The 72089-nt window shown below is 38.8% G+C and overlaps 2 protein-coding genes across 2 annotated transcripts; both read right to left on the minus strand.

Annotated features, from left to right (window-relative positions):
• Positions 1-9272: 9272 nt before the first annotated feature.
• LOC117411608 (4-galactosyl-N-acetylglucosaminide 3-alpha-L-fucosyltransferase 9-like) lies at positions 9273-20905 on the minus strand. Its single transcript, XM_034019277.2, has 3 exons — positions 20672-20905; positions 12037-12330; positions 9273-11255 (listed from the first exon to the last, which is right to left on the minus strand). The coding sequence occupies exon 3, from the start codon at positions 11248-11250 to the stop codon at positions 10168-10170; it is 1083 nt and encodes a 360-aa protein (XP_033875168.2). The 5' UTR covers positions 11251-11255; positions 12037-12330; positions 20672-20905; the 3' UTR covers positions 9273-10167.
• A 5119-nt stretch (positions 20906-26024) lies between these two features.
• LOC117410572 (glycoprotein endo-alpha-1,2-mannosidase-like) lies at positions 26025-35903 on the minus strand. The gene is made up of 4 exons (XM_059025838.1): positions 35372-35903; positions 32450-32559; positions 30911-30987; positions 26025-29972 (listed from the first exon to the last, which is right to left on the minus strand). The coding sequence occupies exons 1-4, from the start codon at positions 35901-35903 to the stop codon at positions 29336-29338; spliced, it is 1356 nt and encodes a 451-aa protein (XP_058881821.1). The 3' UTR covers positions 26025-29335.
• Positions 35904-72089: the final 36186 nt, after the last annotated feature.

Genomic DNA, 72089 nt, shown 5'->3' on the forward strand with positions numbered 1-72089 from the left:
ATCAAAGAAGCAGTATACTGTGAACGGCTGCGTGTTATCAAAGAAACAGTATACCGTGAACACCTGTGTGTGATCAAAGAAACAGTATACTGTGAACGCCTGCATGTATCTCGCATTTGAAATGCTGCAGACTATAAATAGATGGCTTAATTTAGAGGAATAACCGGAAACTAGGGCAGCAGATGGATGTCAAAACATTTATTACTGGACTAAGTATTTATTTTTTTTGTTCTTCGTAGTTTTCTTTTTTTGTTTTACTGAGATTATTATTTTGTTTCTATATAGATCCTTTCATGAAGTGAGATATATAATAATTGGAAGTACTATGAGCTACAAAACCACATTTAAATACAGCAGTAAAGAAGAATTTTACTTTGATAAAATAAAGACCCAGTGAAAAACTGCTTTATTCTCTGTTGAAACAGAACTTTAACAGTACCAGCTAATGGCATGGTGCAATTATCTTTTCATTTAAGAACATAAGAACATAAGAACATAAGAAAGTTTACAAACGACAGGAGGCCATTCAGCCCATCTTGCTAGTTTGGTTGTTAGTAGCTTATTGATCCCAGAATCTCATCAAGCAGCTTCTTGAAGGATGCTAGGGTGTCAGCTTCAATAACATTACTGGGGAGTTGGTTCCAGACCCTCACAATTCTCTGTGTAAAAAAGTGCCTCTTATTTTCTGTTCTGAATGCCCCCTTATCTAATCTCCATTTGTGACCCCTGGTCCTTGTTTCTTTTTTCAGGTCAAAGAAGTCCTCTGGGTCGACACTGTCTATACCTTTTAGGATTTTGAATGTTTGAATCAGATCGCCGCGTAGTCTTCTTTGTTCAAGACTGAACAGATTCAATTCTTTTAGCCTGTCTGCATACGACATGCCTTTTAAACCCGGGATAATTCTGGTTGCTCTTCTTTGCACTCTTTCTAGAGCAGCAATATCCTTTTTGTAACGAGGTGACCAGAACTGAACACAATATTCTAGGTGAGGTCTTACTAATGCATTGTAAAGTTTTAACATTACTTCCCTTGATTTAAATTCAACACTTCTCACAATATATCCGAGCATCTTGTTGGCCTTTTTTTTATAGTTTCCCCACATTGTCTAGATGTCTGAAATCAGTCTGCACATTTAGACTGCTGCCTTTTTTGTGCTACTCAAATCGCACATCATCTAGAAGACAACAAGCTTTTTTTTATTTTAGCATTGTTTTTCTAAAGGGGTCTTTTATTACTGTGAGAAGAAAAGGTTGGAAGAATAAAGAAAGCTGTTACTGTAATGTATATGTGTAACACTCGACCCAGCACCATTAAAAAAGAGACTGTTATTCTTCAAATGTATTTTAATAAACATTGTAACATTTGGTGACTCAATTATTACAAAATGTTCTCCTCAAAGACATGAATTAAAGCCACATTAGGAAATAAAGTAACAGTGTAATAAAAATGTCATATGTTTAAAAGAAAATCACACACACACATTAACAATGAATTTAGAGCAAGAGTTTGCCTAAAGCATTCTTGCCTTTTGTACAAAAAGTAAAAAGTTGACATTATCATGATGGAAGCAAAGCTGTACAGTTAATCCGGTTTTGCTTTTAATGCTATTTTCTGCACCATTCCAAAGAAAAATGAGGGCAGTTCAGTGCATTGCTGAAATCTGCCTTGCTTTAGTGTAACAATTATGTAAGTACTTGGTAAATGTGTGAACTATCTGCAGTAAACTAAACTGCACCATCTAATCGACAGGGCCTTTTCAAGAAAAAAATACCGGCATATTAAATGAATATAAAAAATGAACAAAGAAATACAAAACAATACCTTTCAATCGGGCAAGTAACATTATTTTGCATTTATTATAGTATTTAGCAGTATGTAATACACTTTTCTGTTAAATTAGAAAAAATAGATTAGATTATTTGCATACGTGTGTTTCTGTGTTGGAATACAGAGCATACAGAAAGCTTCGCGACTCATTAACATGAAGTACAGTCTTGAGCACACACCAACTGCTGGTTAAGTTTCCCTTTTTACAAACATCCTGCAAATATACAGGTAACTTACACAAGCAAACTAAGAATAAAAATAATCTTGACGGAAATCATTAACCCCACTCCAGGCCCTCACAGCTCGGATGTGCCAGTGGAAAAGGGGTACATGTCTCATTCCTCTGATAATCTTTCCAGAGCTTTAAGCAGACAGAACTTGAGGTTTATTTTTAAAAGCAAGTATTGTTTGTCATGGCCGCCACCATCTTTGTATCCTGTCTGTTTGTGTCTAACATGATTGGATGTGAGGGGTCACATGTGAGCCAATTGTATGCACCTAAAAACTCCTTGTATCAGAAAGGATACAAGGAGTTCATAATATCAGATTTACAGTATCTTGTGGACAGTTGGCACAGCCTGGGGGCTAATAAGAAAATAAAAGTGCTGCATGAGTCTCTTAGACATCCAATGACAAAGGGTTAGACAGACAACTCTTAAGTGTCATGACAGCTTTGCTTCCACCAGCATTATAATCTTGGCATTTTCATATAAAGTAGATATACATACACAGTACTAATTAAACTATATCCAGCAGCTGCTCACTACTCAACAGGTATCTTTAAACTAAAACATTTATAACAATATTTGGCAAAATACAATAATTTGGCAAATGTAAATCACATCATATGCTGGTGTTGTGCATCTCTTAGTCTCTTTGAGAGTGAGAAAATGCTTTTTTTATGTAAATACCTATACAGAATCTAAAGACAGTTCATGGCAACTGACACATTTAAAATGCTTAAAACTAATGAGGCAGAATATGATTTCACATGTTTCAAACACTGAGAGCGTTACACAAGGCTGCCAAGGTCTATCGTTATTATAATTCTCTTTCTGCCTTCTATTTCACAAAGGGCACATACTCAGCTTACTGAAACAATTAAAACATCACTGAACATCACAAATGAGGATAACTTTGTCTTCAAAATCTTTGTGTTTAGAAATTGTGTTTAACAATATGAAAGCAAACACACATTTTTTTTTTGTTTTTATATACACTGTACTGTATATAATTAAAAACTAAATAAGTGCAAGATATGTGCAGACAAACAAACAGAAAAAACAACAGACAGGTAGAGAGAGAGAGAGAGAGAGAGAGAGAGATATGCAGCACATTGCCGTGTCAACTCCCTCCAATTATGTGAACATCATATACATCAACATGTACTAACTATGTCAATCCACATTTATAAAAAAAAAAGAATACAGTTTTAATTTGTAAAAAAATAGAAAATTAAAAATACCTAGTTCTACATGTGTTTATAATAACTATTTCTCATTTTTGAGATAATTTAGTATTTTAGCAAGCAGGACACACAATATTTTACTGGGAAAGTTTAGTCCTTTTATACTCTTACTAGTACAAACCCGTAACAATCTAGTAATGATACACATATTTCATTTTTTACACAAGGTGCCTGTTTCCAAAAGCATGAATGGTTGTTTCATATTTTAGAAGCATCCATGATCTTGCAGTACAGTAGCTCAGTTGGATGTAGTTACAAAAATAGAGAATCTCACATCCTTGAATGAAATAAATATTCCTACAGATCAATACGATGGCTTCAATGTGATATAGTGTCAAAAGGCAAACCACAGTCAGACAGTCATCATGTATTCTTTCACATAAATTGAACATTATAATATTCCATTCCCCTACTGCAACACCGCTACTAGTGTCTTCTAACCCGAGTTTGCCAAGCAGTCCCACAAGTGCAGTTTCAGCTCAGTGTAGCCAGCAGATTTATCCCATAGAGGCCTCCACATTGAATACTGATAGACACACAGACACTGTATGATTCAACAGAACATTATAACTTTGCTGTAATCAGCTTGAGTATTTACTTCGTGCACAGTGCACTACATTATCATGTCTGATATTTAAAAACCTAGATTACAATATACAGCAGGGTACAACATTCTCAATGTATGACATTGTGAAGTCCAATAATGCTTTGTTTCCATCTGGAACTGGGACTGAGTTGAAAGCGGTTTGAAGTCAATCTTGTTTGTTTACATTGGCAGTAGATTGATATCAATACGATACAGTCCCATTCGTTCTAATGGAGATACAGTACTTACTAAATGAGCTTCCAACGTAAAAAGGCAATGGTTAATCTGGCACCATCTGTTTGAATGGACATACATGTTTGTTGTACAAGAATAAATTCCCTTTGTGGAATTTACAGTCGATCATCTTTTCATTGTGTTGACATTTCAAACTCACAATGGATTTGGCAAATATAGATTGTATAAAGAATAGCTATTGATTTAATTCCATTCACATATACATTAATTTAAAAACCAAGAGTGACAGTAAAAATGTAAGAATTAGAAAAATAAATAATTCGGTACACACAGTAAGAAACCAGCCCATGTGTTCTTACACAGGGAACTGAAATTTCCACAGGGTAGGGAACAATGCAAACGTTAGAAGCACTAAAACATAATATGAAGTTGTTGGAATTAATCATCAAACAGCAGTTTAACTGGAACATTTTTTAATGATCTCCTAAACTTAGATTTTCTTATTTTTTTCTTCAACTTAAAAGTGCATTTTATGAAACCTACAAACATGAAGAATGTAAACATTTTTTAAGAATCAAAACTAGTGCTCAGTAATAGATGTTTTTGATAATCAATCAATCAATCAATTCAATTCATTAAATATGCAATCAACTGATGTCTTTTGATAAATTGTGCTTCCTATATTTCAAGCAATTACATACCTTATGTTTATACTACACTTGGTTTAGTAATTCCTGACTCAAGTTCATCTGCTTGGGATAAATTCAAGCTCTTGTGTGTTGAGGAGTGACAAGAACAGCTCTGGTTAACTGTGTGTTCCTACAAGCTTTTAAAAAGTCATCTCACAAATATTATTATTGCATTACGCATTGTGCTATTGTATCATCCCTATAAGCCATTTGTTTTCACATATTACCAATTCAATGACGTATTATGCCCATCCTATTTCTAGCCAAGTAGGGAATTCTAAGGGTCTTCTTTCAGAGTCTCCTCTGATTTAGTTGGTTGTTTTGACATGTGTCAGTCATGATATATAACAGTAGTTTCTTTGATTGGCTACAGTTTCAAGACATACAGCACTTTAATACAAATCTGAGTTGGGAAATCTTGATTTAATCTTAGTTGTGTGTTAAAACAATGTAATTGATACACCTGTTCTAAAATGCCCCGCACTCTCTTATGTGTCTCCAGCTTAATAATAAATTAACCTGAAATACTAATACTAATTAGTGATATAATGCAAAATGTGCTGCTGGTCCTTTGAAATTTGTATTAACGAGAATTGACTGTCCTCCTGTAAATATCACAACTTGTCAATGCAGCACCATGATCTATTTTGTGTTAACTGTCTAGGCTGCCAAGTTAATAATAATAATAATAATAATAATAATAATAATAATAATAATAATAATAATAATAATAATAATTTATAAAAACCTGCTAAAATCATTTAGTTTCAATTTAAAATAATATTTTATTCGCATTACACCAACGTGTGCATTGCAGCAGCATGTGTTACCGGTAGCCTACAGGCTAAACTAAAAAAAAAGTGTGCTAGGTGTTCATTTGGTTTTACTACCGTACTGTATACTGTATAGGCGTACTGTACAGATTTATATTTTTTTCATATTGTAATGTGTAGCCTACCCAAAACACATTAGTGTTATTTCAGCGCAATGATTTATACATTTTAAATACACTGAGCACTATAAATGTATGTGTGTGCAATTAATTAATTAATTAATTAATTAATTAATTAATTAATTAATTTATTTATTTATTTATTTATTTTTTAAACCCGACACCTCCTAATGTCAGACAAACATATTCGGTTAGCGAGGGGCTACAGTATTAAAATAGGTAGATGAAGATGGAACAGAATGCATTGTACAGATGACGTTTACATTTAACAAAAACATGTTATTTTGATTCTTGCACCCTTGCATGTATAGCCATTATCCTTCACCCTCTGCTGCAGCAAACCACAACTCAACTCCCGCTAATTATTTGAACAATGTCACACAACTATTGCAATGTACAATGCTAGAGATCTTGCTAAGATGATGCAACAAATATTTAAATTAGTAAATTGCGGCTGTCTTCATTAACATATTTTCTCTTAGTACATACGACAAAATTTTCACTGTGTTAAGTGTCGCAACGAAAATGCAAATTGTGGTATGTTTGCTCTGCGACAAGTCCATCTTAGTACACGTCCCTTATGTACTTTACTATTGTTTTTCTTAGTTGCAGCCTATTGTTTTTCACAGTAGGCTGCAACAGCCAGTCATGTATTTTGTTGTAAATCCTATAGCCTTTAATACATTTTTTATTTTTAAAGTCAATTTTAAAATATTGGTAAGGTGTTGTAAGCACCCTCAGTTGAACAATGTAAAGATATTTTAAAAACTGTTTTTATAGTTGATTTATCTTTAATGATTAAACCCTCATAAAAAATATTTTTCCATATAAAAATACATAGCTTTTTATTATTGTTAAAATTACTCCAACTTTCCATTTGTTCTGTTCACGTGTAATATGTGATGGTCACTCATTACTTTGCCATTTCTGTACTGTTATTGCATTTTGATTGGGGGATCTATGGTGAGGTACTGGAGAGAAGGGGCAACTGTATACTTTACTAGCCTCCACTGAATCAAAATCCCAAGCACAGTGTTTTAAATCAGTGGTATTAAATGTCCATCAAGCTGCCAGTCAGCAGTCAGATGACTCATCGAGGGTTTCTGAAACTGAAGGTCAAGTAATTTATAAACTGTCACAAAAACCTGAGATGGAATAGTTTTTCTGTAACTCACTGAAGAGGCCCATCTATTATTTTTTATAATACATGGATACCCTAGTGATGCTAATATTAAAGAAGACGAGGTTCAGCAGTACATTTGGTTTTTTTTAAACGTAGTGTTTCAGTGCTGTACAGACGTTCTATGTCGTTATCCGTTTCTCCAGTTTCTCTGAGATATGAATGTACCAGCTTTACATCTTTTTTTTTTTAACATATTCTCATTAATGAACATTTCCGTACTGTGGGTGGGTGTTGTCGAGTGATTGAAAACGAGACATTTTGTGTTTGAATTGAAAGTGAAGGTCTCAAAGAGTCGAATGGGTCAAAGTTCAAGTATATTTTCCTCTAAAGGAATTATCACTTTTTGACGTCACTACTGTGGTATTATGCTTTTTTTTTTAATGGCTTAGGATGCAAATATAGACTTCATGCATGAACAGATTAATCGGACCGATTAATCAACTAAAGAGTCGATCGCAGATTATTTTTGTTTACAATTTAATCAAGCAGAATTTTATTTTTTTATATAAAATAAAATCAACCAATAGAAAATCAGCATTTTCTCTGTGCAGTCCAATCATAACTGAGCGGAGGTGGGGCATAAACAGTTGAAGGTCTTGAGTAGATTTAACCAATGGGAGTGTCAAAGATCTGCCCCATGTTATGCAGGTGTGCAATTATGAGTGAGCAGAGGCGGGATATACACCGTTGAAGATATTCTCTGTTTCAGTTAAAGGTCTTGTGAATACCAATGGGCAAGACAATGATCTGCCCTGGTTTTGCAGCTGTCCAATCATTAGTGAGCAGCGGAGGGACATACAGTGCCTTGCGAAAGTATTCGGCCCCCTTGAACTTTGCGACCTTTTGCCACATTTCAGGCTTCAAACATAAAGATATGAATCTGTAATTTTTTGTGATGAATCAACAAGAAGTGGGACACAATCATGAAGTGGAACGAAATTTATTGGATATTTCAAACTTTTTTAACAAATAAAAAACTGAAAAGTTGGGCGTGCAAAATTATTCAGCCCCTTTACTTTCAGTGCAGCAAACTCTCTCCAGAAGTTCAGTGAGGATCTCTGAATGATCCAATGTTGACCTAAATGACTAATGATGATAAATAGAATCCACCTGTGTGTAATCAAGTCTCCGTATAAATGCACCTGCACTGTGATAGTCTCAGAGGTCCGTTTAAAGCGCAGAGAGCATCATGAAGAACAAGGAACACACCAGGCAGGTCCGAGATACTGTTGTGGAGAAGTTTAAAGCCGGATTTGGATACAAAAAGATTTCCGAAGCTTTAAACATCCCAAGGAGCACTGTGCAAGCGATAATATTGAAATGGAAGGAGTATCAGACCACTGCAAATCTACCAAGACCTGGCCGTCCCTCTAAACTTTCAGCTCATACAAGGAGAAGACTGATCAGAGATGCAGCCAAGAGGCCCATGATCACTCTGGATGAACTGCAGAGATCTACAGCTGAGGTGGGAGACTCTGTCCATAGGACAACAATCAGTCGTATACTGCACAAATCTGGCCTTTATGGAAGAGTGGCAAGAAGAAAGCCATTTCTTAAAGATATCCATAAAAAGTGTTGTTTACAGTTTGCCACAAGCCACCTGGGAGACACACCAAACATGTGGAAGAAGGTGCTCTGGTCAGATGAAACCAAAATCGAACTTTTTGGCAACAATGCAAAACGTTATGTTTGGCGTAAAAGCAACACAGCTCATCACCCTGAACACACCATCCCCACTGTCAAACATGGTGGTGGCAGCATCATGGTTTGGGCCTGCTTTTCTTCAGCAGGGACAGGGAAGATGGTTAAAATTGATGGGAAGATGGATGGAGCCAAATACAGGACCATTCTGGAAGAAAACCTGATGGAGTCTGCAAAAGACCTGAGACTGGGACGGAGATTTGTCTTCCAACAAGACAATGATCCAAAACATAAAGCAAAATCTACAATGGAATGGTTCACAAATAAACATATCCAGGTGTTAGAATGGCCAAGTCAAAGTCCAGACCTGAATCCAATCGAGAATCTGTGGAAAGAACTGAAAACTGCTGTTCACAAATGCTCTCCATCCAACCTCACTGAGCTCGAGCTGTTTTGCAAGGAGGAATGGGCCAAAATTTCAGTCTCTCGATGTGCAAAACTGATAGAGACATACCCCAAGCGACTTACAGCTGTAATCGCAGCAAAAGGTGGCGCTACAAAGTATTAACTTAAGGGGGCTGAATAATTTTGCACGCCCAATTTTTCAGTTTTTTATTTGTTAAAAAAGTTTGAAATATCCAATAAATTTCGTTCCACTTCATGATTGTGTCCCACTTGTTGTTGATTCTTCACAAAAAATTACAGTTTCATATCTTTATGTTTGAAGCCTGAAATGTGGCAAAAGGTCGCAAAGTTCAAGGGGGCCGAATACTTTCGCAAGGCACTGTAAATATGCTAAGGTGCGCGATTTAAGAATAGCTGAATTTCACACGATATTGCTAATATTATAGAGATAAGCAATAACTGACATTCAGAGGGCACGATGAGGGCACCAATTCCGCAAATAAAGGTAATTATGTGGAATTACTTTCTCTGATTTCTAAGACAGCATGTTAAGCAATCACTTGTCAAGAGCCACAGTATTATCGGGTGTCTCTAACAAGATTCAGAATGAATAAAAGCAGAAGTAGAGGAAGCCAGGTATGCAGCTGTAATGGTAGATGAAACACCCGACAATGGAAACGCAGCTCAGCTGTCTTGTGTTTTCAGGCATGTGACTGACAGTGGCCGGAAAGAGTGGTTGTTCTGTGAAAATGTTACATTTACTAAAATAAAAATAATAATAAAAATGCTTTTAAAAAGACCAAATTCCTATTGTTTTTTTGTTTTTTTAGATTCTATTGTTTTTTTGTTATTACTATGCAGGACAGCTGCTATAAGATCGCTACCTTTATTAAAAATGTGCACAGATGAATCTACCGATGAATCAACTAATGCCCACAAACCGTTCAAAATTTGTAATCGAGTGACAGGCCTAATATATATATATGTATCTATATACATAAATATTTGCGAATTGCTTGCATTTATATATATATATATATATATATATATAATTTTATTTTATTTTTATTTTTTATAAAGTCTGTTTTTATGAATTGAATAAAATGTTCCAGACTGTTGTTAAGGACATTAACAACATATCACACGTATCAAACAATCATTATATCATCAAAGCATTCATGAGTTAAATCTTTTTGAATAGGGCCCTGTAATGTACAGTTTTATTCCCAAAACCATGTTTTAAGATTAGGAAGTGACTTGTACTCCTGGTGTCTTCTAATATGATCACAGGTGAGACAAGCGTGCTCCTCCCAAAACTTTGCCATCCTCACTGAAAAGTGTTTCCTCCAGGTGAAGTACTGGAGGTACAAATCCTCGTTTTTATCCAGGGCTATAAGGTAATCCGCCAGGTCTCTTGGTGAAAGGAAATCTTCCACGTGAATAAACGCATCACCAGGGATATAATTCTCATAGTTCTCTCTTGAGGGCCCCAGGACGATTGGTACAGACCCTGCCTGCAGAGCATTATACAACTTCTCTGTGATGTAGTCCTTGTGGATGGAATTCTCAAAGGACAGATAAAATTTACAAGTGGAAACAGTGGAAATCAAGTCATCCAAGTACTCGCCAAAGGCCTTGCCATAGGTGTGGATTTCGATGTGCTTGTCCAGCTCATTGTAGTACTTCACTCTAGCATGGTCAGGGTTCCAGTTGCTCACAACCCAACAGGCCATTTTGTTTTTAATGGGTAGAACAAACTCCATAGGCTCCTGGTTTCCAATCAGGGATCCATAAGGCACTTGAATGTCAGCGTCCCGTCTGTAAGTTAAAGTCAGGTTGAACAGATGCTCGAGACCAGACGTTTGTGAAGTGTGGGTTGGTGATTCGAGGTTCATCCATACCCACTTCTGGAATGAGGGTCGTACGGATTGTGGTACATTGGAGATGTCCGAGCTGATGTCTCTGTGGTGGATAAGGACTGCATGAGACTTGTTATATATGCTCCTATCCACTGTTAAGAGACAACCTTGAATGTTAAATAGAGAGCTGCAGGAATTCAACTCAAAGGTCTGTCCAAATGGCCAGAGCCAAATGAGCACAATTGTTTGATTTTCCAATGCCTCATTTTTTGATGAGAACAGTTTTTTTATCTTGAACACAGAGGTTGCTGACTCCATGGGACCGGAGATCCAGCTATTGGATGGATTGACATACAGTATTATTAAAGTCACAACGCAACCCAGGAAGATGACAGCATAGAGCACAGGGCGTAAAATTCCTTTGACGGGTGAAGATGTCATCATTTGTCCTGTAAAAGAAGCTGTTTAACAAATACAAAATATGGCAAAAAAAAGTCTATTCTTTCCAGCCTATCGTGGGAAGAATAAAACAATATGCCCATACACTGAAACATTGAAAATTATATTTCCACCAATCTGGAGTAGATCTCACTACCCGTGAGGTTTGACACATTTCAATTAAACATTCTAAAATGGCGTTGACCTCCATATACTTATGTGTGTGTGTGGTGGCTGAAGGCTTACTTTCCTCACGTTTCACATGGATGCAAATAGCAGTGTTTGTAAATCTGATCTTTATTTTAAAAAGCAAGCAGTTTATTTTTGTCTTTTTTTATTTGTATTCCAAACACCTACAGTTAAGTTTGGAAAAAAAAATCCTTAAACGGGCCTCAAAGTGAGTAGTAAATAATGAAATGTATATCATTAGCTTATGCTTTTTTTACTTAATTCCCATTTACCAATGGACCTATGTAACCTAAACATGGACAGCTGCTAAATATCCATGCATAATAAATGCATATTGAAATATATACTTTTCCTTTTATTATTGCATTAATACCTTCCACTGTGGGAATTACCAGAAAGATCATTTAATGATTACAAGAAAACAAAAGGAATTGGTTTATACCACAACTTATTGTGGAAGGAATATTTTTACTCTTCCTCAATGTGATTATATTTAGCCTGAGAGATTCAAGATTTATTATAGCTTTAATGACAGATAACCTACCGTAGGAGTGCCACTAGAGAATGTCAAACGCCATGTAAAACCATCATATAAATACTCACGTGAGCTCCTTTGAACTTCTTTGGAATCTGAAGGCCAATCAAGTGTGGAGAAGAAATTAATCAGGCCACAGTATTTACTCTCTCAAAATAAAACTCTGTGTCTCACTTTGTTAGTGTGTGGGTAAATTTACAAGTGAACCGTAATAATTGTTTAAATAATGTAAGTCTCTGGATAGACCATAGGTTGTCCAGAGGTTGTCCAAACCGATTAGAAGTCTGCTCAGGATTTCTTGACCTTTCACCGTTGGATCTTTTCAGACTGCTTCAAGGATGCAGACTGGAGCATGCTCCTTCCTGGATGGCAAATAAGAAAAAGACAGAAGTCATGTATTGGCTCTGAGAATGTAAGATAGTTTGTTAAGATATTGGCAAGGCCACAGAATCATACATCTTGCAAGGGGGGTTTAAATAATGTCTGTAGTACTATAGGTTGGTGCACTCATACTCCAGGTAAGAGGGGACGGGAATACCGATTTGATTGGCATACGCTAAATACACATATATGATGGGTGGTTGTGATCGGTCCTTTAGCTACCTGCTTGATACCTCTTCTACTCAGAAAAAGGTCATTAGTAATCACATCACCCAGCAACAAAATGCTGTAAATCAGAGCGCCTGGTGTTGCGCTGACTGACTAATGGGACTGGTTCTCCATGGTGTCATCTGTCGCCTGATTAGAAGTATGCCCCATCAATGTAGGGATTGCATCAACGCCTTATGGACTGATTTTCAAACTGTATGAAAAACTTATCTTCATTGACCAAGCCTATAGGTACTTTGATTTCCATGGGTCTCATGTTCAGATTTGTGTCACTGATGTTATGCACATATTAAAATGAATGTATCTGTTTATTTCAGTGTGTAAAGTGTGCTCCCTTGAAATACTCAAATAGCATTATTGTTGTTAATTGTTTTTAATAAAAATTCAAGTTTGAAATGCTGTTACTTTCATTTTTTGTTTTGAGTGTAGTGAATTAGGTACACAATTTATATAAATTAGTCTCTAGTCGCCCTGTTTAAGAACGTCAAATACCATATAGCTATTGGTTAGATATATGCATGAATAGTATACAGTTCATTGATTGCATAGTCAAATGATTACCACGACCATAACATCATTAGCATACATGGTTAATATACTAATATTAAATATGGCTTATCACACAAAGTGTCTACTTTGCATTAGTATTTTCAATACCTGTTTCTCATTGTAATCGACCATGTCAAAATGCACGAGAATTAACTTCCCATTCAGAACGGAATCCAATATTCCAGTACCTAATTTAGCAATTAGTTTTACCGTGTTAATTTAGGTTAGACGTGATGTACCAAACTAATAATATGTTATCAACCTCAGTTGATTATATATTCAAATAAACTCAGAAATGGGGCAATGATCAAATTCTCTACATTAGATATGTTGAATACTTATCGATTTTCATATAAAGAAGTCAATGTTTGTATATGAATACTGCAGCTCTATGGATCTGAAATTCCAATGAAAGAAGACGGTACTTTGCTGTACTCATTGTATTGCGTAGGCCTGCAATAAACAAATACTTATTTTCAGATAGAGATCAGCTTGTTGATCTCCAAGTCTTGCAACATTATCTTTGTTGTCAACAGTTTTCCAGCTGGGAATAGTTCCGCTGATCAGATGTAACTCAGTTCAGATAATGTGTTGCAATTGAAAAGTTATAGACTCTTTCTCTTGCCTGGAGCGCTGTCCTTTCTGTGGGGCACACTTCTAGTGTGGGGAGCTCATGGGCAGCATGTATGGGGAGCTCTCAGTGTGGGGAGCTCATGGGCAGCACGTATGGGAAGCTCTCAGTGTGGGGAGCTCATGGGCAGCACGTATGGGAAGCTCTCAGTGTGGGGAGCTCATGGGCAGCACGTGGGGGAAGCTCAGTGTGGGGAGCTCATGGGCAGCACGTGTGGGGAGCTCTCAGTGTGGGGAGCTCATGGGCAGCACGTATGGGAAGCTCTCAGTGTGGGGAGCTCATGGGCAGCACGTATGGAAAGCTCTCAGTGTGGGGAGCTCATGGGCAGCACGTGTGGGAAGCTCTCAGTGTGGGGAGCTCATGGGCAGCATGTATAGGAAGCTCAGTGTGGGGAGCTCATGGGCAGCACGTGTGGGGAGCTCTCAGTGTGGGGAGCTCATGGGCAGCACGTGTGGGAAGCTCTCAGTGTGGGGAGCTCATGGGCAGCACGTATGGGAAGCTCTCAGTGTGGGGAGCTCATGGGCAGCATGTATAGGAAGCTCAGTGTGGGGAGCTCATGGGCAGCACGTATGGGAAGCTCTCAGTGTGGGGAGCTCATGGGCAGCACGTGTGGGAAGCTCTCAGTGTGGGGAGCTCATGGGCAGCACGTATGGGAAGCTCTCAGTGTGGGGAGCTCATGGGCAGCACGTGTGGGGAGCTCTCAGTGTGGGGAGCTCATGGGCAGCACGTATGGGAAGCTCTCAGTGTGGGGAGCTCATGGGCAGCACGTGTGGGAAGCTCTCAGTGTGGGGAGCTCATGGGCAGCACGTATGGGAAGCTCTCAGTGTGGGGAGCTCATGGGCAGCACGTATGGGGAGCTCTCAGTGTGGGGAGCTCATGGGCAGCACGTATGGGAAGCTCTCAGTGTGAGGAGCTCATGGGCAGCACGTATGGGAAGCTCTCAGTGTGGGGAGCTCATGGGCAGCACGTATGGGAAGCTCTCAGTGTGGGGAGCTCATGGGCAGCACATATGGGGAGCTCTCAGTGTGGGGAGCTCATGGGCAGCACGTATGGGAAGCTCTCAGTGTGGGGAGCTCATGGGCAGCACGTGTGGGAAGCTCTCAGTGTGGGGAGCTCATGGGCAGCACGTATGGGAAGCTCTCAGTGTGGGGAGCTCATGGGCAGCACGTATGGGAAGCTCTCAGTGTGGGGAGCTCATGGGCAGCACGTATGGGAAGCTCTCAGTGTGGGGAGCTCATGGGCAGCACGTATGGGAAGCTCTCAGTGTGGGGAGCTCATGGGCAGCACGTATGGGAAGCTCTCAGTGTGGGGAGCTCATGGGCAGCACATATGGGGAGCTCTCAGTGTGGGGAGCTCATGGGCAGCACGTATGGGAAGCTCTCAGTGTGGGGAGCTCATGGGCAGCACGTATGGGAAGCTCTCAGTGTGGGGAGCTCATGGGCAGCACGTATGGGAAGCTCTCAGTGTGGGGAGCTCATGGGCAGCACGTGTGGGAAGCTCTCAGTGTGGGGAGCTCCGAGGTGTCAAAGCACCCAAAACTGTCTGGCTGCATTGTGCAAGCTGCTGCTGGTACCAAATTAATCATTCCGCGGTGGGGGAAGATAAGACATTTAGTTTATGACTCTTTTTAAAAGCATTCTTTGTCAGTGGGGAAGTTTGTGACCAGAAATCAAGTAGACACAGAGAATGGCTTAGGACCCCCCTCTATATATTCCATTTCTGTTAATTTCATACACAGAATTATGACCCACTCTGATGCTATATGAGTAATGTACGTTTGGCTTTGTTAAATGCGTGCATTTTTAGTTTCAACTTTTTGTGAACAATCTCTGGGGAATGTCATATCAGATGAAATGAGTGTTATATATATATATATATATATATATATATGGAACTCTGAGGGAAAGACATCATCAGCAAAGGGCAACAGTGGGCGGAAGCGCTTACTCCAGGATCGTGATATCCGTGCATTAATTCGAAGTGCAAGGCAAAACAGGCGAGCAACTGCAGATCAATTGACTGCAAATTTCAACCTGGGGCGCGAGCAGCCAGTTTCATCGAAAACGGTCCGCCGAGAACTCCACAGAGCGGGATACCATAGTGGCCCAACACCCTATTAAGTGACTTTACATTGGTGTTTCCATTTTTTTGTCCACTACCTGTATATATTCTTTACAGTGTAAGGTTTAGTGATTGACAGCTGATTGCTTTAAGCTTTAGACTTTTCAGTACCTTAACATAAAGTTAAGATGCAATGCGTGTTACAATAAGTAACATCTGTCATCTCAGCAGCGCCTGCTGGTTACCAAGTACAAAAAATACCCTCCTGTTTATATCCCAACATACATTTATTAAATTAGGTTAGTGAGGAATTTGTTTCAGTGGTCAATTGCTGCAGACTAGAGAGTCACCATTTGCAATCCTGCCCTATCCTGTTCTGTCAAAAAAAAATCCTGTCCCATCCCATCCTGTGATATACAGAGATCAACTATTATTTGGAGGTACAGATATTTTTTGTATTCATGTATAAAATTAGGGATTACAGGGTTTTGCATTAAACACTATTGGTATACTACTAGTAATTTGTTTTTAGTTTTTTCAGAAAAAAATTCAGTGCAAGCACAATGTCTTTATTATTTTTATTTCTTAGCAGACACCCTTATCCAGGGTGACTTACAATTGTTACAAGATATCACTTTTTTTTTTTTTTTTTTCATACAATTAACCATTTATACAGTTGGGTTTTTACTGGAGCAATCTCGGTAAAGTACCTTGCTCAAGGATACAGCAGCAGTGTTCCCCGCCTGGGATTGAACCCACGACCCTCCGGTCAAGCGTCCAGAGCTCTAACCACTACTCCACACTGCTGCCCTTTTTAAGCACAATGTGCAATATAATGATGTAATATACAAATTTTAGCATGTCAGTGAAATACAGTATTACAAACCATTAATTCATTAAAAAAAAAAAAAAAACATGGTATTGAAATAATATTTCATAAATGTTCAGGGAATATCCATCATTTATTTATTTATTAAAAATCGTAGTATTATACATACCCTTCAACGTAGCGTTCTAGCAAAAAATAATAGTTGCGACGGCCAAATCGTAGCCGTTGGCATCTCTGCATTATGATTAGGGGTAATATTCATAAAAACCGAAAATGTGCACATCCTTAATATACTGTACATATGAATATAAAGAGAGATATATTAAATACATGCCAGTAGCAATCCACAGCGTTGGGTTATTCTGCTAGAATCAATAATTCATGTATCAATATTGTTAACTAAAGGACTGACATAACTATACAATTATGGGTAATATGAAATATTTTAAGTATCAATCTATGTTAAATGTAAGGGTTTTTATTAACCATCTGCTGTCCCACTGGTCCGTCCGCGTTGGTGTTGTCGGAGTCTCTCTCCGAGCTTGAACCTTCTGATTCAGAGGCATACGTCTCGAATTGATACAGGAGACAATCCCTGTTCTCTCTCTACGTCAGATCCATCACTACATGATTCACATTCATAAGAGGTGTCTGAAACTGATAACATGAGGCTCCTCTCACTTTCACTGTCGCTGTCAGCCATACGGGCAGATGCAAGGAGCCTCCGGGTATCTCCCTGAGGTCACAGACTCCTGGCCGCAAACCAGGAAATGGAGATTGCCCTCTGTGTATTTCTGGGTATTATTTGATTAATTGTAGTGCGATTAAACATAATTTGGTAAAATTAATGTGATTATATGTTCAAGTGAGACCTGTTAATATTATGTTTTATGTTCATGGTAACAGTCAAATTCCATGTCATAGGCTCTTTAATGACTTTAAAGAGCAAAAAAAACACTCTTCCTGTCTGCTGGTTGCAGAGTAGTCCCGTTCCTTCCCATTCACGGAAGCTTAAATCCCGCTCTTGCCTGTCCTGAGAGCTTTATTTTTTTATTTCCCAGTCCCGTGAACTTCACTCCTGTACCATCCCATCCCGCAAAATTTAACACCATTTTTTTCCCGAACCGTGGGACTCCCGTCTTCATGTCACTGTCTACTGCAGACTACTGTCCTCAGCACCAGGATACATAAACGACTTAACTTAACCTAATTCCTGGGAAGATTGACTTCATAATACAAGCACTAAAAAACAAAGCACAAAAAACTGAAAAAGAAAAAAAAAACAGCTGGTTTCTAGAATTTATTTAAAGAGACAAATGTAGGGCTTAATATCAACTTGCTGCAAGACTTACAAAACTGAGTTACAAAAATGCCCAGAGCATCTGTGGAGGAATTTGCAAAAACAAGAACAAATATATAACAACATTCAACTGGCCCTGCAGAATTTGGATTCATTGGCTTACATTTGGCTTGAATTCATTGGTTTACATGCAGTTCAGAAACTCGAAATTGTCTCTCCATTGTTGTGAGAACATGACGTAGCTTGCACATATCACCCGCATATAGGACATTAACCAAGCCATTTCGTCAATGAACGTTTTATCCACCATAAGTATATATAAACCCCATACATGATGCATCTACACATGTACATTTGTTGTTTGTTGTTTTGTTTTGGTAGCAGCAGTGTGGAGTAGTGGTTAGGGCTCTGGACTCTTGACCGGAGGGTCATGGGTTCAATTCCCGGTGGGGACACTGCTGCTGTACCCTTGAGCAAGGTACTTTACCTAGATTGCTCCAGTAAAAACCCACCTGTATAAATGGGTAATTGTATGTAAAAATAATGTGATATCTTGTAAGTCGCCCTGGATAAGGGCGTCTGCTAAGAAATAAATTATTATTATTATTATTATTTGGTGGCCAAATGAAGCAGGTAGCACTTGCACTTGTAGTTTGCAGTTCATCACATTGTAGAATAATCTTGTAAAGCTGAACAATAGCCAACGTTGCACAAGGCAAGGCTGAGAAACGTTTAAATATACCTAAAAAAGTGTACTCTATTTAGCATGATCTCAATAGGGCAGCAATATTAGGTGTCAGACATAGTCACCAACATTTTTATCATGCAGGGTTTATAAAACCTTGCAAATATGTACCCATTACCTCAAATGAGGCTTTAAAATACATACATCAAGCTAAAATATGATAAATAATATTTTAGGAATGCTAGAAATAAATCATTTTTGGGAATGCTTATAAGCAATCTCATCTGCTAGAGTGGTTATTTTTTTTGTAAAATAAACTTCAAAGTGGTTGTGTTGTGCGTTTGCTAAATAGGGAGCTTCCATGTATAGAGAGGGTTCTTTATTATATTTAATTCATTTTATCTGAGTACAGGAACACACTTGTGATATTTATTTGTGTATATTTTGCACTTAGGTGTATCTCCCTTGTCATGTATTTGTGTTTATATAATGCACTGTTTCAGAGGATCCATGTTTTAATATCAGCTTGCTTGTGCTAGGCTCCATTGAAAATATATAGCATAACGTACGTTTAAATTTTATGCAACACTGGGAACGTGCATTACTAAAATGTTATATGCTAGATTTCACTGTTTATATAAACGGTGTATGCTCAGTGTGGACACCGTTAAGGAACACATTTTGGAAGCTGACCCATAGGTTTGATTTGTACCTTGTTTGTTCAGAATAAATACAGTACTACTGTTTGCATCTGAGCTGTGGTCAGCTGCATAAAATAGGTTTGTAAACAGAAGTTTTGACCAAAAGTCTTCAGTTTCAGTTAATAATCTACACACAATGACCGTAGCACAGCAGCACAATGCTGCCTTATTTCTGTGTCAAAATACATAATACACCACTCTGTCACTGCGACGTTCGCCATATAAAAGATTTGAAACGCGACTATCCCATGAACAAATGCTCCATTCAATTAATGTGTTTTTTTTCTGCATACGAGTGACCACACTGCCACCTGCCAATGTAATTTTCAGGGTAGCAATGTTCTGTTATATTCTGGGCAGCAGTGTGGAGTAGTGGTTAGGGCTCTGGACTCTTGACCAGGAGGTTTGTGGGTTCAGTCCACGGTGGGGGGGACACTGCTGCTGTACCCTTGAGCAAGGTACTTTACCTAGATTGCTCCAGTAAAAACCCAACTGTATAAATGGGTAATTGTATGTGGAAAAAAAAGTGATATCTTGTAACAATTGTAAGTCGCCGGGATAAGGGCGTCTGTTAATAAATAAATAAAAATAATAAAATAATGTTATAATCCACGATTGCATTGCAGGTCTTACAGTAATAAACTGTTTATTATTATTATTATTATCTTAGTTAATTGTTCGTTCTGATAAAATAGCGCGCGTGTGTTTCACCTCCAGCAAGTGAGCAAAAAAAAACATAGTTTATATTATTTATGTGGCACAACTACTTAAAAATAATATTTGTGCTAACGACAGACAACTGCACGAGAATAACAGACACGTTGATTATATCGACTGGAGATTAAATTCGTTTTTAGCTAAATGTTTTTGTCTACCGCATTGATACACAGTTCATGGCACAATTGTAACATTTGGCAGCATTTAAATTATAATTAAATCAGGGTTGTGATCAATCAAGCATCCCGATATTCCGTACAGTACTAGGCTTTGTGAAAACAATACCTCTACGCGTCTGTTATTTTGAATAACCTCTAATGTAATACTATAACCACATTAACGCATGCATCATTATGCATGTACAAATAAATAAATAAATACATAAAATGACATATTTTTACAAACGGAAATTAATAAATTAACGTGCCGTTAACAAACTGCAAGCCCTTCATAATAATAATAATAATAATAATAATAATAATAATAATAATAATAATAATAATAAGCATAAGTGTTTCCCAAATTGCTAAATGAACAGGATCCAGCTAAAACACATGCAGAGTGCAAGGCTGCACAAAACGAGAAATGTGGTGACCGGTGACATTGAATTGAGGCACTCACCGTCCTGGAGTAGGATTGACATCAATTGAAATAGATCCAGAGCTCGGCGCTTTTCAGAAATTCTTTCAAGAAAAGGCTGAGTGACGAGCATGCAGAACCCGTTCATGTTCTGGGTTTGTTTTCTCTGCTTGTGGTATTTTCTTGCTGCAGATATGTCTAGAGCAGAAACAGTTGGTCCCAAACCCAAAAGCACTGCAATGTGTGTGTCTAGCAGGAAGTGGCGTTTTCTTGTCATTTTCACAGAGACATCATTGGAATAGATGGATGGCGACTCGGGGAAATCCACAACGAAGGGACCCCTTCTTCTAAAGGAGCGAAAAGACGCTCTATCTTTATCAAGTCATCTCTATGTCGTATCCATTAAAACAGTTGTGAGGATTTTGAATATATCATGGTCTATATTTTGTTTTTGCTGGTACCTAGAATGCATTTCGATCCTTTAGAATAGGATAATAATAATAATAATAATAATAATAATAATAATAATAATAATAATAATAATAATGTATAATTAAAATATAATTATTAATTGGCATATATATATATATATATATATATATATATATATATATATATATATATATATATATAATCAATTCACACCATAATTCAATTATGGAACCCCAGGGGGCTACAGTATTTACCTCAACTGGACGCCTATATTTATTTACATTGACTTTTACATCGATCAATTAAATACTATTATAGATCATAAATACAGTTGTTAAAGAAACTTCATAATAACGTTTTTTAAATCTAAAGAACACAGTTAAGGTATAGGGAAAAAAACAAAAACAATTTCAGTCCAAGTGCAGATCCAGAAGGAAGAGTTCTAATATGCGTACATAGAGAGCACATCACCATGCTGTACAACATAGCTTTCATTCGTGCTTTACCATTTACTGTTCATTTTATACTGCTGTAGTTTAAGAGAAGATTTGCTGCAGGACTGCAGTGGTGGACAGCAACTTAACAGTATTAAAACTTTAATTTTTAATGATAATCAATAATGTATGCCATTTTATCTGTTAAGCAAAGACAATACATGATGTTGTGAGTACATGCTTGTAAATGGGCAGTCTCGGTTTGTTTCTTGATAATTAAGGTCAGCATTAAAAACTTTTCATGCTGTCATTACCGCTACATTAATGAGCACATAGAAAGGAAGCAGTTTCAATCACAGTACCTGTTTGACTAAAAATAAGTTTCTGGAGGATGGAATGTTCCAGAATGTATTTTTTTACATGCTGCAGCCTTCATCCACAACTAGCTGTACAGTATTTATTTTTCTTGTGTACAAGAACATCACTGTCAGCACATACCGCATTGCAGGTATAGCACACCCACAACATGAGTCAACTGAAAAAGTTTAGGTGGTCGACAGAGAAATTATTTCAGTCCTTGAAGCAGGCTCTAGGTAATTTTCTATTCTTAATATTTCCCCAGTTCAGTCCTCCCTTTGTATGAGACAGACACAAGTTCACATGATTACAGATGGGACTGAAAAAGTAGTTTAGTTTATAAATAATATACCTGTATATACACTCACTTCTTTTCAAATGTTTGTTATTTGTTATTGTTTTTTGCAGTTGCATTTTATATAATAGGTCTGTATATAAACCCAGTTCTGTTCAAATGTTCATTTATTTACAATGTTTCAGTTGTGCAGATGTTTTTTATGAGGTGCCTGAATACTACGTTTTTTTGTCCTTTCATTATAATATTTATGTTGTTTTTAATACCGCGGTCAGACTGACCGCTCATGGTAGTTCTGTATAACTCCGGTAGTTCTATTGTTAAAATATTCTCGAAATGAACCAATGGATGACCTGTTGACCTGAGTAAGATTATGACAAGTTATTTGGCAGCTTTTATTAAACCAATCGGGCAGTTTCATTTTGGCATGGGTCACCAATCTCCACCCATTTGCTTGGTGTCAGTGCTCATTCATTGATCCACGAGAGAAGCAACGTGAAAACAGTGGTATGGAGTAATATTCTCTTTAGTGTGGAGAAACTAGCTGAATATGTGAATGAACATTGCTGCACATTATTCACTGGAAGGCCAACATCCACGTCTATGCCCCCGCCATAACTAGTTGATAGATATTAGAAATACGTATCACAACATGTTTGGCCTTACACTGTTTTACCACCTTCTAAAATGGGGAGTGCTGCGTGTGATACATAAACACAGGATTTGGCACCCAAGTCAGAATCGGGATAAAGATGCAGATGTGCAGATCTAGGAGTGCCCAACAATGCCCCGTCAAAGTCCAAAATTAATCTCAAAGATCTTTCATTTTATGTTTTCAGGGGACAGAGACAGAGCTACGATTGAAGAGTTTGTTTGACCCGCCTACCTGAGCAGCGAGAACAAGGGCCAGCAAAAGAGTGACCTGCATATTTTTCAGCTGGAAACCCAGACCTTAACAGAATCTGCTGGAGGTGATAGATAAACCAATGGCGGGTGACAATGGTTCCGTTTTTATTTAGAAACATGCGATCCAAGCTCTTTGCATTAGCCAAAGTTGTTGAAAAGAAAGAAGAGATTCATATGGACTTGATCTGAAGTAATAAATCAAGGATCTTTTTCTTTTCAGTTTTGCTCTTCAAACGGAAAGTTAGAGGCTGTGTGGTCCAGTGGTTAAAGAAAGGGGCTTGTAACCTGGAGGTCCATGGTTCAAATCCCACCTCAGCCACTGACTCATTGTGTGACCCTGAGCAAGTCACTTAACCTCCTTGTGCGCCGTCTTTCGGGTGAGACGTAATTGTAAGTGACTTTGCAGCTGATGCATAGTTCACACTCCCTAGTCTCTGTAAGTCGCCTTGGATAAAGGTGTCTGCTAAATAAACAAATAATAATAATAGAGTCTCATTTAAGAGAATAGAGTATGAATAAATGCATGGGTGAATGAGAGGGTTGAAATGGCAAGAGGAAGCAATACATTCCAAACATCTCAAAAACCCAAAGAAGACCAAGAGAAACAAAGCTTTAATAGTCTGCAACATTAGAATGGATAACTGGAGCTAAGGGTGTGTATGCAGCAAATAAGTATATCTATTGAGACGGGCAAACATGGCTGAGGTGTGACTACTTACCAAGAGCAGGGCTCGATGAACCGTAGATCAATTTGTGAGAATTGAATGCCTGATATGACCACTTTAATAGAAGAGGTATTAGTGTGAGTGATTTTAAGGTAGGTTAAGAAAGAGGACATCACTGTAACAGTAAATGAAGGAAAAAGAAAATTAAAATACGCTGACCAGTATGTTTGAAGGGTCCAGGCAAGATGCCAAGAAGGGCTGTTTCCTACACTTATAGAATAATTTAGATTTACAGACTGAAAAAGGAGGAACCGGCAATGGATGAAGATCAGCTTTTTGGAGTCTGAATTTCTGAAATTGAAAATGAGGAAGATCGTCAGCAATCTCCTTAATATAAAGTGATGGCAAACTGATAGCCAAGTGATCCTTCTGAAAATGTTCATAATATGTAATGGAAGAATAACCATTGTTTATGATTTTGACTGTTGCTAAATGATCTGAATGGATGAGCATTTACCTTTTTAGACCAGGAAGACCTCCAAAGGAATGCGACTACAGCACCTGGATACATTTCGTACCATGCGGAGGACTGATCGGAAGGGGGTATGGATAGAAATTATTTAAGCCAAGAAGCTGCAAACCAGTTTTCCCTGCAATGCCCTCTGAAGCAAGGAGAAGCAGCATCTGTAAAAGCTGTAAATCTTCAGTTAGCAGTCGTCATGAAAATGTAATTCCATTCCATTGCGTTTAAAGGAGTTTCCATAGGCGTAATTGTTGGGGGCGAGAGGAATCAGTAGAAATATCAGAGGGAGTTGGTGGAGGAAGCAGCTGAAGATAGGAAATGAACGCACGACCCTGCGGAATGATCCTCATAGCATAATTAATGAGATCCGGGGAGAGGCAGAAGGTCATGATAAGCATGTGTCTCTAGAGAGGACTATAGAAATGAACTCTAAATGACTGAAATCGAGAATGAATTCGGAAATGATGAGGGTTTTTTGAACAACCGAGGATCCGAGGACTTGAGTGTAACAGAGAGTTGTCCACAATCAACTGTGCTGCTAACACTATCTGGGGAACTGATAAGCAAGAGACTAAATAAATATCTGCACCTGAAAGTATTTAATAGCATAGAGAAAGAGAGACATCCTTGAATTGAAGATAAGCGCGTTATCGGGGGGAGCAGAGGCACAGCAGAGCTGAAAGTAAAACCAGTGGAAGGCTGGTGAACTGCAGGGACCTGCTGAACCCACGCAGATGGATAAAGAACACAAGGATTTCAAGAACGAAAAAGTCAGTTTGGCCCACCTATGCTTGCTCGCTTTGACATCATAATACACCATTAGATTAGATTTTCTTGCTTCATGCATATACTTTAATTGTTGCATTGAGTAATCTGACACAGATGTGTGCCGCTGGGACACGCAAAAGGAAACTGGCTGCTTGGCAACCAATTGAGCAGGAAGGCTTGCCCCACGCTGCTGATTGGGAGGTCCACATTGGCTGGGGGCCGTGCCCAGGGAGGCTCCGCATCTCGAGGGGACTGCACCACCATGTTACACAGAGGGGTGCTTTGTTTACATCAGGAACCCTTCAACTGCAAGACAGTGCCTGTGAAGGCTCTGCTCAGCCAGGACTGTCGTAAAGACCCGGAGTCGCTGGGAGGCTGGAACTTCAGGAGCAACAGCAGTAGGTTAGTTTAGGGGATGTTGATCCCAACCAGTATAGAGAGGGTAACGTAGTTTACTGGGCTCCTGGAGCAGAACCTCTTTAAGTGAGACAAACGTGAGCCTTGTGTGGCAAACTTATTTTTAGCTTTGTTTTCTATATTAAATCTGACACTAGTGGCAGCAGCTGTGTTAAATGAATCTGCTCGCCTGTGCAGCGTGTCAACACCCAATGCCTTGTTTGACTTATTATTCAGTAACGACCCACACACAAACACTTAACCCTGCTACAGATACAAATCCTGGGGGAGTGCCAGGTATGTTGACAGCCACCCAGGAAATCCTAAAGTATTTAGCCTGCAGACAACAACGAATTATGGGTACTTGTTTGGTCTTTACAATCTTAAAATGTCTGACAAAGTTAACCCCAGCCAATACTTCTACAGAAACCAGGACCAGAAGACACAGATGGAAACAGTGGAGACAGACTTAGGTCAGAGGGTTAGAAGATACTTCTTTACACAGAGAATGTTGAAAGAATGGGTCACCTAGCAATGTTGTGTTCATTGAGATCAGACTTTTATGTTCTTAAATACAGTGCAGTGGAATGTCATTTGCACAATAACTAATAAGCAGTAATGTGAAGAGCAGCCTGTTTATTTTAAATTTAGTAATACATTTAATTAAAGTACATTTTTCTGCAGGTGTTTTGATGGCTCATGCTTCAAATAAATGCAGTGCTTTTAACACAGAAAACAATGAATTGCAGGTAGTCTTAATTTTATATGTACTTTACAAAAAATAGTCTGCAGATTTTAAAGATCACAAGATGTTTACTTGTTAATTATTAACATTTCTAGGAATTGGTATAAGCATAAAAAGTGGTGTTCAGGTCTCACTTCAGAAACAAAATATTAATGTATCATCTCCTGTATTTAATGATAAAGCCTAGTGTTTGTAAAAAAAATAAATAAAAAAAATAATAAAATAAAATAAATGCCACACATATAATTGTATTCTATAAAAGACACACTTTAAATAACCCTCCTCTATGTCAAATCAGCAACATAAATCCAGTGTAACCTAGAAAAAGATAAAACAAACCAAAGGCAGCAGAGTAGTATCACAAATACAGCAGCACGCTTCTACTTCACAAAACATGTACATTTCAGAGATTGCAATACATCCGGTTTTATAGTTAGTCACTGCATAATAATTGATTGTTATTCAGTTCATGTAGGGATGTTTAAAGTTTATATTTTGTATAAACAGAAAGCACGAATCCCCAGGGGCAAAATGTAAGGGAAATGACTTACCAGATGGTTTGTAATTCTAGTGGATATGGGATTAAAATCTGTACCATTGATATGTACAGAGGTTAATGCACTGAAACAGTTCATTTTCATGTGGGACAACAACTGCAATGGAAAGAATCATTGAAAACAGCTGTGTACCAAAATTCAATAAAAACAAAACATTAACATTTTAGTGGTTTTGGTTAGAAAATCATTACATAGATTTTAGTACATACAGTATATACAAGTTCATTACAACAGTATGCTTTCCCCTAAACTTATTAGGAAACCTGAACTGGATACTCCACTTCTAAATCAAGAGTCATACGGGAAGCTCAGTAAGTGTTATACTGGTCAGCACTGGCTTAAACAATGACCCTATTTTACAGTCAAAAGGCTCATACATTTTATATTGGGCAGCACTGGTTTAAACAATGGCCCTAGTTTACAGTTACCCGGCTTATACAGTTCCCTTTTAATTCGAATACGACCACCGACTACTTTTGGGATATGCCTGCCTTAGGTAGGTATTCGCTGAGCATTTTATGTCAGAGCTGCCGACAGGCCCCTCCGTGGAATGACGTCCTCGGTCCCGCCTGCTGAGGGAATAAATAGTCGCTTCGCGGAGCCCACTTCCTCTTTTGCCTCTCACCTACGGTAAGGTACGCTTCTGTGTAACACTAACCCAAGTGTGTTTTTGAAAAAGGTCATCTGAGTCAACTGTAATTCCCTTGCATTAATGCCAAGAGCCGGCTTGCTGCTCTCGTGGAATCAGCAGCTCCATTTTGAGTGTCTGCTTCACTTGTGTCACCGACGCATTTGTGTCGACTGACTGTGCCTCGCTCATGCTGGAAAGCCCTACGCTGGTGAAGACAAACCTCCCACCTGCGCGAAGGTGTAGTGATGGGAGTAATACACAGCCGTCAAGTGGTGACGACAGACGCATCCAACCTGGGCTACAGGGCCAGTCCTGGGACATCCCGCTGTGCATGGATCTCCTCAGTAAGGCGCAAGGCACCCTCTGGCATCCAGAACCGGGCAGACTCCAGCTGTGGGTCTGGCCCCTGAATGGGACCGTCTGTCCACCTTAGGACTCTCAGATGCTGTCATTAGTACACTGCTAGGGTTTCCTCCACAAGAGCACTATATGCTTACAAATTGAGGTATTTTCAGAAGTGGTGCACAGCCACTTTGGTCCCCAGGGTTACCCTGCATTCCTACCTAAGGTGATTACCGCTTTCCACTTGAACCAATCCAGTGGAACTAGAGGCCTTCCATCCCCCTCCCTTTGATTCGGAGGAGGATAAGAAACTAAATTCCCTCTGCCCAGTGAGGGCATTGAGAGGTTCTGTGGATAGGACGAAAGCGCTGCATCAGTCTGACCAGCTCTTTGTTTGCTATGTTGAAAGGACACTGGTTCAAGCCCTCGTGAAGCAGCGACTGGTCCACTGAATTTTGGACACAGTATCGACTGCGTATAATGATGCCAGCCTACCCCCATCTGGGAGGGTGGTGGCGCACTCTACCAGAGGTGTGGCCACGTCATGGGTGCTCTTTCGAGGTGCATGATTGACGGACATTTGTACTGCGGCTAGCTGGGCTACTCCGGATACATTCTCCAGGTTCTACCAAATCAATGTGGTAGATCCCTCTATGCCTTCATTAGGCACAAGGATCCTCGAGGTTGCATGCGCACACCACCAACACTAGTTGGCGGTAGCAAGTTGTCCCTCGTATGCTGTCCGCTCACACTCCCTTGCGACAGCTTTGGTATACTTTTTCCAAAAGTATTGGTTGGTGGTCGTCTTCGAATTGAAAGGGAATGTTAGGTTACTTATCATAACCCTGTTTCCCTGAAAGAGAAGGCAACCACCAAATATTGGTGGGCTCCGCGGAGCGACTATTTATTCTCTCGGCAGGCGGAACCAAGGACGTCACTCCACGCAGGGGCCTATCGGCAGCTATGACATCAAATGCTTAGCGAATACCTACCTAAGGCAGGCATATCCCAAAAGTATTGGTGGGTGGTAGTGTTCTCTTTCAGGAAACTAGGGTTACGGTAAGTAACCTAACGTTTTACAGCCTGTTCACATAGTGGTTTTATTTTACATACTGTATAGGCAACACTACCAGCCAACAAAGAAACAAGATTATTATTGCATTCAAGTGGTGTATGTGTTGCCCTTTTTACCCAAGAGATGTGTTTCTCCACCTCAAATATAATGAATATATTATATTGAACAAGTAATATGTAGTGGTTTCCTCAAAATACTACCCATGTTCTACGAATTCAGCAGGACTGCGGGCAAGGCATGCAAGCCACACCAATATGGATTTTTGTCAAGTAGAGAATTCATGATTCAATTTCATGAGAAAGTCAGTGTGAAAATACAGCAACACTAGTGGTTTTCTAATAACACCACGTAAACATAGCCAGTGATGCAAAGATGTTTAATAAAGTGGAGGAAAAATGGGCAACAAATGTCCTATCCAAGCTGTTCTATATTTACTAGTCCTGTGCCTACTAGTAGCATGGTGTACTGTATACACCATCAATTACATCAATGGAAATAAATTATTCATCACAGTGCACCTTTTTCTCTTTCCTAATTTAGGCCATAAAGTATTTTTGGAATTCAAACTGCTGATCCATGTTTACACAAGCCATTTTTCTCTCTCCTTTTGGAATTTTTCTGCCCATTTGCGGGTGATCTCTAGGTAGATGTCTGCCTTGTGAGGAAGGTAGTCCTGATATGTTGTCTGGCCAGCTATCTTGGGGATAGCCTTCTCAATCTGAGTTCCCTCATGCCACTCATTAAAAGAAGTTATAGAAACGATATCTGTCCGTACCTCCAAAGCAGCACTTAGTGCAGTCTCGTAGTATTTACCGTTGATGCGGTTTCTGGTGTTGTGGAGGTTCCAGGGTCGGATGCTGGTATCAATGTAGCCTGGCCCCACGCTGGGTATAAACATCAAGTTGTTGCTGTCGCAAAAGCCTTTGATGGATTTCCAGTTGCGATGAGATGAGCCAAAGGAAAAGCCATTTGTGGCAAAGTATGTGTACAGTCCATCAAATCCTGCTGTTAATATTTCATTCTTCTGCTTCTCCTCTACCAGAAGACCAATGAAAATACCATCATATGCAGTGTTCCTGATGCTGTGATGTCCAGATTCCTTTAAGAGACGAGTCCACATTTCTGGACTGGTTAGGTAGGAATCATAGACATAGAAGAGAGGGAGGTGTTTCCCATTGCTGGTTTTGTACCTATAGAAAGCAGGGTGGTCCCCATACCTGAAAAGTTAACAAATAACTTTTATTTTATTTTTTTTAAGGAAGCTAAAAAAGCATTTCTATCAATTATTCAGTTACACCACAGAAATGAATTTGCGCATATCTCTAACTTTAGATTCAGATGTAACTTTGGGCTTCTATGTGGAATAACTACTAGTACCAAATTATGATGCAGTGCTTTATCAAATGCAGAGGGAAGAGCCCATGTATGTCACCATACATACGTCTTTACAAACAAAGTTAATACTACAATAAACTGCAGTATCTTAAAGAACACAGAACTCAAATTAAATAACGTATTCTGTCGCGTCAATGCCTCGGTTTGAACAATCGACCCCCCCCCCTTGTTTTTCACTTACATATGTGGTTTTTCATGATGTGCTTTTGCACTGCACACGGTAGCTTTAAAGTTCAATGTTTGTTTTGTGAAAAGATTTGAAATGACAAAACAGTGGACATACTGCAGCAACTCTGAATTGTATTTCACCCGTCAATAAATATGTTTTATTGAACAAAATTATTTAAAAAAATCAACGTGTGCATCTTTCATACAGGAAAATATGAGGCCGATGTAGTGAAGGCAAGATTTAATGGAATTTTGTCCTTATATCTGGAACACTTATATGTAATACTAATGCTAAACTACAAAGGGGATTCCATTTGTAACATCTTACAACATATTTTAAAATAGAAAACCAGGCAATAATTAATGAAAATGCATAACAACACTGCTCTTGCATGATTTATTTATTTATTTATTTAAATAGAGTCTGCTATGACTAATGCCGTTCAGATCTATAGAATTTGTTTAGGGACAGAGCTGATCAACTCATTAAACAAAGAGCTAAGGCTTGAAACATAACTTATACGAATCACTGACAGCAATTAGCCAATGGGGCTTTTTAAAAAATAAAAATAAAAAAAAATACAGAACTCACTTGTCTACAATATACTTAACGCTGTTATACATGCTGAGATCATCCCGACCTTTGTATGGCTCAATGTGGAAGGTGACCTGCCAAACAGAAAATCATTCAGTTAACAGGCTTGTTTTGAGGGCAATTCCATTCACTGAAAATCATCCTACAAATGAAGTCTTTGTTAATTTCGAGTTGTGTAAGGTTTTCCCATCTGGATGTGCAATCTCATGAGCGATTCATTGACTAATTATTCAATTAAAATTGTTACAAAAAGCAAAAATATTTCCTAAATCCACATTTTTCAATTTGTCAATTTTTCGTTAATTATATGGAAAACTACAAAGCGGTATGTATTCAATACGTTAACGTAACATTATTCAGCAGGTTTCATTCGACTTTGTGAAGCAAAATGTGTTAATTGTATGGGGTGATGCAACACTTTTGGCCACAGCTGTAGGTTAAACAGCAACTTGGTGTAAATTACGGAACCCTCATCAAGGACTGATTCTGTGGCATTGAATTCAACATCTGTCTTGTGGTTTCTCTCTGTTTCTTGCAGTCTTTAGAGAAGTTTGGAACATTGGTGCACATATTTGGTGCTGGTCTAAGTTGTGCTCGACCTTCACATTACATTGAGGGTCATATCCCTTTTACTACAGGTGTGCAGATACTCAGGTTTTCCCAGAGTAATTCTCTTTAGCACGTTTTATGTTGTTAGGTATTAAAACAGAATAACCTCTTAAAAACATGTTAATTACACAACACAAAACAAAGCCTTCCCTCATGCCCTTAACTGTCAACAAATGTTGTGTGTACCAATCAATAACTACCAGAGTGTGATTTAATACTGATTCAATAATAATAAAATTTAGATTTCACTTGCTGATTTTCACTCTACTTGGTTTTCATAGAAACACATCTATCTCCCAATGCGCAACATCACTGCAGTGAAATTTGTGTCCTGAGCAAGATTCAACCTCTAATTAAACCTGACAAACAAATCATCCTCAATATAGACTTGAGTAGATAAATCTGAATTCCAAACAATTCTGCTAAGCATGCTGGTTTTTTGTCATCTATTTCATCCACCTGGTATTTTATTTTAGTGTTTCATTTGGCTGCTGTCTTTGCTATTTAAGAAACAAATGTAATGCTGGAGAAATTGCTGAAATTGCTACTTAGTATTAATCAAGGATTTACTTCAGTGATTTGCAGTTAGAACATCAGCATACTAATAAAGAACCACTGAAACCTTCATTATAATTATTTAAACTAATTACATTTTAATGCTGAGTGTCCGACAGTGAAATCTGAAAGTATTACAAAATGTATGGATTTTCTAAAAACGAAAACTTACAGTAGTTTGTTTATAGAATCAGCAAGCATATATTCATGTTATTGCCTTTCATGTACTCGGGTATCTGTAGCCATTACCTTCAACAGATACAATCTGCCTTGTGTAAAATGGTGGGCATGACCCACTTCTGTTTGACATGTTTGTTGGAATACAAAGGTTGCCAACAATCTAGCACTTATACTGCCTTTCTAAAGACATACCTTCACTTGATATTTATGTGCAATATCCATTATAGCTGGTACCAGGCCATCTGTGGGCTCGCCATTGTCTTCTTTCATGCCAGGTGGGTACCAGGACAGGGCCAACACACCTATATGAGTCAAACAGAATTAGGAGACATCCTAAACAAATATTAATATAAAAAGGAACTTAAAATTCCATTTCATTTTGTTTTATACTTCCTGTTTACCCTTTTAACGTAAGCCTAGGTGATGGTTCATCCCAAGTATCTCTTATTGCAGTTACTCAAATATTGTGTTCAATTAGATTTGTTATACACTCTGTGTTGAAGTGCTTTGAGCTCAGGGGCAGCTCTTGAACTGTAGTTGCTAGATTCTCATTCACCACTGACAGACTGCGTATAAACACAGGCTAGATCAGCACAGGACGGGAACCCGGACCCACTACTACAGGACCTGACGCAAACCCGCAACCCGGTCTTCTTACTCGTCTTGCCCGCTTTAATAAGACCTGCAACCCGACCTGAACTGGCAAGTGTTTGTCCTTTACCTAATGCCTGCGTCAACTGACTCTCACATTAACACACAGATATCTCTACCATTCTCCACAGATTGATATTTATTAACTCTCTCTACTTACTTTACTATAAAATACCTGTTTATTCCTTTCATGCACAAAACAAGGGAGCTACTCATGTGCTTTCGCAGAGATGATGTTCCAGTTTTATGGCTGCTATACACAAAAACATGACAGGTTTTACAAGCAACGAATCTAGTCACATGTTCATTATTTTCATTCGCTATGATTCCAAAAGAATTCCACACTTCGGATTTACCTCTCGAACTATTATCCACTACATGACATAAACCCGCCGCTGTCTTTTGTTTCATCTCGTCCACAGACATTTTTAATATCACCAAGCAGGCGTGATAAAAGGATCTTACGACGTATCAAACAAGCGGCAATACAAACCGAGAACACTGCTTAGTCAGCTGACTCCTCCCTAACTGTCAAGTCACTGGACTAAATGTTTCTCTACGTGCAAACTGTAGGCAAGAGAATAACATGATACAGTTAGGTCTTTATCATCCTGGAACCAAGACGTCACATGACTGATATATTGCAGTAATTTTAGGCTACAGGCCAAAGTGATGGGTGCTGTTTTTGAACTGAAAATAAAAACACTGAAAAGAATAAGCTGCAAGCTGAAATGGTTTGGGCAGATTTGCAATACAAGCTCCTCTCACAGATTATAATAAATGTTTTATTAAATTCAGTATTTGATGAACTGCAGTAAGAACTATTTAGAATGAGTTAAACATCATGTAAGGTTAAGGACTACAGGAAATAATGTAATTTAAACCTGCTTACTCTTTAACCCAATATATTAGCGTCCATTGCCCATTTTAAGTTTTGTACCGATATTTATTATATTTTACATTGGACCAGTACCTACCAGTTCAGAAAATAACAAGAATACATCCAACATTTCCCTGGCTGGTCTTGTAGTTGTCACCACAGAAAGAAAATGATATTTAAAACTCTACTGTTGTTAGAAATTAAAGAGTTGCAAACTAACATCAAAGGCGTTTGTAATGTTAGAACACTCTACTACAGTTATTGCTGATTGATTTAGTCCATCCTTTTTGTAAAAGCACAAAGTCTCTCTCTATACTCATCTTTGTAGGGGTTGAGAGGTTTGCTCTGAAAGGTGAATCTGTCTGAAATGTTATATTATTACCCAATGTCTGCTCTGGCTGTTGATCTGGATTTATAGAAATACGAAACAGAGACATAATACACTGAATAACTGAACATCAGTGTATGAATTCAGGTCTTTGGATGTTGTTGTAAAAGTGTTGAAGAACGCTGTATAGAGAAACCAGAATGTTTGCTTTGATTTGCTTAAACAACCTAGCAATTGTCCCATGGATTTCACAAAGGTCATTTTTTCTTCAAGTCCATAGAGAAAAAAATAGCTTGAATGCTTTAACTGTGGCAAATGTCTTTAGACTGTCTGTTGGCCAGCCTGAGAGCAATGTCACACTGTACTTACTCTACTACACAGTACAGTCTCATTCACAATACTTTAAAACCAGTGTGAAAGGTTCATCTGCATCTCAGAGTTTGAAATGAGTTATTAAACAGAACTGACGGGTTTGCAGCATACATACTGTATTTATTCCTTTTCTCATATGGGCGCTTGTTTTTATGAAAGCTGGCAATAACTTGCAATGGGGCAGCAGTGTGGAGTAGTGGTTAGGGCTCTGGACTCTTGACTGGAGGGTTGTGGGTTCAATCCCCAGTGGGGGACACTGCTGTTGTACCCTTGAGCAAGGTACTTTACCCAGATTGCTTCAGTAAAAACCCAACTGTATAAATGGGTAATTGTATGTAAAATAATGTAGTATCTGTATAATGTGAAATAATGTGTAATGTGATATCTTGTAACAATTGTAAGTCGCTCTGGATAAGGGCGTCTGCTAAGAAATAAATAATAATAATAATAATAATAATAAATGGTTTGCTCGATTGACTTGAAAATATATTTATGTAACGGTGGAGAAAAGAAACATGCATAATTGGAGAGTGTCATAACAAAGTGTGAAAAAATAAACTGCTAGCTCAGATACAAGACAATAATCACATGGTCTTTGTTCCAACAGTGCCCTGAATAACTTAACTGAACCAATGTAACTTTCTTTCAGGTGCTAGCTAACCAGTTATGTATAAAATGTCACCTAATCTACAAGCATGCAGTTTATGTTCAACAGTCCTTTATATTTTGCATGTGGCTTTGCCTAATGATAACATTTAAAAACAACTGGAAATAGAGTGAAATGTACTGCAGAAGACACTAATGGTAACTAGCGTCTGTTTGAACACCACGCAGCGTTCAGGTAAGGTTACAATATAATATACAAATCACTACAATTTCTTACCAATGGCTGCTGTTCGGAGTTGCTGCATGTGTGCCTCAATGACGGTGGGGTCTCTGGAACTGTAGGCACCCAATCCTGGATAGAAATTGGACCCAACATCGTCTGGTGGGCTGTGCTTTCCTTTAGGGAAATTGCTTGCAACTTTGGGGTCCCAGTGGGGCAAGATTGGGTGGTCCCAATGAATATACTTACCATCAAACTGTGGACTACCATACCAACTGTAGTAAAATACATGCAAGTTGTAATTAGGTACAGGGAATTCTTCCAGTTTGGCTGCCAAGGTCATGGTGCTCTTTGTGCTGCCTTTTTTTAGTTGATCCACAGCAGGCTTGCTATCTGCAATACCTTTTTGATGGTTTGGTGGATTGTCACCACTTTCTGCCCTTTGCAGCTCTGGAAAAAGTCCTAGTCCAAAGGGGCTCTCAAACCCTGCACCTTCGGGCCTAAGTGTCTTCAAAACCACCATGATCCCAAATATAAACAAGATGAAACCAATCAGAGTGATGCATGTTTTTCTTTGAAATCGTGCCATTCTAACAAATTACTGTTTACAATCTTCTTGCATTTAACACTTCCCGGTAGACATGGAACAATCCCTGAGAAGGTAATCACCAGCCGCCTTCTATATGATTTAACCGAGAAGGTAATCACCTGCCGCCTTCTATATGATTTAACCGAGAAGGTAATCACCTGCCGCCTTCTATATGATTTACCTGCTACTGGTATGTCCTTGATCTAGATTGACTGGATTAACCTTCACGGTTTAAGACATTTTGATTTCACAAGTCTGATAAGTCTGATATTAACATTGACGTTTTTCTTCCATAATGTCTGCAATGAAATCTGTGAAAAATAAGAAGTAATAAATGGTTAGGCTTAGTTTTACTCTACTGGAGCTGATCATGTGAAACCTTGCAAGTCATGTTGCACTATCAGTAAGATCTGGAGTCAGCTTGGTATAATGAGAGCTTGTCAAACAAACGCCACGTTTCTTGGAAGAACTGAAAACCAGCGATATTAACATTGCCAGTGATAACATTTTAAAGATTTATGTTGACAGTGAATTGATTTTAAAGTATTGTTTAGAGCTTAGTATAATTTTCTGGCGTGTGACTTTTTCTGTCTTTAGGTATTTATATAACTAGAATTCACAAGGGAATGAAGTGCAGAAATGTATGACATGATAGTTAAAAGTTCAAGAAATGTAAATGATCTTGTACAAATCAAGTCAAACCAAGATATAGGTTAGAACCAGTGCTTAATTTGAGCCGGATCCTGTTCCGGCAGGATCCGGCACCTAATTTGCCCGGATCCAGTACCTCTCGCGGCATGATTTATTATTTTTTCCACTGTTTGCACTGTAAACATTCTAATAAAAAAGATCAGAGTTAAAGTTGCCTCTGCCTCCTCGTTATTTCTCCCGCCCCCCAGTAAAAGCGCATCCTATCCTGCCACACCGATTCCAGACCTGCTCTCTTATTTGTTCATAGAGGTTATGGGGCGGGCCGGTGAGGTAAGTAACTGATCTTGAAACAGTGGTGGTCATCTGGTGAGAAGTCCCTACGTAATCACGTCACGTAGCCTAGGCTAGTCGTCGCTACTGAATTTGAAACGTGTCGAGGGGAAAGGGGGAAACTGCTCCTGATGGCGATGCCTTAGCTAGCCACGCTGTCTGCGCTGCTAATCCCGCAAATTCAGCATCACCACCGGCACGTCCTCCACTAGCTAGCAAGCCATTAGTGAGTCAGAATCGGCGGGAGAGGGGGACGGGGTCGGGGAGGACTAGTGATGGGCAGTTCGATTATTTTTAGTGTCTCGATTCATTTGATTCATTTCGTTCATTTGATTCACTGATTCAATGACACAAAACCAATCAATGTAGACCGCATTAAGATTGTTTACGCAGGTTTATTTGAACCGGAAAGAACGAGTCGTTCACGAACTGCACATCACAAAAGCTAGGGAGAATCTATATTTGGTTGACTTGGTTCATAAACATTAAATTAAATATAGTTTAACAAAAAAATAATAATATATATATTTAGAATACTGGAGATAACATAACAGTTTGAACCATTAGCATTGTTTAGCCATCAGTATCAATCTAATCTAATTTAATTTAATTTAATTTAATTTAATTTAATCTTAAAAAAAAATAGTCAATTGCTTTTCTTATGTGTTTTTTTCTATACATTTGGAGTCACCCATTGTTTTTTACAACAACAAAAAAGAGAGGCTCGAACGAGTGGTATTTGTGGAACTAATCCGTGTTTGCCCAATTCCTCTTCTATCCAGTAAATCTTTGTGGGATTAGTCATGTAATCAATCACACGTTGACACCCATAACCGCAACATGTATGTTTTATAAAAACAAAGTTTAAACGTGTATATATTTAGTATTTTTTAGTGTTTAACACAGCAAAATAACATTTAGAAAATGTATATGTAATGTGCGTGTAAAATATAATAGACGTTTAAGAACGTCATCCATTAAAATGTGCAATATCCTCCTAAAAGAGTTGTTATATCGGAGCTGATACTACGTGTCACCTTGTGGACTAAGGTGAATCACCATCATTATTAAATTATAAAATATTTAACCGTGGTTGTAAATCGTCATGTATAAAATACATTCATTCCTCAAGGGCAAATATGTAATCACAAGTTATATAATTATGCCTTGGGTACAATAACGTTACAATACCAGTAGATGTTTGTATTTATTTATTTTGGAAATGAGGTGTATATCTCTATTATTATTAATAATAATAATAATAATAATAATAATAATAATAATAATAATAATAATAATAATAATAGAGATATACACCTCATTTCCAAAATAATAATAATATTAATTAGTAATTTGGCTGACTTTACTCAAGATGGCTTAAAAGTATTAAATCATAGGGAGGGATGAAACTAGCAAAGTTTACTCAAGATGGCTTAAAAGTATTAATCATAGGGAGGGATGAAACTAGCAAAAGAGTGGGTGGAATGTACAGTAACGCCCTCTGCCTCCGACGTAAAAAAAACAACAAAGAGCCCTCAGAAAAAAGGTTTTTGAACATGCCCGAACCAAGGCCCATGTAGCGGCAGCAAGCATTGTAGCCAAAGATGACACCTTAACACAGGTTATAGTTACATTGGCTGGTTAAATTGTGTTTGTCACTTTGGTTAAATTGTGTTTGTCACTTTTTTTCTCATGCGTTCCGGTACCTCAGAGCCCCCCGGAACGCCCCCCCGGAACGCCCCCCCCCCCTCTCGCGCTGACTATGTGTTCCGGGACCTCCCGATTTACAAATTAAGCACTGGTTAGAACAATACATTTTATGAAAACCAGAACAGTCTGTGGAGTTGCATTTAACCCTCCGTTTTGGGTACTTTTGACCAGATAGCGGTTCAAACATTTTGCAATTATAATTGTCATAAATATCAACGTATCTCAAGACTCCTAAAAAACATGTTGGAACTTGTAAGCAAAATCATTGAACACACATGTTCTGCCTTTAGACACCTAAGCGGTAAGTAGTAGGCTACATTTAATCTTGAATACAATGATTACAAAACCTTTTTTTTTCTCGCAGAATACATTAATATAAATACAATTTGAGTTACAAACCTGACAAAGTACTTCTTTTAGACAGGCAATCCAGCTGACTGAGTCTGTCGAACTCCTCTCCTTTATTCTGATTATTCTTGGGAGTTGTAGTTTCCAGAGGCTCGTAGTATACTTAAAACAGGTTCTAAGAACTACAATAACCATGCTACCAAGGAAAGGGTGACCAGCGTAATGCTGATAGGTGGACGCTGTGAGTGATTGGTGGAGTGAAATAAGACGTGGATGCGATACAAAATACAACCAGGCAGGTGCTAATTGTCCGAACAACAACGAAAATGACCACAACATAGAAGCCATATTACTGTAGGTTGCAGGTTAAAGTAATGTTACATTTTGATAGTAGTTTAATATTCAATGTTGCACTATTGCACAACTATTATGTCATTGTAGATACACATTGTCTTACCTAACTAACTTGTTACTGTGTATCTCATATTATTATTATTATTATTATTATTATTATTATTATTATTATTATTATTATTATTATTATTATTATTATTTGTTTATTTAGCAGACGCCTTTATCCAAGGCGACTTACAGAGACTCGGGTGTGTGAACTATGCATCAGCTGCAGAGTCACGTACAATTACATCTCACCCGAAAGACGGAGCACAAGGAGGTTAAGTGACTTGCTCAGGGTCACACAATGAGTTAGTGGCTGAGCCGGGATTTGAACCGGGGACCTTCTGGTTACAATAGAAAAGTGATATTGTGTTCTAGTAGTATTTGCACTTAGTGTAAACTACACTGTATTTAAATATTGTTTTTGCACTGGAACCTTGTATTGCCGTGTAAGACGTCTTGGATAAAGGTCTGCTAATAAAATAATAATAATAATAATAATAATAATAATAATAATAATAATAATAATAATAATAATAATAGTCTGTTTGAGATATGTGCTGGTAAGGTAGCAGTCAAAAACAAATACAAATATTAAAAGGTTACAGTGTTTAGTGATCAGGCTGAAATCCAATTCACCCAAAAACTAAACAAAACACTAATTAGACAGAGTTATTGATTAAAACAAAGAAATCTCCTGTGGAAAGCTTGGCCACTTAACTGAAAATAGAAAAGTGATGTGTTATCTCCTGGGGACACTTGTAAATGATTGTAAATGGTGTGAATGATTTCTGCAGCTGCGTTCCCATCCCTGTGAGTTTAGAAGTGTTTCAGGGTGTAAATGATTTCTGCGGCTGCAGTTCCCATCCCTGTGAGTTTAGAAGTGTTTCAGGGTGTAAATGATTTCTGCAGCTGCGGTTCCCATCCCTGTGAGTTTAGAAGTGTTTCAGGGTGTAAATGATTTCTGCAGCTGCGGTTCCCATCCCTGTGAGTTTAGAAGTGTTTCAGGGTGTAAATGATTTCTGCAGCTGCGGTTCCCATCCCTGTGAGTTTAGAAGTGTTTCAGGGTGTAAATGATTTCTGCGGCTGCAGTTCCCATCCCTGTGAGTTTAGAAGTGTTTCAGGGTGTAAATGATTTCTGCGGCTGCAGTTCCCATCCCTGTGAGTTTAGAAGTGTTTCAGGGTGTAAATGATTTCTGCAGCTGCGGTTCCCATCCCTGTGAGTTTAGAAGTGTTTCAGGGTGTAAATGATTTCTGCGGCTGCAGTTCCCATCCCTGTGAGTTTAGAAGTGTTTCAGGGTGTAAATGATTTCTGCAGCTGCGGTTCCCATCCCTGTGAGTTTAGAAGTGTTTCAGGGTGTAAATGATTTCTGCAGCTGCGGTTCCCATCCCTGTGAGTTTAGAAGTGTTTCAGGGTGTAAATGATTTCTGCAGCTGCGTTCCCATCCCTGTGAGTTTAGAAGTGTTTCAGAGTGTAAATGATTTCTGCAGCTGCGGTTCCCATCCCTGTGAGTTTAGAAGTGTTTCAGGGTGTAAATGATTTCTACAGCTGCGGTTCCCACCCCTGTGAGTTTAGAAGTGTTTCAGGGTGTAAATGATTTCTGCGGCTGCAGTTCCCATCCCTGTGAGTTTAGAAGTGTTTCAGGGTGTAAATGATTTCTGCAGCTGCGGTTCCCATCCCTGTGTTTAGAAGTGTTTCAGGGTGTAAATGATTTCTGCAGCTGCGTTCCCATCCCTGTGAGTTTAGAAGTGTTTCAGGGTGTAAATGATTTCTGCAGCTGCGTTCCCATCCCTGTGAGTTTAGAAGTGTTTCAGGGTGTAAATGATTTCTACAGCTGCGGTTCCCACCCCTGTGAGTTTAGAAGTGTTTCAGGGTGTAAATGATTTCTGCGGCTGCAGTTCCCATCCCTGTGAGTTTAGAAGTGTTTCAGGGTGTAAATGATTTCTGCAGCTGCGTTCCCATCCCTGTGAGTTTAGAAGTGTTTCAGGGTGTAAATGATTTCTGCAGCTGCGTTCCCATCCCTATGAGTTTAGAAGTGTTTCAGGGTGTAAATGATTTCTGCAGCTGCGGTTCCCATCCCTGTGAGTTTAGAAGTGTTTCAGGGTGTAAATGATTTCTGCAGCTGCGTTCCCATCCCTGTGAGTTTAGAAGTGTTTCAGGGTGTAAATGATTTCTGCAGCTGCGTTCCCATCCCTGTGAGTTTAGAAGTGTTTCAGAGTGTAAATGATTTCTGCAGCTGCGGTTCCCATCCCTGTGAGTTTAGAAGTGTTTCAGGGTGTAAATGATTTCTACAGCTGCGGTTCCCACCCCTGTGAGTTTAGAAGTGTTTCAGGGTGTAAATGATTTCTGCAGCTGCGTTCCCATCCCTGTGAGGTTAGAAGTGTTTCAGGGTGTAAATGATTTCTGCAGCTGCGTTCCCATCCCTGTGAGTTTAGAAGTGTTTCAGGGTGTAAATGATTTCTGCAGCTGCGTTCCCATCCCTGTGAGTTTAGAAGTGTTTCAGAGTGTAAATGATTTCTGCAGCTGCGGTTCCCATCCCTGTGAGTTTAGAAGTGTTTCAGGGTGTAAATGATTTCTGCAGCTGCGGTTCCCATCCCTGTGAGTTTAGAAGTGTTTCAGGGTGTAAATGATTTCTGCAGCTGCGTTCCCATCCCTGTGAGTTTAGAAGTGTTTCAGGGTGTAAATGATTTCTGCAGCTGCGTTCCCATCCCTGTGAGTTTGGAAGTTTTTCAGGGTGTAAATGATTTCTGCAGCTGCGTTCCCATCCCTGTGAGTTTAGAAGTGTTTCAGGGTGTAAATGATTTCTGCAGCTGCGTTCCCATCCCTGTGAGTTTAGAAGTGTTTCAGGGTGTGAATGATTTCTGCAGCTGCGTTCCCATCCCTGTGAGTTTAGAAGTTTTTCAGGGTGTAAATGATTTCTGCAGCTGCGTTCCCATCCCTGTGAGTTTGGAAGTGTTTCAGGGTGTAAATGATTTCTGCAGCTGCGGTTCCCATCCCTGTGAGTTTAGAAGTGTTTCAGGGTGTAAATGATTTCTGCGGCTGCGGTTCCCATCCCTGTGAGTTTGGAAGTGTTTCAGGGTGTAAATGATTTCTGCAGCTGTGGTTCCCATCCCTGTGAGTTTAGAAGTGTTTCAGGGTGTAAATGATTTCTGCAGCTGCGTTCCCATCCCTGTGAGTTTAGAAGTGTTTCAGGGTGTAAATGATTTCTGCAGCTGCGGTTCCCATCCCTGTGAGTTTAGAAGTGTTTCAGGGTGTAAATGATTTCTGCAGCTGCGGTTCCCATCCCTGTGAGTTTGGAAGTGTTTTAGAGTGTAAATGATTTCTGCAGCTGCGTTCCCATCCCTGTGAGTTTAGAAGTGTTTCAGGGTGTAAATGATTTCTGCAGCTGCGGTTCCCATCCCTGTGAGTTTAGAAGTGTTTCAGGGTGTAAATGATTTCTGCAGCTGCGGTTCCCATCCCTGTGAGTTTAGAAGTGTTTCAGGGTGTAAATGATTTCTGCAGCTGCGGTTCCCATCCCTGTGAGTTTAGAAGTGTTTCAGGGTGTAAATGATTTCTGCAGCTGCGGTTCCCATCCCTGTGAGTTTGGAAGTGTTTCAGAGTGTAAATGATTTCTGCAGCTGCGTTCCCATCCCTGTGAGTTTAGAAGTGTTTCAGGGTGTAAATGATTTCTGCAGCTGTGGTTCCCATCCCTGTGAGTTTAGAAGTGTTTCAGGGTGTAAATGATTTCTGCAGCTGCGTTCCCATCCCTGTGAGTTTAGAAGTGTTTCAGGGTGTAAATAATTTCTGCAGCTGCGGTTCCCATCCCTGTGAGTTTAGAAGTGTTTCAGGGTGTAAATGATTTCTGCAGCTGCGGTTCCCATCCCTGTGAGTTTGGAAGTGTTTCAGGGTGTAAATGATTTCTACAGCTGCGGTTCCCATCCCTGTGAGTTTAGAAGTGTTTCAGGGTGTAAATGATTTCTGCAGCTGCGTTCCCATCCCTGTGAGTTTAGAAGTGTTTCAGGGTGTAAATGATTTCTGCAGCTGCGTTCCCATCCCTGTGAGTTTGGAAGTGTTTCAGAGTGTAAATGATTTCTGCAGCTGCGTTCCCATCCCTGTGAGTTTAGAAGTGTTTCAGGGTGTAAATGATTTCTGCAGCTGCGTTCCCATCCCTGTGAGTTTAGAAGTGTTTCAGGGTGTAAATGATTTCTGCAGCTGCGTTCCCATCCCTGTGAGTTTAGAAGTGTTTCAGGGTGTAAATGATTTCTGCAGCTGCGTTCCCATCCCTGTGAGTTTAGAAGTGTTTCAGGGTGTAAATGATTTCTACAGCTGCGGTTCCCATCCCTGTGAGTTTAGAAGTGTTTCAGGGTGTAAATGATTTCTGCAGCTGCGTTCCCATCCCTGTGAGTTTAGAAGTGTTTCAGGGTGTAAATGATTTCTGCAGCTGCGTTCCCATCCCTGTGAGTTTAGAAGTGTTTCAGGGTGTAAATGATTTCTGCAGCTGCGGTTCCCATCCCTGTGTTTAGAAGTGTTTCAGGGTGTAAATGATTTCTGCAGCTGCGTTCCCATCCCTGTGAGTTTAGAAGTGTTTCAGGGTGTAAATGATTTCTGCAGCTGCGTTCCCATCCCTGTGAGTTTAGAAGTGTTTCAGGGTGTAAATGATTTCTGCAGCTGCGTTCCCATCCCTGTGAGTTTAGAAGTGTTTCAGGGTGTAAATGATTTCTGCAGCTGCGGTTCCCACCCCTGTGAGTTTAGAAGTGTTTCAGGGTGTAAATGATTTCTGCAGCTGCGTTCCCATCCCTATGAGTTTGGAAGTGTTTCAGGGTGTAAATGATTTCTGCAGCTGCTTTTCCATCCCTGTGAGTTTAGAAGTGTTTCAGGGTGTAAATGATTTCTGCAGCTGCGTTCCCATCCCTGTGAGTTTAGAAGTGTTTCAGGGTGTAAATGATTTCTGCAGCTGCGTTCCCATCCCTGTGAGTTTGGAAGTGTTTCAGGGTGTAAATGATTTCTGCAGCTGCTTTTCCATCCCTGTGAGTTTAGAAGTGTTTCAGGGTGTAAATGATTTCTGCAGCTGCGTTCCCATCCCTGTGAGTTTGGAAGTGTTTCAGGGTGTAAATGATTTCTGCAGCTGCGGTTCCCATCCCTGTGAGTTTAGAAGTGTTTCAGGGTGTAAATGATTTCTGCAGCTGCGTTCCCATCCCTGTGAGTTTAGAAGTGTTTCAGGGTGTAAATGATTTCTGCAGCTGCGTTCCCATCCCTGTGAGTTTAGAAGTGTTTCAGGGTGTAAATGATTTCTGCAGCTGCGGTTTCCATCTGGTTTTGGAAATGTTACATCACATTGCACAGCCCTGTATATTAAAAAAAGAAAGAATTGTAGTTTCAATTGGTGCAGTTTATTACTATAAGACTGTATTTATACAATGTATTTGTTCTAGATCAACACCATTTCTGCTGGAATCAAGGTCATCAGTGTTTTTGAAGGTGTTTATATTTTTATTGCTCATAAAAAATATGTATGATTGTGGAAGGGTGGTGGGCAATTCACTGACACAAACGGGAGACAGAAGGTTTTATTTGTAATGCCGCTCAGGCGCATTGATTTATTTTTACCCGCAGAGGGCGCTGTTGTCCGTGGCCTGAATCCTGGCAACAGTAAACAGGACCACGGGTTTACCAATGCTGATATACAGTCCAGTACACATACAAGTGCTCAAAAATAATAATGAAAACAAAAGGCATAAGAAAAAGTGAAAATAAAACACAGTAATAAAACTACAAAACAAAAGTGCTGCTACGCAGTGCCCCCATTGCCGCTAAGCCGGTCAGTACGGGCCTCCGACCTACGCTCAGTTAATTCCTATACACTGGGGTGGCCAGAGTTCCCTGTACAACTGCACACGTCCCCTCGGGTACGTAATTATTCATTTTACTTTTTAGTTTCTTTTAAGGCAGGCTATCTCACTCAGCCGTGCTTGCCTGTTCTTTGTTTACACTGACGTCTTCCACCAGCGTCACTGAGTATCCTCTCTCCAGCCACCCGAATGCACAACCAAGCTCAGTTCTTATGGGCCGAGCAATCCCCCAAGGCCCGCCTCTCAGCCACTCAGAGAGAGGGAAAGCCAACACACCCTCTTCCCCACCTCTCTGTGTCATTGCCATGACTGACAGATGGATCTTATGAGACTGCTGCCCTCTTCCTGCAGAATCACGGATACGCCAGATAGTCAGCATAGATCTCCCCTGTTACAGATTTTTTATGATACAAGCTGCTACGGCATCTGAAGAGGGCAGAGAACTAGCTAATACTAAACCCTGGTAATGATGCCTGTTCAGTGATTTACATATAAACAGGCATGTTTGTACTGATAATCAGGCACTAGAGGGCACAGTAGTGCTTTCAAACCGCTTGATAAAGATTAACACAATCAGTATACAGCACCTAACTGAAAGAAGCCACAGGAGAGAGACAGGAAATAAAGCATAGTGAGGGCTGCAGTGATTACATACCTTAGCATGCCAAGCCCTGGGGTAAATTTGAAATCCAGGCTCCAGATAGATTATTGATGCATGTTTAACAATTCAGAACTACAGATTAATCTGCACATTATTTGAAATATGAACTGGTATATACTGTAATACATGAAGAAGAACTTAGTATTGTGCAAATAATACCAGTTTCTAAGACTAGGATTTTTTGTTTTAGAAATAAAGACACATGCACATTCGCTTATTGATCCCAGAATCTCATCAAGCAGCTTCTTGAAGGATCCCAGTGTGTCAGCTTCAACAACATTACTGGGGAGTTGGTTCCAGACTCTCACAATTCTCTGTAAAAAAATGCCTCCTATTTTCTGTTCTGATACCTGTGAAATAATTATTCTCAAACTCAAGCAGACCCACAGCAGGTGGAAGTAAGGTTCCTGGAATTCTGTGACAAGAAACTTTATTATAGGGTGTGGAGATGTCATTTGAAAATAAGGTCACACCCTGTGCCAGTGTTATGCAAATTAGTTGAACCACCTGACATGTCATATGATCAATTGTAAATTGGATAGACATTTTAGAGGTGCCAAAATGCACAATAACCTAAACAATGAATGCAGCTGGAGCAAGCTGTATTAACCTGGACAGCATGCATGTTACATGCCTATGGCTATCTATGGGTGCAGATTAGTACTCTGCATTAAACACCTGTAATGTGTCACTAAATTCTGGTAAATGGGCTATGTGTTATTCTGTGAATAAATGCCACCAAATTCGTGCATTTAATGGGTTCACAAGATAACACATTTAGCACATGTATTATGTCTATTTTTCACTATCTTAATCTGTAAGTCTGTGTGGGTTTTCATTGTACTTATAACAGTGAAAATCATCCCCTGAGCAGTAACTGTTTTAACAGCAGAGATTAGAGTTTAGTAGACAATTTTAGCTTAGTAGACATACTTTTAAATATAGCCTGTAGGCAAGAGTTTCTCTGTGTTACAGTACTGTAGCATACAGGCATACAGTAGGCCCACAGGTTCCATCCTACTGTATGCTACAGCAAGCTAATAACACTCCATTTCAAGTTCCTCTTAAGCGAAAAAGACCTACAATCCATCAATTCACAAATGATAAAGCTATGGTAGAGACTTCATTTTAATAGTTTTTCCTGTATACTGTATATATATATATATATATATATATATATATATATATATATATTGTAATATAGCGGGTTGTGAGAGACGGCAGGGAGGGGGTTAAAACCTCCCTGCAAAGAAAAAACATGTGAGAATGCACCGTGTTGTATTGCTTTATTGCTTCATTTAGTTTGTTAATTGTTTTATTGTTTTGTTTAATTGCTTTATTATTAATTATCATCCGCACCTGGGCATTATAGGGAATTAGACCCAGGTGCGGGAGTTTAAAAGGAGAGCAAGCAGTCTGCTCTAGGCTGCTGAGTAGAAGAAGGCAGGAGAGGTGCTCTGTCTCCGAGTAGCCAGAGAAGAAGTAAGTGCGGTGTGACACCAGTGTGTTTTTGGGAAGGACGGGAAAACAGCGTAGCTGTCCCGCGTTAGTCAGGGTGTTCCTGAGAGTTGAGTTAGTGCTCCAAGAGGAGTTAGGTGTTTATTTTGTGTATTTTGTTTGATTTTTGTGTTTATTAAAAATAGCGCACCAGCGCTTAAAACTCCATTTCATTGTTCTGGGTCGTATTCTTAAAGGGGCACGAACCCGAGTGAGTTGTGCTTTGTCACATATGGTGGAGAATGCGGGCATCCCTACGACCCAGAAAATGGATTTGAAAGAATTAATTGCAATGATCAATCGCAACACCGCTGCTCAGAAAGAGCAGACAAAGAAGTGGAGACAGGAGTGGGGGCTACCGGATCCGGAGCCGACAGAGCTAGACCTGCTACTCCAAAAGTGGGAGCAAGCAAGAGGTACCCTGCTGACTCCAGCTCCAGAGCCCAGAGGGGAGGAGCCGCCGCTTCCAGAGCCCAGAGGGGAGGAGCCGCCGCTTCCGGAGCCCAGAGGGGAGGAGCCCAGAGGGGAGGAGCCGCCGCTTCCGGAGCCCAGAGGGGAGGAGCTGCCGGAGCCCAGAGGGGAGGAGCTGCCGCTGCCGGAGCCCAGAGGGGAGGAGCTGCCGCTGCCGGAGCCCAGAGGGGAGGAGCTGCCGCTGCCGGAGCCCAGAGGGGAGGAGCTGCCGCTGCCAGAGCCCAGAGGGGAGGAGCTGCCGCTGCCAGAGCCCAGAGGGGAGGAGCTGCCGCTGCCAGAGCCCAGAGGGGAGGAGCTGCCGCTGCCAGAGCCCAGAGGGGAGGAGCTGCCGCTGCCAGAGCCCAGAGGGGAGGAGCTGCCGCTGCCAGAGCCCAGAGGGGAGGAGCTGCCGCTGCCAGAGCCCAGAGGGGAGGAGCTGCCGCTTCCGGAGCCTAGGGAGGAGGTGACAAGCGTACCTCCACCACAGCCCCGACCACCACCCCTACGGTCCAGTCCGGCGTCGCTGCGTCCAGTCCCTTACCCCTTGCTCCTGGACACCCTGTCGGTTAGCCTGGACCTCCCTTCACTTGACCTGGAGCCCAGGAGTCGGCAGAATCGGGCACAGTTCTCCACTTGGTCCCCTGCTCCGCTCCTCCCGGACACTAAGACGTCGCTGCGCTGCTCCCAGATGTCGCTTATGCTCCCCCTGGTCACTGCTTCGCTCCCCCTTGCTGACCGGACATCGCTGCACTGGGTCCCAGCTGCAGACCTCTGCCCGCTGCTGCAGCCTCCAGTGCCCCGGTTGTCGTGCCGGTTGCCCCTGACAAACCAGTGGGGTCCCTCGTCGCCGGTGCGTGGTTCCTACCTGGCTGACCCAGGACGTGGACCGTTCCACCCTCGAGTTCGCCCGTGGAAGAGGGTGAAAATTGACATTTATGGACTCGAGGGTGGGTGGTTGTGTTTTAGGGGAGGAGGTGGCCGTCTCGTGGCCTGTGTCTTGTAAAGACAAGGGGGGGGAAATGTAATATAGCGGGTTGTGAGAGACGGCAGGGAGGGGGTTAAAACCTCCCTGCAAAGAAAAAACATGTGAGAATGCACCGTGTTGTATTGCTTTATTGCTTCATTTAGTTTGTTAATTGTTTTATTGTTTTGTTTAATTGCTTTATTATTAATTATCATCCGCACCTGGGCATTATAGGGAATTAGACCCAGGTGCGGGAGTTTAAAAGGAGAGCAAGCAGTCTGCTCTAGGCTGCTGAGTAGAAGAAGGCAGGAGAGGTGCTCTGTCTCCGAGTAGCCAGAGAAGAAGTAAGTGCGGTGTGACACCAGTGTGTTTTTGGGAAGGACGGGAAAACAGCGTAGCTGTCCCGCGTTAGTCAGGGTGTTCCTGAGAGTTGAGTTAGTGCTCCAAGAGGAGTTAGGTGTTTATTTTGTGTATTTTGTTTGATTTTTGTGTTTATTAAAAATAGCGCACCAGCGCTTAAAACTCCATTTCATTGTTCTGGGTCGTATTCTTAAAGGGGCACGAACCCGAGTGAGTTGTGCTTTGTCACAATATATATATATATATATATTCATATATATATATATACACACACACACACACACACACACGCACACACACACCTACCTGCTTTTCCACTACCAGCAAGTATAGTAGTGTTGCTTTAGTATACTTTTCCACATTTTGTAGCAGAATGTTTCACAGATGCCCATACAAGCCATGCTGTTCTTCTAGCCATGCTCGCATGTTTCCCTGTATTTCATTTTAAATTCAATTTTTGTAAAAACATTTAGGATTTGTGATCTATTGTTTTGGGTTTTATGTTTATGTACAGCATTTCCTTTGATCACCCAGTCTACTGTTCTAAGAAAGATTAAACACAAGAGTGCAGCAAATTATAAGAGTTCCCTTCAGGAATGTGTTAATATCACTGCCTACACTAGAGGGCAGTATAACTCTACATGCTGGGAACTGGGTCTGCTGCAAATGCATTTCCTAGTCACAAAAATGTATGTTGCTGTAAAATGAGTTGGACTCAAACACAGCATCTGGCTGTAGAAGATGCAATTTTCTCCTTTTAGTGGAGGTCTTCACAGACATATTTAAGTAATAGGTATTTAATAATTTTAATTTACTGACAAACCCCGGAGTTTGCAATTGACAGGTAACACATGGTTTCATAATTGTATGTTAAATTACATGTAACCATTTTTAGTAAATAAATCCTTTAAAATAAATAATGAATAAATAAATAAATAAATAAATAAATAAACATTTAGCCATTGCCCTGTGCACAGTATTCTGGTTCTACTTTGTGAATACATGACAAGCTTTTACTGTGGTTCCTGCAGTGTCTTAACTCCATATTTAGCCTACTTGGGGCAATGATCACACAGCCTTATAGTATGTTACATCATTAAAAACAAGGCTGCATGATCATTGCCCCAAATGACCATACTGAAACCTCAGAGCAACAGCCTTGCCTCCTAAGGTTAGCTAATACATATCACTGAATTCGTACACGAAGTACAGCCATATATATACATGTCTGTTGGATTCAAAATGGAGACCCTGTAATATCCAGTACCTCTCATTGGTGCAACGTATTCTACACTGGTAACATTTTAGCAAAATGGTACTTCCTGATTTGACATTGAAATATATTTGTTATATTGTCTTATATTGCTAGTAGTTTATGTATATTGTTCTGAAGCTTAACCTGTTCTTTTGTCACTTCTTTCAATATAAAAATAAATCCTACAAACAAAGCTTTATGACCTTTATGTCTGTGATTTTCATGGGATCTCAAACACTTTTGATAAGTTATGACCAAATTAGAAGGCTTCAACTGGGCTGTTTTCCTAGGCTGTGGCAGCAAGTAATCTTTTACATTATATAAAACTGTATGATACAGACAACAGAAATACATTGGTATCGCATGGCTTGTATTGCATTGAAATTACATTACTTCATAATACAGCACTCATTCACACCACATTTTTCTCTTTATCCATGTGACAGGCTGTAGAGGTGACGCCAGGCCAGAATGCCGGAACAAACACAAACGCAGCATTGCAGGGCAAAAGACATGGCGTGCGCCAGTTATATTTAAATAACACACAAAAAAATGGCTTTAACAAAACAACGCTCACAGAGCAAAATAAAGGTTTTAAATAAAATAAATCTCGAACACAAAACACAGGTCAGGGTGGGCAGATTGCTTTCACTGATCCTATGTTTATTTTTAATCTCCGTTTCTTTCTTCTCTCGTTCGCTCTGTTCCTCCTCTCGAACACCCACCCAGAGTGCAGAGAGCTGAAGGCTTTTATGCAGGTGACCATCTCCCGATTAGCAACAAATTAATCACTTAATTAACTCGGGAGATGGTCACCTTCTACACAAGGTTTTTAAATATTACTGGCAGAGGACGAGCTGCCAACCTCACCTCTGCCAGAACACATTTAAATGAAAACAATAACAAAATGTGCCGTCATATTTATAAATAATAATAATAATAATAATAATAATAATAATAATAATAAACATATATACAAGCAGGGCTTTGCCCTGCCCCTTTTTAATAATTTAATAATCTCCTGCTTCAATCCACAATACAATAGCATTTTAAACACAAGTTGATATAGAACCCTATATTGTATTCATTAATTCATTAATTTTCACTGTTAATAATGAAAGGCTAAATAACTTGAAATGTAAACCTGAATTATAAATAATTTGATAATTGAATTTAGAACTGTATGAACAATAAATGCACTGCATCTGTTTCTTTCATTATGAACTGTTACTGTTCAGACAAAAAATACATAATACATTAAAACGCTGATTTCATGCTGAAATATCAGCAGTCACTAGCATAGAAATAATTTTCAAAGCTTGACTAATTTATATTCTGATGCCATTTTAGTAAGAATTGATATTACCCCAGCCTTGTAGTAACCAAAATACATTAGGAGCGTGCAAACTTGCTGCATGAGTGATTTGTGCAGTGTGATCATTAGCAATGACATTAGCAATGTTAGCGTTCTCAGAATTGGAATCCAAACATGCTTTGCTATTTTTAAATAAGGTTGGTAACAGCATACACAGATTATATTGATAGCAGTTTCGAGTGATTGCACACATTTTCACAACTTAATTACAATTTCAGAACAATTTTCCCCTCCACTTTTTAAAAGCTAACATATTGTAATTTGGAGGCTTGGAACTGCAACGTGACTTGAGAGTCTCTCAGGTGACAGGATTTCCCATTGTCACACCTCAAGTCCATTTGTAATTTTCACTTACATGAGCTGAGTACTGTGGTCTGGGGGGACGGGGCGTACCTTGTGTTGTACAGTGTTGACAGCTTAGGAGGTACCACAGTACACATCCCTGTGGGCTACAAGATCACACAGGACAACCTGGAGCTACTCATTCAGCAAATGCTCTGGTTATAAGTGTTGTTCCAAGGAGCTTTGCTGTTACAGTTGCCATTCTTGGGATGAGCTGGAAAGCTGAGGTCCTGACTTCTTTGTGAACTTTTGACATTTTAACAGCAAAGAAAGCAAGTCTTTTATTCTAGCTTCGTGCTCAGGCATGGAAATGGAGCCAGAAAACAAGAATGCATGCTCAAAAGTGGTAAAATAAAATGCTGAATTGAGTACCTGCATGTCCTGTATGATTCTCTATTGTTTCTGCATAAACAAATATTTATCATGCTTCCAAACTGTTCTAGAAACTCTATTGCTAGATTGCTCACTGTAATTGGACTAGATTACTTACTGAATTTTTAAAGTGAGGTTGGGAAGCATATGAGTATTGCATTGTTCACTGGGGTTTATAGGTGAAGCCTCACTCCAGAAAATCTGCATTGAGGAATATTTTTTTCAGTAGTGACAAATACCATGCCAAACAGCAGACAGAACAATAGACAATTTTACAGAGCACACATATGTAGAGGAAGCATGTTCTCTTAAAATGTACCGAATAGTAAAACACAGTATGCATGGGCCTGTTTCTATCTTCAAGGTTCACAGATTTATTTTGCTTATTTATTTCTAATCTGCCCTTGTTCAATCTCAGTGCTGTTCCAAACCTGTTTGTGGCTGTGCTTTTCCCACAGCATCTCTTCCATATCCACTTGTCTTGTCTTCTTTCATAACCACTTGCGCTGTGAAATCTTTTATCTCCTCTTCCTCTCTCTCCCGTACCTCCTCACTGTACAACCAAACCCCGAATGAGTGATTTGTGCATCTATATATACAGCTGTGCCAGGATTCAATTACTAATTAATCATTCACTTTAATCCCAGCATGTGAACTAATTGCACACTTCCCATGCCCCCATACAAATACCCATTTTAATCTGCATGTGAAGTGGTTGTGCAATCCCTGTGCCTAAATACAAATATACATTTTACATCACCTGTGCTAATAACCCACACTCTGTGCACCACTACAATAATACATATAACAGACAACATGAAACACAAAACACAAAATATGCACAGGGGCGGGGCACCCTGCCACAGGTGCATGTTATGTTTGTGTGTTAATGGATCATTTTCATTTATTATAAAGTTGAGATGTATTAAATGATCTAAGATGTACTGCATTTTAAAAACGAGATCTCAGGCTGTAAAAGTTTTTCCATGTTATCTGTATGATCAGATCTATTTTACAAATTACCTGGAACAGTTCTTATGTTTCAAGACTGTCTCCTTATGGGACAGAGCAAGAGGATGACAAAGTACTAGTTCTGGCGCCCAAAGTGTGAGCAAGAGAAATGTTTTCTATGAAGAGACGATCAAGTTTAGTCTAATGCTACATTTCCACTCATGAAAAGAATCTAAACATAAACTGCAATGTCTCAATGTCTGACTTATATTTCCTGAGTATGTGGCTCATACAGTATGTTACAATATTTAAATATATATATACATATATATAATGTCTTGTATAGCACCTTTAATGTATAGCCAAGGAACTGTACACATTAGTAATCCAATAAATTGCCTCACCTAGGTTTCTTCACTATGACGTCAAGGAACAAGACACCTGGTATGTGTGTAAAAGAAAGTAATATTAATCCTGACTTAATACACATCTTTCAGTGTCTGGATTTTGATTTGTCGCACTATACCAACTCACTTGTACATTACACCTGTCTTGGCCTCACAGCACTGGTTGCCTGCTAACTTTTGCTCTTTGCCATATATGGGTACATATGATGTACAGACATTTTCCCCTTCTTGTTTGTCCAAATTGATTGCTCCAAGTTGTGCCCTTTGCTCGGTGGATTGTGGGCTTTTGCAGGTGCAGATTGCGCACAGAAGAGAAAGGTTTTTTTTTTTTTTTTTTGTGGCCCAAGGCTGTGGCAGTCTTTGTTAGAGAATCTGAGTGTCTGTTTGCTTTTAAGTCTCAGTTGAACATGTCTTAGTGTTTAATCTTTAGCAAACATTTGTATTAGAATTAACTTACTTTGTTTGGAAATTATAACAGTTGCTCTGCCAGAATGAGAAACATTTGTGTTCCATAGGTCCAGGGCTTTACAAAATTACAAATAAACAAATATGAAATGTAATGTAAGAGCTTTTAATTAAAGTGTCAAAGAATGCTACTTCATTTCTTACTAACATCATCACACAGCAACAACACAGTGCAGCTCACACCTGGGAATAAAATACTCTGAAAGCAGGATTTCAAATACAGTTGTTGTACTTGAATAGGTCCTGATATCTTCATCAGTGCCGAGGATGACCCTTGAGCATTGTATGCACGCTTTTTTTATTTCTCACTGATAGATCTCCTTGGTTTGATGACAAATCATGAATCAAGCTGTGCCTGTTACAGTTTATTTTGTGCTTTTGAGATGGAATTATTCTTTACACTCGCCACCTTTTCTTCTTTAAGTCCTCTGGTGTATCTTCACAAAGGAGATGAAATAGTAGGGAGCAAAATAAAAAGCAAAATGTCCTTCTCATTTTTCTCATAGAGATCCTGAGGTAATACTTCAAAAATGAATAAACACAGACAGATACATTAAGTTGAACTGTTGTAGTTTGTTTGCAATTCCCAATGGCCAAGCAGAAAGCTGAGATTAAGATATATTTCCGGAAGGGACAGCAATTCTGTGCCTCACTGCAGCTTTCACTTCAGAGCACCCTCTTTCTGAATAATGTCAAAAAGCCTTTTGAAAGTATGTCTTGAATTTGTCAGTAGTCTCACAATATGTTAATATGGCCCAGTCCTCAGGATGCTGGAGGCTCAGTAGATGGCGTGGTTAAAAGAGAAAGTTACAGCTCTTTAAAGGCGTTCCCTCACAGTACAGTATGTGGACATTTATGATGAAAGGTAAAACAATTTAGTTTTCTTATACTAGCCCATAAATTGCTGCCAATATAACCATATAACTAAATATAACTGGCAATTAAGATGAAAGCAGGTACTATAACTGGCTGAGAGGAAATAAATGATTATACTGTCATCGATAACAGAAATAATATAACTTATGTTGCTATGTCTTTTACGTGTTTCTCTCAATGTCCTCCTTAGTACTGTGGGGCCGACAGCCTTCTGTGGAACTGCAATCAACATTCAATCACCCTGCACAAAAAAAACAATCATTTTACTGGCACCAGATCTCTGGGAATCAGAAAATATTTATATGTTGAGAACGTTATGAGTGGTTCTATTTACACATCGTTTCTGGTGAATGAAAACAAAATAGATGACTTTTGGTATTTCAAAGTGTTATGGCACACATGTCAAAATTTTAAAGATAAATAACATCAATACTCAGTGCAAATGTTTATCCTGGCTTTTAGTAGTACAGCATTATGTAAATGAGTCCAAAATAAATAAATGAAACTCTTCAGATTATGATATATATATATATATATATATATATATATATATATATATATATATATATATACACATACACACACACTGATGCACAAAAGAAATGCAACACTCAGGTCTAATTAAATATTTTAAACATAGATATCAAATAAAATCACAGAAAAGGTGAACAAAAATATAGATCAAACAATCATGATAAGTTTTCAGTATAAAACGTGACACAATCTCAAAATGAAAACATTACAAAGTTAGTAGCGGGTATGACTGAGCATTAACACAATCCTGGCAGCATTTACGCATTGACCTGATCAGCCTCTGGATAGTCATGTGTGGGATGTTCTGCCACTCTTTCTGTGCGCTGGTCGCAGTTGTCTTTACGCGATTACGCAGATGGATCAGTCGGATGTGATGGTCCTGGGCCGGTGTGGTGACCCTCTGTCTTCCAGAACGTGGCCTGTCCCTCACAGCGCAGGTTTCCTGGTTTCTCTGGACTAATCAGCTGATTGTTGAAGCAGAACATCTCATTCTCCGGGCAACTTCTCTCACAGGCAGGATGCCTTCAATCATGCCAATAGCAACCAGGCGATCTTCATTACTGAAGCGGGGCATGGTCGTATCTTGCTGTTCTTCCATAATTAAAATCATGTGGAGCACGAGTGATTTAAAATTAATATTTGTGATATGTATTTTGGCACAGGGATTGCACAATCACTTCACATGCAGATAAAATGTGTATTAGTATGTGAGCACGGGGAATGCACAAATTAGTTCACATGCTGGGATTCAAGTTAATAATTAATTAGTAATTGAATCAAGGCACAACTGTATATATAGGTGCACGTTTCACTCACTCGGGGTTGTGTGTTTTCGAGAGTGGAGAACGGGAGAGAAAGGACAGTAAAATAATAATTAAAATAACAATTGCTATCGTGCTGTACTTGTTTGGTTTCTTTTTGTCTGTCTATTTATTTTGCCCAACGCACCGTTTGTTTTGTGTTAATTGTTCTGTGTTTTGTTTAAATCTTTTATTTGTTTGTTTTTTCAAACACTGAGCGCCGTGGCGTCACAGTTGCTATGTGTGAATTCATTTCCTGGCCTGACGTCACCCCTACAGCCAGCCTGTCCACAAAACTAAATTAAGCAACACAACCAGAAATAAACTGTTTACATTTAATATATTAGTTCGTAAGTTTTTTTCCATTTAGAAAAAAAACTGTGCTAAATACAGTTTAGAATGGAGTCAAATCAGTTGTCTTTATATTTGTATTCATATACCACAGTATTCTTCAGCTATTTAAATTATTCACATTTGGCACACAACTGTATTCTATGATTCTCTTGATCAAGATTGGCTATGTTTATAAGGGAAAAAATGGGGCCGTTGTAATGCGATATCAATGTCAATTCTATTTTTATTGAGGTGGGGCTATACTAAAACAGTAGCATTAATGAAAGTTCAAATTAAAAATGCATTTGGGACATATGTTATAATAAAATAAATATATAATAAACTGTTAACAATATAGAAATGCAAAATACCACAGCAGTCTCTTTCATTGGTAGCCTATTATAACGATTCAGTTCAATGGAGGGTATATGCACTATATACTAAGCACATGCCATTCTTTTGTAAATCAATTTTGTCTCCGAAGCAGATCTCCCACTCACTGTTGAAAATCTTTGTAAAATTCTGGCCATTCTGTAAATGAATCCAATCTCAGAGCAAGATTGAAATAAAACCCTCAACACTGGGTTAATAAAGCAGCTATTTTACCACTGTACCACATGTCCTTTAAGAGTGCACAAACGCTTACCTTTTACAAAAAACAACAGCATACAGGTCTGCTTTGGAAGAAGATTGCAGGTGAGATATCATCATTAGTCTGTGTGGGCTTTTATTAAATAGATTGCAGATATACAGTGGGCATTGGCAGATTACAAAAACATATGTGTGCGTGTGTGCGTGTATACCACTGTGATCAGGATGTGAGTGGTGAAATAACAAGGGAATGTCCAGGCAGAAGTACTGTACCAAAAATGTCTGTGTTTTATTTAAAAAAAAACAAATAATAAGCCACCCCATTTTCAGCAATGGTATCGGGGGGAACACTGCAGGTCTACAGTCCTGATTAAACAAAAGAAACACACTCCTAAACCACAATCCTCTGTGCACGAAACTGTGCTCCTTTCCTCCGGGATCGCGGTGAGTGTTGGTGCTGTGCTGTGACTCTTACTCCTCTATAAAACACAACACAAAACAATAACAAACACAGGCTCTGGCTGTATTACTTTGTCAGCACAAGGGGGCTGTACTGAGGTAGCTGCTTCCCCTTCGTATCCAAAACTCCTCCCTGCAATCAACCCATCGTCATGGTTTGTCCAATAGAGGGCTGCCCTGATTGCAATGGAGTCCTTCCAGGTACGTACAACTACGCGCTTCCCTAATATGGTCACTTTCTGGTCAGGAGGGAGATTTACAGTTCGAATTCTCCCTATCTCTGTCACATCTCAACCCTCTGAGTGATGCCGAAGGAACAACTCTAAGTTCCCCAATGCGCCCCCCTCCCTTGAAAAAAGATCTGCATTTTGAGGCTCCTTACCCGCACGATGTTTCACAGTATAGTGGAAGGGTTGCAGCGTCAGATACCACTGAGTTATCCTGCCGTTATTGTCCTTCATCATGTGTAACCACTTTAAAGGAGCATGATCCGTGACAAGAGTGAAAGAACACAGCTGCAGGATGGACAGTTTATTGACAGAGACCGGGGGGAGACCAGGAAGTGAGACAAATAGTGCTGGAGCGTGGAGGCGACAGCAAGAGAAACAGCAAGAACAAGGAAAAAACTGAACAAGCTTGGACAGCAGCACGAAAAAGCGGTGGTTGGCACTTGCATTGACAATGCTAAATTGGGGGGTGCCGAATGCCAAGTGTGGCCCGCAACACTGCCTTATTGTGTATGCCCTGTTATTCATCTGCTTCTTTTGAAAACATTGTTTATTTGCACAATGACGGTGATGTACCTTGGATAAAGAAAAGCTTAATAATCTGTGGAAACTTAATAAACTTATATTGCATTTTAAGTGTGGTGTTGTCCCAGTGCATGTTGTTGGTCCTATTGTTGCTGCTCCCCGTCCCTTTACAATTGAGTCCCTATACTTGTTAAAATTAGGGTGGTGTAGCACGACTACAGCAGGGTTGTTAAGCGTTTCTAATTGCACTATCCCTGTTTTACTACTCGGCAAAAGATTCCCCTGCCTGTTACATGATGAAATCAAGCAGATTAAACTGCTTACACCACAGGAACTGTTTCATGGTTAATCTTTTTGAGCATAAGAAACCTGGGGATTCATATAATTGTTAAACTAAAAAATAAAAATAAAAAAGTGTAGTTTCCTATATCTTCAGTTCTAAACTGGTTAAGTGCTACAAGGATAATAAAGCACAGTTGTAACCAACCAATTGGAGACCTCAACTTGTTTTCACAGCTTTATCCCACATTGAAGCATCGTCCAGTTGCAGTTTGCCGAATTTTATAATGGGTTTCCATTTTTATGCCACCTCAGTTCAACTTAAAAAAAAAAAATTCCATTACCATCTGTGCTAAGAGCTATATATTCATTACCTTATTCAAAACAAATACAGTTTTTTCTTTCTCCCAAGTTTATGACCTCGGTGAAAACTAGAAATTAATTTGAGGGGGGAGCTGTTACTACTTTTTGAAGGTTGCTGTTTCCCTGTGAATTTGAAATGAAGATCCTGTTGTGAAAAAAGAAGTGAATAAATCCACTGCCGTCTGCAAGTGAAATTGTGCTAATAAAGTAGAGGCTGAAACGATCACTTGCTGGAGTTGTGATGAATAAAATGAAAGGCTATCTTGTGTTCCAATTTATTTCAATTTACCAAACCATACATTGAGCATGTTGATGAAGCATGTAATGCAATGTGCTTTCCCAATGCTTTGCTATGCCTCTTGCTCGGGATTCTACTTCATTTTCCTGGCCATCCATTCATGAGACTTTTTCTAATCAACTATTTATTTTTTTTGATCCAGTTTAATGTGTGGGGGATGCTCTGCAATTTTCTTTGCATTTCAAATCGTGAGCTGATGGATTTTCTTTCTTAATAAGCAATGTAAACTGGTCTACTCAGGTTTTCAAGAGACAGGAGTTGCTACGTATGTTTGTATGTATGTTTCTAAATCTATCCTAGTCGACAAAATTATATAGGTTTTATGTATTCATTTGTTTAACGATATTTTATAAATGTATTTTAATGGCCTTTTTTAATGCACAACATTATCATGAGATAATGACTTACCTATGGACCATACAAAGCACAATATGTTTTGATATTTGTAAGTTTGTCTCTACCAGCCAAACCTCCTGTACCCTACAGCTTTCTGTGTCACACACTTGTGAGAGACTAACGTGCATGCTCCATATTGCAGGCATTTCAACTAATTTGTATAGCCACTACACATTTCAGGAATAGGACTGGTGTTTATCAGTATGCAGGATTCAGGACTAGGAATGGCATTTCAGTATGCAGGATCAGCCACTATACATTTCAGGAATAGGAATGTGCTGCTGAGTGGTAGGGAACAGAGAGGGTTTGCTGACCTGCTATCAGCAACTTTAATTAGATTAAAGATTAAAGTGAAATAATTTACGATGCGCTTTATATGGAAAACACTACCGTTATCTTGAGTTAACTTTACAAGACATAGTGGGGCTCCATTTATTTCTTACACATCTATTGACCTGTTAGCTTGTTTTTTCTGTGGTATTGTCAGCATGCATTATTACAGCAAAGAGAAAGAGCAAAGCAGCTGGGTTAAGTGTCAGCTCTTTTACTTGCTGATTAAAAAACAGATTTTCTTCGTGAGACATTTCTCTTTTTTTTCGCTCCAGGGATCTCAGGGACAAAAAGCTTGATTAAATTCCATTCAACGTTTTGTAAATGTCCCAGAGATCAGTTACAGATACTGTGAAAATGACATGAGTTAGGCACACTTCTCTTAAAGGACTTTAGTTAGTAACCTATAATGGGCACTAGAACACAGTCTCCTGGTAGTGTGTCTTCTTATAAAACCCAGTATACACAATAAGAGGAACCTTTGAGATGTAAGCCACCAATAGCCAGGGATCACTGCTCCACTATCCCAGTCTATAAATAAACCTCGGAGCGAGAGGGAGGTGATACACACCAATATAGTACACCCTCCACACAATATCACCTTTGTTAAGCAGGGAAATGCTGGTACTGGCTTGAGCCAAGGTGATCCAGTGCACTAATTAAATTAACAAGTGAAAGCCAAATGAAAAGGGAGTTTTGTTGACTATATAGTCAGACTGATACAGATTACAAGTGTTGCTAAAACTCAGTTCTGTTACCTGGATTTTCAGCTCTTGAACTGAGTAAAACATCCTGAAACAAGCACCTTGTTGTAAACATTTAAAGATTATAAAATGTGTCCCTCCAAGTGCTATGCAAAATACACAGTGCATTACTGACTGCTATCACTGACCGGACAGCATAGTCATTGTAAATGGTCATGTTTGGCCATTGGACAGGGAGGCCTAAGGCAGAGACTTTTTTAATGTGTGTTCCTTTAGAGCAGGGGTCTCCAACCCTGATCCTGGAGAGCCCCAATCCTGCAGGTTTTATAGGTGTCTTTATGCCATCAATGGCTAAAGAACTGGAACGCATGTTAATCTTGATTAATTAAGCCAATAATTGGTTCAATTAAGTAAGCGTTTGAAACCCTGTAGCTCTCCAGGACCAGGGTTGGAGAGCCCTGCTTTAGAGTGTGTATTTGGGTGGTGGCTATCTTATTTAATTATGATGCCTTTAATCCTTAAATCTTATTGGATGTTTTGGTCACTACTAATTCCAAATGTGAAACAGCATAGTAGGGCACATTTTCTGTAGATTTAAAACCCTAGTTCACTTGCAGGCTGCCTAATCTTACAGCAATTCATCATAAGAACAAACTTCCACAAGTTCTGTCAACACTATATGCTAGGGACAGAATTCAATTTCAGAGATAATATTTATTTATTTATTTGTAAAAAGGAATACCGGTATAGTTACATATAAAATAGTTATATGTTATCATCCTAGAAATCTAAAACAGGAATTTACCATTTACTTTAGACTTAAAAAAAGAGAGTTTGTATGAGATTAAACCAGGAGAGCTAGAAAGCTCTTTGGAAAGGAATTTCTGGTGGCATTTTGAAAGATAATTATAATTCTGCAACAGCCTACAACACATTCACAATAGGTTTTTTTTCCAATGATTATCACAGTACTTTTTAAACCTAACAAAGTGAAAACTGATACTTGTCGCTTTGTATATTTGAAATATATTTTAAACAATTTCACTTACCTTGACAAGCCCTATCTTGTCTTTCCTCCATTCAGACTGAAGCCTTGCTCCCCTGCTCCCCTCTATACAGTCAGTGACATGCATGATGAGGCATAAAGGCATCATAAATGGCATAATCATTTGCAGGGCATTTAAGAACCAGTGTCTGAGAATACACAGATCAAGAAAACCAAGTCTCCAAAGATGAGGATGTTGCAGAGTGGTGATCTTGCTATTTACTTTCCTAAACATTTTTTAAATGTAGGTGTTTAACATTAGTCACTAATAAAACAATTACCAACCATGTCATTGTCAGTGCTGAATGAAAATCAGCTGTAGTATAGTGTATGAGTCGACTAGGGGTGTCACGATATGAACATTTTCTCATACGATTATTGTGTGTGTGTGTTATTATCACGATAATTGAGATATACACGATCATTTACAAAGAACTACAAAAAACCCTTACAAATTTTAAGGTTTACTATTAATTAAGCTATAATTAAGTATGAATCAGTATCAGTATAGCCTAAACTCCAAAACAGAGTGCTTACTTATAATACAATAGATATTTATACAATACTTAATATTTGAAATGCAGAATTCTATGAAATTAAAATGAATTTGGAGCATTTCCAAAGTAAAATAAAATAAGCCTTACATTTATTTTTAATAACTCTTCTGCTTCAAAAAGAACTCAGTCATCATCCCCATTTTTTTTTTTTTAACTCAAAAAATGTTCAGTGTTTTTCTTGTATTTTCATTTTTATTTTTTTGCTCATTTAAATTGTTCTGTTTTGGTGCCAACATAGTCCAATATGGGGGAAAAAAAACACTGACATATAAACATAAAAATGAAATATTTTCATAGGCATGAGGTGAACAAACTTAAATGGCACTCATTTTAGGTTTTTGTGTAAAAATGCGAACATGTTTATAAGTTCTGGTGAAAAACATGATCGAAAGGGTGTTACAATATTTCCACCAGAACTAAAAACACGCTCTGATGGCACACCAGTGGCTGGGATGCAAAACAGCTTATTCACTGCGCTGGAGAGCAGGGGCAGAGCATCGGCATGGTCCTTCCACCAAGAAAGAGGATCAGTTTCCACTGCAGCTAATGGGATGGCAAGGTAGTGGTGTTTTCTTTTTCTAACTGTGCCTTCAAATCAAGCATCCTATCTTCAGGGGCTTTCTTCTGTAGTTTTTTTTTAATCAGTAATCTGTTTTAAGAAACCAGCTAGACTGGAAACCTGCTGAGGTCTTTCTTTCGCCAGTGGATTTGGATGAGCTGTAGCCGAGGAAGGTCCAGGAATGTCAGTGGTACTTTGGGATTCCTGTGGTAGAGTGGTTACATTACTTTTTGCATCTGTAGCAAGTGCCTTAATTAAAGCAAGCCCTTTATGCACATATTCTACAGCAGTGCTATTTGGACCATCTGACTCAGAAAAATGTTTTTTGAATCTGGGGTCTACATAATTGGTTAGGTTAAGCAATCTGGAAGTTGATGCTGCAGAATATCTTGATTTTAGATCAGCAGAAATTATTTGCTTCATTTGTTTAGTGAGAACTCCGTCCCCATCCTGCTCAGACAGCAGGTCACTGTGGAGGTGATGTAGAACTAGTTGCAAGGCAGGTATGGTAACATGGAATTCTGCAGCTAGTGCATCTGTAAATATGTGCAATGGGCTCAGGACTTGACAGACATTTTCAAAAACCTGGGTGTTACTATCTGTTGGCATTAAATGCCATGAACTGTGGTCAGAAGCAAGTACTGCTTGTTGATGCTCAATGAACCTGGAAACCATCAAGTACGTTGACCCTCATCTTGTGACCACGTCAAGGAGCAGTGAGTGCCGAGGAAAATCTAGTTCAACTTGCTTTTTAGTCAACTCTCTCTTTTTCCAGCTGCGATTGAACCCTTTAACAAGACTCCTGCAGAACCTCAAAGCTGTTTCAATTTGGGTCAATTTCAGGGCTTTACTGATAGCTAGATTGAGATTATGGCCAAAGCAACTTAGCCATGGCACATCCATGAGGTCATTAAAGGCCTTCTTTACATTTGAGCCATTTTTGTTGTTACAGCTGCCACATTTTTTGCATCCAGCCCCCACTCACTCATGCAACTTCCACTCATTTGATATGTAATGGGCAGTTACTGAGATATAAGGCTCTCCAGAGCCACCATGGCTTGTCCACATATCTGTTGTTGCTGTAACCCACTCTGCCTCAGCCATAAGGACTTCAATTTCTTCTTTTTTTACTGTACATCTTTGGGATCTCTTTGGATGAAAAATACACTCTTTTTGGCATCTCATATTGGGGGTTTAGTTTAGTAAAAAATTGTCTGACTGTTTCCTTGTCGACTAATTGAAAAGGCATCAGATACAGCTTCATTGAACTCTTGGGCCTCTTTGGAACTGGCTTCATACTTCTTCCCTCTCACAAAGGCTGCCCTAAGTGACATCTCCGTGCTTCCTGTTGCTAAGCCTTTGCTTCCTGCACTGACCCCTGGCCCTGACTTCTGCAAATGAAAGAAATCCTTACGTTCAACCCATCTAAATATTTTCTAATTTCTTTTGTTTTTAACTGATTAGTTTGGGTGTTTTCATATTTGTTTGATTACATCTTATTCATAAATAAAACAACTACTTGTTAATGTATGTATGTGTTATTATTATACCACCAGCATAGCTCTCAACAAATGTGTCACATCACATTTTCTCTAAATTTAAATTTTCAAATGTATTTTTGTTTTTACTTTTAAATTTGAAATGTAAATTAAAAATAAAACTCTAAAAAGCTGATGTTTTAAAACTATAAATGATCCTCAACTCCCTTTGCTATGTAAAAACTACTTAACTACTTGTATAATAATACATCAATATTAATTATAACCAGCAAATACTGCTCAGGAGAACATCGTTTTCCTGGCTTGTCAGTTGACTATCATTTTAAAAGTACTATGCAGAGCAGCTAAACACAACTTGGTAGTAAAATAAAAAGCAGGAGACCTGTTTTGTTCAACAGTACAGAGCTGATTAAAAATAGTTAATATGGCCAATGTTTACATCCGTGCTCGTGTTTGCATTATTTATTTATTTTAAAACAGGGAGTCCAAAATGCAAACTGTTCATGACATTACTAATTCGTGATTGTACATGATCAAATACATGTTAAACTACGATGTTTGAAAACACTAATATTTAGTTGAAACAAAAAAAACTGATTCAAGGATATACAGCGAGTAACATATTCATTTAAATATACAGTAGTCAAAGTTGTGTTCAAGTACAGTGCACAGAAAGATCATGTTGAAAGAATTACAGCAGCTAAAACATTTCAACTGCTATTAATAATTCCTTACACTTTAAACTGTTCATACTTTGTTCTTTACCTATGTTGCTTCTTTATAAAGCGCTCGGTGGTGATCTCTTAAATGCGTGAACATATTATTATTATTTGTTTATTTAGCAGACGCCTTTATCCAAGGCGACTTACAGAGACTAGGGTGTGTGAACTATGCATCAGCTGCAGAGTCACTTACAACTACGTCTCACCCGAAAGACGGAGCACAAGGAGGTTAAGTGACTTGCTCAGGGTCACACAATGAGTCAGTGGCTGAGGTGGGATTTGAATCGGGGACCTCCTGGTTACAAGCCCTTTTCTTTAACCACTGGATCACACAGACTCATATTTGTTGTGTTGCTGCTCTTGCAGAGAACCCTAACTCTGCATACTTTACAAATTGGACCCCTCTCTTCAACAATCTGACCGTCGTCATTTTTTTAAAAGCCAAAATAATCCCATATTATTGATAAATAAAATTTTGGTTCTGGATATACTAAAATTAGAAACACTGCTAAATCCAGGATACTAACCCTAATGCATAGTATAAAAGTATGGTTCATTTTAAAAATAGGAAATCCCTCCAACATATTTTACATAATTTTTTTGATTGCTAATACTGCAACTTTCAACAAAGCCTATGTGGCAAGCTGGCTTGTGTGGTGACATCAGACCTGGAAGAAACACACAGCACTGCGAGTGAAATGTGAATGCGCTGCTTGCGCGTTTTAATAAAAGGAACACAATAAAATGTTTGAACAAACAAACACTGATACACAAAACAAACGGCATGTTGGCCAAAACAGACAGACACTAAACAAACACGGTAAGACAAACCCAAACCCAAACAAGTATCGTCCTCCCACACGAGCAGCAATTGTATTTTCTATTTTAAAGTTTACTCCCTACTTTCTCTCCTGTTCTCTCCCCACCGAATACCCAGCCCAGAGTGAGTGATTCATACATCTATATATACAGCTGTGCTGGGATTCAATTACTAGTTAATCATTCACTTGAATCGCAGCAAGTGAACTAATTTGTGTAATCCCCGTGCCTAAATACAAATATACATTTTAACAACACTCGTGCTACATAGCCCAATTTATACCCCGTGCACCAATATATATACACCAACAATAACACACCACATACAACATATAACACAAACTATGCACAGGGGCGGTTCACCCAGCTACAGCCTGATATGAAGTTTATAAATATTACAAAGTAAAAAAAACGGTTTCAAAATATTTCCAGTCAGCAGGATAGAATTTAATGGGCTGATGTTCATTCAACTGAATTGGAATAGTTTGCATTTAAAAGTAATCACACTGCCTTTGGTAAAGTTATCCAGGGTATGAAAAAAAAAGTGTTAGTTATTTTCCAAGAGTCGTATGTCAGAGGTGAAAGAAATTAGAATATCTCCCAGCTGTAAGTTAGAATACACAAGAAGTGTGTTCAGTAAGCTTTCTTAAACCTGGAGGAGAGACCAGAGTTCATGCATCTAATTCAAGACTTCAAAGCAACTTTCTCCTTTTAATGTGTAAACCGAGCTCTCAAAAATTGAGGCCACGTGTCCTGTGCAATTAAAGAATTCAGAGAAAGTCTCATTGAAATTGAATAGAGTTGTGTTTGTTAAAGTAAACACTTTAGTCTTTGTGATGGCAAATGCAGCTCTGTCTTAATATCCATTGAAGGCGTAGATCATTTTTTTTGTCTTAAGAAGCAGACACTTAAGATTGATTTAGGTTACAATAGAGACTATATATAAGGGAAGACAAACAGACTATTTACCATTTACAGGATACCAGCAGAAAAACACTTTGCACAAAACTGAACCCCCAGAGTATTTATTCTATGATAAATGCAATTTAACCATTCTTTTGTTAAATTACATATTTCAGGATGGCAAGACACTGATTTGCAATTTTTCTGTTTCAGAATTTGATATGAGATGTGGTCGTCCTCAAGTGATCTCATAAAGGCATTGAAGCTATGTGACTCAGTATTAAAAATAACTCACGGTAGGCCTGTTTTCTCAGTGAATTATTTATTATTGTAGGGCTATATGATGTTGATACATGCTTGATTATTTCTGGGAATACTGGCACTGTTTATCCATCTCTGGAAAATGTGAAGATTCTTCTCACATGCTTCTCTTGGTTAAAGGACATTCCAAAATAAATACTCGTGCTGTCAGAATAATGAATACACAGTTGTGAACAGGATGGCTTGGTGGTGACGTCACAGACCAGGAAATACAGGCACACACAAGGACTCTTTCCAACTTTCCAACCCAACAGGAGCGGCTGCTTTGCCTTTATAGATGTGGCCATCTCCCAATTGGTAATTACTTGATTAATTGGGAGATGGCCACATTACGTACAGGTTTTAACCCCATCCATGCTGTAAAACAATAATAACAAACATGTTTTTAAACACTAACCAATACATTTAAATCATAATACAGCAGATACAAAATACGCACACTGCCCCTTGGTATCTCTGAGTTGGGGCAGTATATCTCTTTTCATAAGAAGTTGCCTACTGTCATAATATTCCAGCAATTTAAGTTTCATATTTTGGGTATTATGGATAATCTCATATCTTGTATAATCCAGTACCCAATATCTACTGTATGTGAATGACTGAGTGTACAATATCTGTTTCTCCTCAAAAACGAAATAAATATATTTTAAAAAAGCATTTTGCACAGACCTTGTATTCATACCTTTTCTTCTTAAGAAAACCCAGCTGTAAGCTTTGGTCAATACGATAAGATCGTCAGGTGGAGTTTAACAAAAATGTAAATAAATAAATAAATAAATAAATAAATAAATAAATGAATAATTCTCATATCAAACAGGTCTCAGTAATCATCAACCCATTTACTGATCAATCAAAGCAGGCCATTTCTCATTGAGATTTCTTGTACAGTAGTTTACTTGTAATAGAAATACATAGGAACATAATACAGTAGTTGTATTTCCAATGTTTTCTCTTTTCTGTCAATGATAATTATTGTTGATCACTGTGTAGATCAATAGAATAGGACGTCAGTCTCTTTTTCCTGACTCTCTTATGCACAGAGAGCCACCAAATCCAAGGCTTAAAGACATTTATCACAATTATTGTATTGATTTACAAGGTGGTGTAAGACATTAACTTAAGGGTGATTTGGGAAAGTACCCTGGGTCAAAGGTTACACTTCCTTTTCCTGCTTGCAGTCTTTATGTGCACCACACTTTGTTAAAGCTTATGAAAGATTAACCTTTAAATCCAAATTGCCAAATTGAAATCAGAGTAATGATTATACCACAGCAAGATTGTCTATCTTTTTCATTAGACAGCACAACAGCTTTCTGTGAAATTATGCTGCAAATAGTTTTACAAGTAATTCTAATTATTTTTCAAGATTCTTGAGCTCTATGGGGAAGCAGTGTCTGATCTATAGGTTTTGGATTAGTTTCCAGGAAATATCCACGATTTCAATGCACACCATCAAGAAGGTACTGTAACCTCCCTCTCATTTTAGTGCCATTAAGCTTTTTTTCTTTATATCCATTTGATATCCAGCATAAATAGCTGGTCATTTTTGCAACAGCATACTGCAATACAAGTACCAGTCCACACACATACCAGACATACACACTTATTATATATTAGTATATATATATATATATATATATATATATATATATATATATATATATATATATATATATATATATATAATTATATTACTTACTTATATATACTATATATAGTATATTACATGCTGGACATATTTCCATAGGATTTCATCTTTTAAAAAAAACAAACATCTAGAAGTCATTGTTTATTTTGATGCTGACTTTAATGGCGACCTTGCGTCACAGAATGTGTTTAAAAGCTGGTATCTGAGAAGTGAATGTTTGACGACGGTAGTGAACAATAACAGCAGGTTTTTTTAATACTGTAATTTACTCAATTTGGATGGATGTAGATTCACCACAGGTCAAATTTTGGATTGCAGTTTATCAAATGGCTGCTATTATTAAATGTTTTTCTTCATGTTTCACAGAATGGGATAACTTGGGGAACACTTGTCCAAACACTACTTGAATGTGCCATTAGTTATGGAGAAAACAGGTCAATTACCATTATTATCCTTAACCTCCTGAAGATGGTCGAACATACAAAAACATTGAGCCAGCTGAAAGAACTGATTAACTGGAAGCTTCACTGGGGGGATAGAACGGTAGCACAAAAGCAGTATTCTTGAAACAAATCTTGTGTCAAATGTTTTCACTGGGGAAATAGCATTTCTCAGAGTGCCGTGTTAGGTTACTTAATAAGAGGGGAGTGCAACTCTGTCCAGAAAGGGTAATATTCTTGCAGCAAGCATACTCTCCTATTAAAGGCTTTTACTCTTCATTGAGCCAGGCTAGAGAGCTACACATTTGAAGTACCCAAGCAAAACAAAATTATAAAAAAGCAGGGGATGGAACTCTAAAGCCACATGCATGGTAAGATTCTATTTTATAAAACAGTTTATATGAGAAAATCCTAGCATGTGATTAAAGGGCCACATTCACAAAGCTTTTTGCTCCAAATTGCTATTAGAACTTTTTTTTTGACACAGAATAAGAAGAAACCAAGTAAAACTACCTAAAAAAAACCTCAAGATCTATGTGGGAGTTGGATATTTCTGGTTTGCGTATGTGGGTGTATTTTACCTTTCTCAAAAAAGTGCTAATAAGGATTTGGAGTAAAGGACTTTCATTGGGGTAGTTCAAATTCTGAAAGAGTTACACAAGATACATATTATGGACTTTGCACAAGACAAATCTTTCATGGCATGGCTTACGTGATAACATATTAGGGTGGGATTTGGACATACCTGTATACAAGAAGAATTATGGACCAGATATTTAAAGATTTTGCGAATATATGCAACTCTGCTGGCATTGAGAAATCTTGCATTTAAGTCTGAGAAAATTGCGAGGAAATTGCTTTCATCCACTACTCAGATAACATAAATGCGGTTTCAACTCTTCCACAGGATAGAGCTGGCATTACAAGTTTAAATATAGAGTTAAAGAAATCACTTCTCAGATTCGTGTATCTGCCAAATCCACTGGTGGAGGACCTGCCTAAGAGCCAATCACTTTAACAGAGAAAGGGTGTCCCAAATGAAGGTTTTGGAGGTCATGACATCATTGGGAGCGCTCCGGGCACAGCTAAACCATCAGTGCCACCAAGATCTGTTTTACTGGACCAGCATTTGAAACTGGGACATCAGCACCCTCTGTTGGGGTGGCAGACATCATAGAAGGAACGTGTCGATACACATGTATTTATTTTTTGAGTTCCAAGCTCCCTGTTGTGGTCAATGTTACTACAGTAATGTTTTTGTTTTTTTTTTCAAATATCATTATTGCACCGCTGAGAACAATCGATTTTCCACACAGGTTTTATTATTTTTTGTATAAACATGACATATTTCATAATTCCAGCACAGTGTGTTCTCTTTTTTTCTTGTTGCTGTTGTTCAGTCAGCATTTGAAAATACACATTCCGAAATGCCATCTTCACTTCACTTTGACACACTCCATTGCCCTTTAAATTGTATTTTAGTAGCTTGTACCGGATAGTAATGTCTTGTGTGCGAATTCAAGGAGCGAAATAAAACACATGCAACATGATTTTATTATTTTTTTTTAAAAATTTTATGTCACATTTGTAGGTGGAATTGCATAATTAAATACAACTCATTCTCCAGAGTTGAGGAAAAAACACTTGTGGAAAAAACACTTTTCTACCACAACTTTTCCACAATAGTCACGGGCACAACTATTTCTTAAGGCAGAATTGAAGAGAAAAATTCCTGCAACTGTCCTTGCGCATCTCTTTTGAATATCTAGCCTGAGCTTTTTAGTGGGTGCAGGAACTAAAATTAGTTTACTGTAAAGCTACGTCTTAGTTGGTGCTTATCTTGGCGAGAGCCGAGTTCAAATCAGCATGAAGTTTTAACATCTACTCTCGTGTAATGGAAATCAAAGGTGTCCTTGTAGGTCAAAAATGGCAACAGACACATGGAATTGCTAAAAAAAATATTCCCACTTAGTGAATCTGAGGGAAATCAGCAATTAATTGAAATGAGGTTCTCAGATCAGGCTCCAGTGGGCAAAATGACTTAATGAAAGTGTGAATAAAATGGCACCTGCAAGTGTTTAGGTAGCGTGACATCACTGGAGTGAGTCTTATCCTGCATGAATAGCCTGTTGATAACCGCCCCTACTCTAAAAACAGTTTTTTAAAAGCCCATTTTTATTAAATAAATCATGTTTGCAGTTCATGATAACTTTATTTTATTTTTTTTTACTGTTTAGAGAGGGTTTTTTTTTTTAAGTGAATGCTTATAAACAAACACATTCTTTAAAAAGTTCTTAAAGTTTAAAAATAAGCCCTATTGTCTCTAATTAGGAGTTTAGTAAAGACAAATCATTACATTTAAGTTCTATTTACATCCTTTAAATAACTCATGGGTTTAAGCTTTGTGAAGACTGATTTTCTTTTCTTCTTGGAATATGTTTCACCATACTATATCCAAAAATGTTATTGAACTAATATACTTTCAACATACACATTTTACAAACCCTAATAGCTACAATAGCACATTCTGTTTTCTTGTCTGGCTGCTCTTTCAAATTATTACCCCAAGAACTTTTACTAACGCAAAGCCTTTGA

Source organism: Acipenser ruthenus, chromosome 6 (genome assembly GCF_902713425.1).
Source record: "Acipenser ruthenus chromosome 6, fAciRut3.2 maternal haplotype, whole genome shotgun sequence".
Classification (NCBI taxonomy): Eukaryota; Metazoa; Chordata; class Actinopteri; order Acipenseriformes; family Acipenseridae; genus Acipenser; species Acipenser ruthenus.

Coding starts and splice junctions, on each gene's coding strand:
- LOC117411608 (XM_034019277.2), bottom strand. CDS start 11,250: ATGATGACATCTTCACCCGTCAAAGGAATTTTACGCCCTGTGCTCTAT.
- LOC117410572 (XM_059025838.1), bottom strand. CDS start 35,903: ATGGCACGATTTCAAAGAAAAACATGCATCACTCTGATTGGTTTCATC. Junction 32,560..35,371: donor ACTCCGAACAGCAGCCATTG/GTAAGAAATTGT, acceptor TGACTCATATAG/GTGTGTTGGCCCTGTCCTGG. Junction 30,988..32,449: donor CACATAAATATCAAGTGAAG/GTATGTCTTTAG, acceptor TCTGTTTGGCAG/GTCACCTTCCACATTGAGCC.